The sequence below is a fragment of the Anolis sagrei genome, chromosome 2, assembly GCF_037176765.1.
Source record: "Anolis sagrei isolate rAnoSag1 chromosome 2, rAnoSag1.mat, whole genome shotgun sequence".
Classification (NCBI taxonomy): Eukaryota; Metazoa; Chordata; class Lepidosauria; order Squamata; family Dactyloidae; genus Anolis; species Anolis sagrei.
Genome location: NC_090022.1, coordinates 145,561,458 through 145,624,361, shown reverse-complemented (window position 1 = coordinate 145,624,361; position 62,904 = coordinate 145,561,458). Strand labels below are relative to the sequence as shown.

Here is a 62,904-nt window from a genome sequence, read left to right as displayed (position 1 = left end):
ACCAACGTACTCCTCGGACAAGCCAACTTGGAGCTAACACATCTTATCCAATTTAAGAAATAGGTTGTATATTCTCTGACCTTGGGAACTGTCATTAAAAGGAAAAGGTAACAAATTTTATTAGATTGGTATAACTGTTTGCCATCGTAAGCACGCACAGTATATAGCAAGTTAATCTGTCATAAAAGCCTCACTGTCTGAGAATTATTAGGTTGACAAGTCATAGGTAGGTGTTGTGGGTTAGCAATGTTTAGAGACTTTTAATAGAGAAAGCCTTGGGTTCAATATTGGATGTTTCCAAGGTTTCAATTTCTTTCATTCCCAGCTGAAAAACCGAAATGAAGCTCAGCAGAGTTCTGCCAGAGAGTATTGGGCTGGAGGTGAAAATGGTTTGATAAGTTCAAGTAGCTTTATAGAATCAAAATATTTCCAGTGAGCCAGTAGTTGTTTTGGATCAGATATTGTTGGTCATGATGTTGTACTGATGCTGAAATTTGTAGTTTCCAAGTCCTGAGGGACACATGGTAAGCTCGCTTACCATGGATGGCGAATCTCAGGAATTAGGAACTGAAGACCTCACCAGGATGAAGGCGAACGACAGAGATTTTATTTCATTTGCCCAAAAGGCACACTTGTACAGAACGGATGCTTGAAGGATACAAGTGTAAAAATGTATTCACAACCAGACATCTTTATACACATAAGTTTCCATTCACTGGCATTGTCCCATTTCAAAAATTCCCTCCTTCCCTGATTGGCCAGCTCCGACAAGCCAGCTGGTGTCCTCCTTGGCCTCTGATTGGCTGGGAGACGGGTCTAAGCTGGTGCTTCCCCTGATTGGCTGAGGCACTAGTGATGAAGCTGGGGATCTCCGCCCAGCTGGGCAGGAGAGCCCGAGGCTTCCAATTGAGAGAGGGAGTTCTGGGGGCTATGCCACCCCTTGGGTGTGTGGCACTGGAATGTGACAAACAAATGTTGAAAAGCCAATCTGACAGGATTATGCAGATATGGGGGCACGTGCCCTTGTGTGTGTGGCTTTGGGGGCCATGTCAGGTGGGTTGCTGCTGGTCCTGGGGAGGCTTTGAGGAGACACTGGGGACTGAGGATGTTTCCAGTTCATCAGGTTCCCCATCTTTGGGAAACCATAAATCGCTGGGTTCAATTTATGTATTCTTTCTATTAGGTGTGGGGTTGGTACTACCATTTGCTGTCCACACTTTGGAAAGCTGGTAATGCAGTTTGAGTAAGCACACTTCTGAAGTTGTGAGGAGCACCAAAGGTCATACAAGTTGGTGCATCCTTCATATTGATCTTATTCCTAGAGGAGCCTGCTTTACAGAAATGTAGATTTGGCCCTTGAACATTTAAGGAAGGGAGAGAACTATTCCTTTTTCCAGTGGAGAAATTGTTATTTATTTATTATTTATTTACTTCATTTATATACCGCTTTTCTCAGCCTTTGGGCGACTCAAGTCCCACGGTAGTATTTTTAGGGGAATCAAAGTCTTTGAGAAGGACTTTGACCCTTTTCTCACGCCATTCATTAAATCACTTTGGAACTTCCATATGTTGAAGCAATGTACTTTGAAGCATTAGATATGCTGGAGAGAAATCAGGGGATGGTCGCCACCACACTCTTGCCCCTTTAGGAATGTGCAGCAGAATCTTGTTGGCAGCTATTGGAATAAAACTGAACCAGCTAGACCTTTGCTGTGATTCCAAAACATTTTTCTACCTTAGGCAATGATTCTTGGGGACAGGCCCTTATGTTGGGCCCCAGGGATGTCTCAGTCCTGTTCATAGCTGCCATCACTGTGGCACAGATTCCTTGGGGAATAAAATGGTGGGGACAAACAGGCATGCTTAGAAGCTGCAAAAAAGAGCATTTGTGTCGGCATGTACCTAGTTCAGGCCTGCACAATTAACCCACTAAGCCAGTGGTTCTCAACCTGGGGTCCCCAGATGTTTTTGGCCTACAACTTCCAGAAATCCCAGCCAGTTTACCAGCTGTTAGGATTTCTGGGAGTTGTAGGCCAAAAACATCTGGGGACCCCAGGTTGAGAACCACTGCACTAAGACATATATGACAGTGTTTGGATGCTACACGCTCTTTTTTGTTGCAATCCTACTTCAGCAGCAAAAGCAAGAGGCTTACCCAAATAGGCTCTCATCAGTTTTAGGAATATGGATTGGGCAGCAGAAAGCCCAATGGAGACCTACTGGTGAAAGTAAATAGACTGGTACAGTGTACACCAGGCATGGGCAAACTTTGGCCCTCCAGGTGCTTTGGATTTCAACTCCCAGAAATTCCAGTCAGCTTGCCAGCTGTTAGAAATTGTGGGAGTTGAAGACCAAAACACCTGGAAGGTCAGTTTGCCCATGCCTGATGTACACAGCCAGTGTTTAGTTAGCAGTTTGGGTAAGCTTCGTTGGTAGCCAGTGTGGTGTAGTGGTTTGAGTGTGGGACTAGGACTCTAGGAAACCAGAATTCTACATTCAGCCATGGAGAGCTGTTCGATGGCCTTGAGGAAGTCATACTCAGTTTAAGGCTCTGCCAAGTGTCCTCTGAATAAAGTCTGACAAGAAAACTGTGTCACCTCAAGACAAATGCCCATGACTTAAAGGCATTGGCATTATATTTCTTCTCTTCTCCTTGATTGCAGGGAAGAATCCTATAGAAAATGTTCCATTCACTTTGGAGGGAGAAAACCATCAGTATTGACCTGGGTTGTTGTAGGTTTTTTCGGGCTATATGGCCATGTTCTAGAGGCATTCTCTCCTGATGTTTCGCCTGCATCTATGGCAAGTATTGACTTGTTTGAGTTTGAATGAAAAGCGAAGAGGAGCTAAAAGAAGGCATAGACATGGCAGTGTCCCCTTACCCTCAGTCTTTTGTTTGGAGTTCCTGAGCACTGAAAGTCTGCAAAAATGTTTAATTTAAATTAATGGCTGAATGATATTTCATGGATCATAAGACAATCCCTTTGGTGGTGGAGAGATTACTGTCCACCGGGTATTGAACATGCATGTACGCTGCCATATGTGTGCATGAGAATTCTCTGTGATGTGCACATATGCTCCCTGTAGTACTCCCATGCTATGCCTTAGAGGCCTTGTTGCTTTTACAGTCCGCTGGTACCTGTCCTCTTTGTACTTCTGCTGCAAGCGTTCTTTGAAAGCCTGTGCCTTGCTTCTGTAACTTCTCATTACAACTTGTTGTAATACTGGCTTCCCTTCCTCCTCCCCACCCACCAGCCTACGTTTTGCCTAATGCTAATTCCAGTTGTGAGGCAGCAAAAGTGGGAGGGAATATGCAAGGGGGACGAGGTCAGAACCAGAGGGAATTCTCTGCTCAGCCTTCCTTCTCTCTCTGCTTTCCTGCCTTCCCTGTATTGATGAGTTTTGTTGAATTATGCCTCCCAACAGGCCACCACACAATTCCCTGGCCCTTGGTTCCTTCTCGTAGCTGCTTCCCCAGTCTGATCAGTCAGGAAGTTTAAATCCCCAGCTTCCCACCTCAGATGGGCTGGGGAGCTCATTACGGCAAAAGCGTCTCTCATCACTGTCAGTACCATGACAGGGGCCAGCGCATAGCACCAAGGAGCCATTGGTTGCATCAGATTGGGAGTGTTGTAGGGAGGGGTGGGCTTCACACAGATGGGTCTAGGAAAGCGTTCATTAGGCACATGGACCCTTCTGCACACATCTGTCTGAACACAGGGAAATAATACCAAGAGCAAGCATATCTCTCTGTAGCACGGACGAGCTATATATGTTTGCTTATTCACATGTTACCATGTTATATATGTCTTCATGTCCAAAGAAGCTTATTGCCAGGCTGATATTTCAGCTTGAGGGCTATATCATGGCAATATTGCATCGTTGTGGTGCTGAGCCTGGGAATGTTCACTATTTGGAACGTAAGAGAAATGGATTTGTTGAGCATGGGTGGTCCAGTGGATTTGAGAAATATATAGGATCAAATGTATGAGCATACACACATCAATAGGAGGTCCCTGTGTGATGTCTTTGCAATTTACTCTGATAAGATGAATCCACGCAGAGCTACTGTATTGCCTTACCTTTCTCATCATTGATGAACCCTGGAAAGGGGGTCTGAGAAAGAAGTGTCATTACAGGTGACAATAGAAATCCCAAGAGAAACTCAAAGAAGGCACTCTGCTATTAGAAGAGTTGTCAGCTTAAAGTCCCTGGAGTATTTATTAGTGTGGAATAGGGCAATGTGGTGAAACGAGAGGGACTGTCTGGGCTTCTCTGCTTTTCGATTGCAACCTCCATACTCTGGGACATTGATAAATGTGTGCAATTCACTGAGTAGTCTGTAGTGGTTAAGTATCTTTGTATGGGACTTGCAAAATCCAATCTGGTTTGTCCTCACTGAAGCATGAAACCCACTGGAGGACTTTAAGCCTGTTACCTTCTCTGAGCCTGATGCTACCCCACAGGGTTGTTGTGAGGATAGATTTGAAAAAGAAGAGTTGCATATGCACCAACTTTGAAGTTAAGATAGGATATAAATTTAAGAAATAGATAATAATCAAAGATGAGTATTTGAACTTAATTATTAGGTTAGATTTTAAAGGAGGGCAAATCTCCTCTTAATTCTTGCCTAAAATAACTGAAATATTCACAAGATTGCCATAAGTTGAAGGCCAACTTGAAGGCATAGTAAAGGTAAAAGTTTCCCCTTGACATTAAGTCTAATTATGTCTGACTCCGGGGGGAGGGGGGGTAGTGCTCATCTCAATTTCTAAGCCAAAGACCCAAAGTTCTCCATAGATGCCTCCAAGGTCATGTGGCCAGCATGACTGCATGGAGCACTGTTACTTTCCCATCAAAGTTATATCTATTGATCTACTCACATTTGCATGTTTTTCAACTGCTAGGTTGGCAGAAGCTGGGGCTAACAGCGGGAGCTCACCTTGTCCCGCAGATTCAAACAGCAAGTTCAGCAGCTCAACAGTTTAACCCACTGCACCACTGCAGCCCCACTGTTTTAAGGGACTGCATCCCATATTTGTTGGTGCAGTCTCTACACTGTAGTATGTTTGTTGGTTTTCAAGCTGTCTGTGTGGTTGCCCATTCGGAGTGTGATGCTGATGGTTGTCCCTTATTCCCTCCTCTTTTATTGGACACTCCAAATACACAAAACAAAGTTAGTTCTATATTTGCAGCAGAATTGAGGAGACAGAGTGGAATATACCACTTGAGCTTTATTTTATTTTATGTCAAAAGCATTGCATAAAATAGTTAATCTAAAACTGATAAAATAGTTAATCTAAAACTGAAAAAATAAAGGGATTACAAGATGCTAGATTGTTTAGACAAAAAATGAGCAACAGCAACTGTATTGTTTGTAGCTTTAAACAATTCTTCCTCTGTGCATGAGGCAGGGCATTGTGGGCAAGCATACAGATGCAGAGTTGTTTGTTCTGCTCCACAGTCGCACAAGGTGGAGGATTCTTCTAGGTAGTGCCATTTTGCCAGGTTGTCTTGATCTGCCAACTCCGCTTTTCAATCTCTCTGGGGTCTTCCAAGTTGCCCATTCTTGGTTTGCCCCTGGAAGAAGACCCTCGTGGGGCCATTACAGTTTGGACTTCTCTATTTTAAAAGAAACACAAACAACTCCCTACGGAGAGGACTGGGATGTTACCTTGATGCACAACAAAGCTTTCTCTTTTTTGGTCCCCCTTTCATTAGCAGTGTCTTTGCAGAGATTTTTATTTTTGCTTTTCACTTAACAGGAGAAAACACGAAAAATGGTCCCTCCAGTTTCGAAGCAGAGCAAGCATGAGAGAAGTTGTAACACTTGAATTGTGTTGTAGAATGGAAGATAATAAGAAATACATGTGCATTTGAAAGGCCAATGTTTGAAAGGCTGAATAATACTACTTTTATATCACTATCACTTTCTTACAAAACAGCCAAAAAAACTGATTTGAAGAAGAAAGACAGCTGAGAGCATCAAAAAGCTGCCTTCTCTGACTCATATAAAATGCTATGGTTTTCTTTCCCTCTGATCTTGGCTGGACCAATGTCTGCTCAAAATTTCTGTGTCAGTGTAAATAGACAGGAGGATGAGGTCTCTTATAAAAAATGACTCTTGAGCATGGGAAAGCAGGAATGTGCAAATATGTGTTCAGAAAATGTGTGTCGTTCATCTGTATGGGACTTTGCTCCTGTGGCTGTGTTTCTATATGCATGCAAGTGTTTCCGGGATTTCATATATGGTGCGTATGCATGCAAATGAATGTGTTACTGCTGGGTAAATACCAATATTTGCATTCAGAGAATGCCGTGTTCATTGAACTGACACCAGCAAAAGACAAGATACGAGTCAAAAACCAGAGTATCTTTATTAACCAATAAAACACATATTTTCTTAATTTAAAGACACAGAATTGAGTAGTCCCAGCAGCATTCGTGTTCTTGGCAAGAAAGCCATCCTGATGCTGAGTTTACAGCCATGCCCGGGGGCCTCTCTGGCCGATTTCCACCTGTAGTATGTACTAGGCACTGTCCAGATCCTCAATGGACTTCAAAATTGCTAATGAAAGGAGAGGCATGCATTGCGCACTGGGTGGGTGGGGAACTGTGCAAAATAGCAAGGCTGCAGTGTGGTCCTCCATATAGCAGCCACCAGCAGCAGAGGATTCTTTCCCTATCCCTGAAAGGATGAGGAATGGAAGGGGCAGGTGGGAACATTATGGGGGTTGGAATATTCAAGCAGAAGATATACAGGGCATGGAAATAAATGTTTGGGGAAAACATTGCACACAGCATGTTTGTGCACTAATATGTCTGCACTGACTCAGTTATACAACTGTATTTGTAGATTTAGATGCTCTAAAGATTAATCACGCAGCCATACATAAATATGTCTGGGCATGTGTTCCACCCTATGGATGTTTTCATGGGCAATTTAGTTAATATATGATCTACATTTCATAGCTTGTCTTCTGTTGTTCCTTGCCATGCTTTCAACCCAGACCCTCAATTTCAAATATAGAAAGGCAAACTTCTACATAAATGGCATGCTGTGGTTGTATGAGTATGGGTATTTTTGAGCTCTACCCAACACATATATACCTTCATGTCCTTTCTGGGCCAAAATGTGTTTTCATTTTGGAATGTGAAATGGAAATCGTGAATCCATCTTCCTGTATGGCGGATTCTAATCTGGCTTTGGCTGGGTGGAATTCAGTTTCTTCCCTCTCTCACTCTAGATCATCCCTCCTGGCACACATGCTTAGCAATGCTCTGGGTATCATTATCTTGCAAGAATTACAGCTTAGCAGCAGCAACAGTTTGACATGACAGTTCTGACATACACAAACACTTGCATGTATATGCTGCACACATGGCATACCTAGTGAAAATGCAGAGGTTCACCTCTCAGGGGAGGTGCTTGGTTACAAGTGCAAGTGGACACGTCCTTGGAAAAGGAGCAAGGCATGTCAAGAAATGTGTGGAAATGAAATGGAGAGGGAGGCTTTTGCCAAGTTAACTTAAAGGTAGTTTAACATTGTCACTTTCCTTCCCCATGTGCTGCCAATGGAAGAACCTGATATAAGGAAAAGGGAAATTTTGTGTGCAACTGGGTGTACACATGAATGAGCACCTAGTATTTCTTATGATTTGGGATAAAAAGATGTAGTGGCATTAATTTTAATAGATTTTGTCTGGGTCATAATGCTGAACCAAGAAGGTTTGCTGCCTGAAAAATGTCTGAATGGTGTCCCCGTCTCTTAGATCCATCATTTAATTGAGTCAGACACCAGTTCTTATCCTTCATCTGGAACCCATGGTGGTGCAATTGGTTAAACCCTTGTGCTGCCAGGACTTCTGACGTTCAAAATCTGGGGAGAGTGGGTTGAGCTCCCTTTTAAAGCTCAAGCTCCCTATGCAGGGATGTGAGAGAAGCCTCACAGAAGGATGGTCAAACATCAAACATCCGGGCATCCCCTGGGCAGCATCCTTGCAGTTAGCCAATTCTCTCACACCAGAAGCGACTTGCAGTTTCTCAAGTCACTCCTGACATGAAAAAAAATAAAAATCTGTGCCTGAAACTTTGCTTTATGGTACAACTGCCCCTGACAGGACTGCATGGCTGTGATGTTGTTTGAAATGACATCCAAAGTTGTACTTGTATGTAATGAGGTGCTTGTGATGTTCTAAGTGTCATTCTGAGATTTGGGACATGGGGAGAGTAGGCATAGTAATGGGCTTGGTGCCCACAGTGGCAATAGTGGAGTGTGGATGAGGTTTACTGGTAGGTGTTCTATAACAAAATCTGATTATAGTAGTATATACTTGGTACTGGTTGTTTTTTCCTAGGGAAAATGCCATTCAGAGAGCATACTGCATACTGTGAGGCAAGGATTAGAAGTGTAGATCCCACTGATGGTGTAGCTTTGTGCATGCTGCAATGGCTGTGGTGACTTTCAAGGACACACCAGATTATGTCATCTGTCAATAGCTTTTGCTAATTGCAGGGCAGCAGCAGTAATGGTATAGGAACTCTATGGCTCCCACTATCATCTGACTGAGTATGTTCCATCTTTCTGCTGTAGAAAGATCACCACTCGCCATATGGGAATCTACAGCATTGAACGGTGCAACCAGTGTTCATTGTCTCAATGCAAGAAATGATTGCAGTGAAATATTTACATACAGAGGCACATTGCCCTCAATCACTCGTCCCATTTTAGGGTACATATGGATATTACCTATAGATATATCTTCATGCGGGTGGACAAGGGACATCTAACCAGTGGAGAAATTTACAGTAGGAGGGAAACAGTCTTTCAGTCTTCAGTTGGTACACGAAGAATTATTTGGCACTGGCTCAATACAGAGGGCGGGTGGGGAGTCTGAGATTGACGAGAAAGGACGAGTATCTCTCTCATTGTTAAATGCATCAGGCTCCAGACTTTGGAAAACCCAGTATGAATGAGCAGAGTTTTAATTTCATAGCCTTCCAAGTTCCAAGGTGGAACCTTTCTCCAGAATCTAGCTTGTGTCCCCCCACACAATTATAGTTGTGTTGGGAGGAGGGCACACAAATTCCTGCACAGGATGGAAGTGGGAAAAATCAATGCCCAATCTAGCTGACTCTCCTGTGATCTTGTTTTCCCACCTCCCACTCTGAAAGGCCTGACTTTCCCCATTGAATCAAAAGGACAATGTCTTTTTCTTCAAGATACATTTATCATCTGTATAGTTACTGACCCCCCCCCCCCTTTCACAACTGATTATCTGGTCTCTGGGGAAAAAAACCTGTGTGTATGAGACACCTTGAGCTAGTGTACTGAGTGTTTGACTGGATGAGAGAGAGAGAGAGAGAGAGGTGCACACACAAGTTCAAACAAGCAACAGACATCAACTCCAGCCCTCTCAGCCACATAATGCAGTGTATGTCCTTGGGCCAGTCACTGTCCTCACTGTCACAAACTACCTTGCAGGGTTGTTGTGAGGATAAAATGAAGCTGTAGGGAAAGGTCACATAAGCCACCTCGAACTTGCTGGAAGAAAATGTAATGCATGACATGTAATAAATGACTTATTTCATGAAAATGTTGACAGAAGGGTTGGTTGGTTGGTTGGTTGGTTGGACTAATGGAACTGTCCCTCTTCAGATCCTGGCCTGTTAGAGATACTTAGGAAAGGGGATAACATAGAAATGGAATTCCATACCCAGTTTGCAGTGTGCTTGGGCTCCATACTGCATTCATTGCCCTTCCCTTCAAAGGAGGCGTATCCCAAATCTAGATTCTGCCTCTGCTTGAGGCCATTGCTTCTACTGACCAGGGTCCCACCCACGACGATATTAGATTACCCTGTGTCCACCCCCTCCCTGTTTCCCCATGCACCATAAAACCCTTAATCCACCCACCCTCCTAGCATTGCTATTAACCCAAGAATGTGGGGAGGGGATCTGAATTGCCACCTCCCCAGAGTTTTTCCTCAGTTCCATCCTCTAGAGACTGGAACTTGCAGAAGGGACCCCCCCAACAATCCAGGGAGGCGGTAAAGCCAAGGAGAATAAGAGCTGACCTAGAAGGGAAGGGTGTTTTGGGTAGGCAGAATGGGAATTGGGGCAGAAATAAGGAGCTAGGTAGAAGGGGGCTCAATCTGGGTAGATAATGAACCCTGAGAAGGTGCTGTACTTGTTGGTATTGCCTCCATGCACCTTCCCTCCATCCAGCTTGATGAAGACTTCATCACCAACATCCAGGTGGAGGATCACACTGTTGCTGGCGTAGTCATAGTTCTGGTCAGCATCCTGTGCAATGGCGCTGGCGCGGACCTGGCAATGAGAAGATCAGGTCAGCAAGAAATGGAGAAAAAATTCACAAACTATTACAAGATGACAATGGAAAAAGAGAACATGAATCAATGGATTCAAATTGCGAGAAAAGAGATTCTGCCTAAGCATTAGGAAGGACTTCTCCAATTAAAACCTTGCAGACAGTGGAATAGATTGCTATAGAGGATAATGGACTCTCCATCCTTTGAGATCTTTATACAGAGGTTGGATGTGTGTCTTTCAGGGATACTTTAGCTGTGTATTGGTAGAGATTTGGGCTAGATGGCCCTTGTGGCCTCTTCCACCTGTAAGATTCTGTGTTTAAGGGGAGGCTGGGAGAGAAGATTCAACAGGGGCAACCCCCAGGGATTTAGGATACTCATTAGCAGAACTGGAAAAGTCCCTTTTTAAAGGTTCAATTTCTTAGACTATCTTTCTGCACAAATCGTATGATATGTCCCTGAATAATATAATATGCTGTGTCCAGGTTGGTTCATCAGGTGCTCTGCTATGGCTGACTTCTTTGGTTGAATTAGTTTGCAGTGCCTTTCATGTTCCTTGATTTGTGTTTGGGCAATGCTGCGTTTGGTGGTCCCTATGCAGACTTGGCACTGCAGACTAATTCAAGCTGAAAAGTCACAGAGAACACAGAAATGCTTGACCACTCCAACAACCACCATGTCAGACTACACAGAGAAGCCATTGAAATTCACAAGCATGTGGACAATTTCAACAGAAAGGAGGAAACCCTGAAAATAAACAAAATCTGGCTACCAGTATTCAAAAACACTAAAATCAGGACAGCAAATAAAGAGCAACACTAAAAAAACAGGGCAATTCCAGACAAGAATCAATCAGAGACAGCTAACACCTCCCAACAAAGGATTCCCTCAGACAGGAAGCAAGACTATTCAGTGCTAATCAAGGTGGCCATTTGCACCATTCACACTTGCCTCAAGCAGACAAGAGTTCTTTCTCCTACCCTGGGAATTAATCCACAGATATATAAACCCCACTTGCCTAGTTTCCAACGGACGTCACAACCTCTGAGGATGCCTGCCATAGATGTGGGCAAAACGTCAAGAGAGAATGCTTCTGGAACATGGCCATACATCCTGGAAAACTCACAGCAACCCAGGACTGCTACCCTTTACAAGTCTCGGAGACTTGCTACTCGTCTCACAGAAGGGATCTGCCAGTTTTATCTCAGTACCTCTCAAAATGGGTTGCTTTTCCCATTCACCTATCCTACGAGGTTGCAAAACAAGATTATCAGATACATGTCCACCTCCGCTCCAACGGACTAGTTGCCTCGTCATCTACCTTTCTGAACAGCCTGTCAGTAGAGTGCATTTGTAGACGGGCTACATGGTCACAGCCCTTGATCTTCATCACCTACTATACTGTGCTGTTTCTTGTGTCGTATGACACTCCCACTATATAGTGAGTCACTTCCTAGCCATCCATTTGTTTGAATCATAGAAACCATGAAGAAGGATGTGTTGCTTACCTATCCCCATAGTTCTTTAAGTGGTCATTGATAATAGCCACCCTTCCTCCCCACATGGTGTCCTGCTCCCTGTAGTTCCTTGGTGGCTGCTACAGTGTCCAAGGTTTTAATGGGAATCAGGGTGGCCACATGGACTGGGGGGGGAGGGGTACTACTGTTAAAATGCTTACATGACAGCTCTAGAAAGTTGCAAATGATACCTTGCAAAGATACAGTAAGCCCCATTCACAGATCACCACTTGAAGAAATACAGGTTACCTGGCATTTACAGGCTTTGGTGAGGAGTGGACTGGAGGGAGGGAGGAGAAGAATGAAGAACAATTGTAATTAAGCTTCCAGGTTGGTGGCAATTTACACTTTAGGGTACGGTAGTTTGAATGCTGCCCCAGAGTTGACTCAATGCTATCTAGTCTGAGAATGTATCCCACTAGCTTTATCCCCTTTCCAGGTTGCTTGGTCTATGTAAAAAGGAAGCAAATGTGAACAACAGCATGCTCAGAATGCTGAATTCTGATCCAGGTACAACACTCTGTGCCTGTATAGAGCGATCAGAAACCCAAATAGCACACACAGCTCTGAGCATACCAAGCAGCTATTAATCTTGAAGAAGCAGAGAATAATTGTAAATTGATGATGGGTAGCAGCGGCTCACAGGCGAAAGCTGGGGCTCCTTCAGACATCTGCCTGTACATCGTAAATGGCTATTATTTCAAAGTCGCATTCCTTATAGGTACCTAGGAAAGATGGTTCTCAGAACTTCCACTTGAGATCCTGAAAGCCCAATGCAGTAATGTTTTGCCGCACCTGTCTGCTGAATTGTCCATGATGATCACAGATGGTGAGATTAACTATTAATACTGGCTAGTGTAGGTGTTCCTGTATGCATTATGACTGATCTAAGGAAAAATGGTTATCAGGAGTGTAAATAGCCTCAGGCAGCAGCCCCTTCAGTTCTGCAATGCTTACTTCTGAATAAGAATCCAGAGGACTCAGCTGTATGTCTGTTAAGGCATCTGCTTCAGAGTAGTTGGCAAAGGGAAACTTTCAACCAGTGTCATGAATGAAAAAAATTGAAATTGTTTCAGGGGAACGATAATACATAAAGGTACATTTTCCCCAAAGCTCTAGATGCCTAAGGGCAGAGCTTGGAGAAACAAATTTTTGGACACTTTGCCATGTGGCTGCAGCAATTCCAAGTTCTGCCAAAGGGCATTTTTGCCTTGTTAATTGTCTTTTCTGCAATATTTTCCCACTAGAATTCATGCAGGTTCAATAGTAAAAATGCTACCTGTTGATGTGCTATTATTTTCTTCTCAGTTGAGACATGATAAAAATCTTTCACTAGGCGGAAGGCTTGTTAGCTGACAGTCCTGGCCCATGTAAGTTGGCCCACTTACTTATAAATAAAGCATGAAAATGTATTACAATGTCTGTGACTATTAACCTAAGTGAGAAGGCAATTAAGAGAAAGTCAAAATCCATAAAATGTGAAACAAAGCCTTGCTTTTGAATGCAAGGAATCCCTGGTGACACAGTGGGTTAAACTGCTGAGCTGATGAACTTGCTGACCGAAAGGTCAGCAGTTTGAATCTGGGGAGTGGGGTGAGCTCCTACTGTTAGGCCCAGCTTCTGCCAACCTAGCAGTTCGAAACATGCTAATGTAAGTAGATCAATAGGTGCCACTCCGGCAAGAAGGTGCCAGCAGTCATGCTGGCACCTGACCTTGGAGGCGTCTAAGCACAACCCCATTTTTTTAGCTTAGAAATTGAGATGACCACCACCCCTCAGAGTTGAACATGACTAGACTTAATGTCAAGGGGAAACCTTTACCTTTACCTTTTGAATGCAAGGTAAGTGGACCAATAAGGAAATATCAGAATGGCATTGAAAGTCACCCTTTCTAGGCTGTTTTTATTACTCTTTCCAATTTTTCCATCACAGGGAAGGATAGAGTTAAGGGGATGTTTGTAGGGCCGCACAGTCCTCTATTGATACACCCATATATTCTGTGTATTAAGGGAGGAAATTAGATGCCTTGTTTGGATTACAGGTAAGAAGGCTCAGTAGTAGTTTTTAACATACCCTAACTGTTTTCTGACCATGATGGAATTTTAAATGTATTTAATTTAGTCAACAGAGGAAGAACATGGCTCTCACTTTTCACTATGTGATCCTCCAGATGTTAATGCTCATTCTGTGCTTTTGACCCACCCACTTCAAATCTGTTTGGTGCCATTATAACCAATTGTTCCTTCACCTTATGGTCTTTAGGAATGCCCTAACCCATAATCACATAAATCAGTGTTTCTCAACCTGGGGGTGGGTCCCCTTGGGAGGGAGGTCACAATGGGGGTTTCAGAGGGGTCGCTAAAGACCATCAGAAAACACATCCTTCGATGGTCTTAGGAACCCTTTTGGCAGAGATGGCTGAAGATCTCTCCACCTGTTCTTCTCTTTCTTTTTGGTTTTGGTGATCTACAACTCCCAGAATTCAAAAACAGCCTCCCCCCCCCCCCACCCCACCAGTATTCAATGCTGGTCATGTAGGTAGTTTGCCAAGTTTGGTGCAGATCCATTGTGGGCTGGGTTCCCAGCAACTGCAACTCCCAAATGTCAAGGTCTGTTTCCCCCAAATTCCACCAGTATTCATATTTGGGCATATTAAGTATTTGTGCCAAGTTTGGTCCATATCTATCATTGTTTGAGTCCATAGTGCTCTCTGTAGGTAGGTGAACTACAACTCCAAAACTCGAGGTCAGTGCCCAACAAACCCTTCCAGTATTTTCTGTTGGTTGTGGGAGTTCTGTATGCCAAGATTGGTTCAATTCCATTGCTGGTGGAGTTCAGAATGCTCTTTGAATGTAGGTGAACTATAAAACCCAGCAACTACAACTCCCAAATGTCAAAATCAACCCCCACCCTACCAGTATTTAAATTTGAGCACAGTGGGTATTTGTGCTAAATTTGGTCCAGTAAATGAAAACACATCCTGCATATCATTTACATTACAGTTTATGACAGTAGCAAAATTACAGTTATGAAGTATCAACAAAAATAATTTTATGGTTGGGGCTCACCACAACATGAGGAACTGTAGGAAGGTTGAGAACTACTGACATAGATGCTTTTCCTTTGCTGATTAGCTTCCCCATCATTCTTGACAGTTTCAAGTCAACCTCAGTGTACCTTTCTATTCCTCAACCAACTGAACTCAAAGTTGTTGAAGGGGTTTCTTTCTAAGCTAGTTCTCCTCTGCGTATTTTCATATTGTTTTGGCTCTTGTGGCAGCTTTTGAATCACCCAATGCCATATTTGAAGTTCTGACAAGAGTAAAGCTAGAATAGAGTGAATAAGTCCTTCTGTGAAAAATACTGCAGGTTGTAGGTCAGCTTATTAGCATAATCAAATCTCTTTTTCATTACTCAGCCAAGAAAACCAGGATATCACGCACTGTTTGGCCATTTTCTAGTATGAGATAGTTCTAGAAAAGGTGAGAAGAGGGGAGTATTGCTTTCTAGCAAGCTAAACTCCCAGTGGTTTTTAAATCAGAAGTCACATTAGAGTGTATCTTGCATGACATCATTCTGTAGCAATGTAAGGAAAGCAAATTGAGGCAATCCTGAAATTCAGGTGATATTTTTGCTCTTTTTATTCTAAAGACTGGCCTCTTAATGTCTGTAAATTACAAGATTTCCCTGAGGTTCCAGAGAAGTGTGTGTTTTTCTGTCCCTAGGAGTTCTATTACTGTTGGCAATTGTTTATCCAGGGCAAATAGGTTAGTTTTTATGCTAAAGAATAAATAGAAATTTAACACCAGAATGGACAGTGTTCTGTAAGCAAAGAGAAAATGCTTTGGCCTCACAGGACATTCTACTGCTAACCTGAAAGTGGATATATTTTAAACAAAGGATCCTTAATGTACGAGTCTGCTGTAAAACATTTGAATTACTTCAGGAAGTCCTATTCATGGCCTGAATTTCAATAATGGAGGAGATCTAAGAAACATACCAACAAATTATAAGTCTCCAGGAGGATATTTCATGCTGTCATTGGAGGAAATGAAGGCTGTTTCTTTCCGGCTGTACAACTGCCGCTGAGAGCCTCCCAAATACATCTTTGTCCTCAGCCAAAAATTGCTTGCAATGGTGAGTCTGGGTATGTTCTAGTTCCCCCACCAAAAACAGAAGGTTTCTTTTTCTACAGGTGCACAAAGGCAGCCAAAATATGAGTCTGGAGCACACTCTCACAGCTGGGTAGTAGCCAAGGGGATGGAATTGCACCTGAAAGCCTGGAATACCTCCTTGTACAACAGACCAAAAAGTATGTAAATTGTTGTAGCCATGATTATACTAGAGTGTGTGACTTACGGGTTCTCAACACTACACACATGCATATAGGTGATTAAAGAGGAAACCACACTAGTTCTCTTTCATCCACATCCTGACTGCATTTAAATAGCTGTGTAGAACTGTTTTTGGACTTCACTTCCCAGAATCCCTGACCATTGACTTTGCTTCCTGGGGATTCTGGAGTTCCCCAAAAAGCAGAACTTGACCTGGAGGTCGACTTCTTGGTCATTTCCTATTAAAGTCCAGAGAGGGCCAAAAATGTGGCAGAGCTTTCCATTTATAGTGGGATGATGTGGACCTAAAAGGTCTGCTAAGGGCAAAGAGCCCTTCCGGCTCCCAGTAACTCCCCACACATTTCCAAGAGAGATTAGGAAACCTGTACTATCATCAGAACCCTTACAGTTACGGTCTGAATTGTGTGAACTTTAAAGGAGGTGTATTTACTTGTCTCCTTTTTGGTCACATTCTGCAGGTAGTCTACAAATTGCATGTGTTCCATGTGGTGTAGCTATTTTGCTGTGTGGTTTCCCCATTTTTAACTGCTTCAATGCAGTGTCCTTTTTACTTTGCAAGCCATTGTGAAATACTTTATGAATGGCACAGCAGTGTGTACATTTTAAATAAAGCAAAGAAATAAAGGAAGAAATAAAAACTTAGAGTAGATTAACAGAGTAGTTTAGGAGAGGACTCTGAAGGGAGGATGACAATGTATAGACAATGTGACATACAGTAGTTGCATGGATGTGAATAAAAATAATCAAATGAATTATTAAACTAGACAGCCAATACAGAGTGCAGTGACTACGTTGTTTTTGTTGAAGGATGTATGAACAAACTATTATACACTGGCAATAGGGATGTATTAGACAGCTATTGTATACAATGGCTTTTCATGATTGCAAATTGGCATGCAATCATGGTGTAATTCCTACAAATTGGCTTGCAATCATGATGTAATTCGGACAACAGCAGGAAGTTAGACTCCTCTTTAAAAGAAATGTTTTTACAGAGTGATCTGGATTTGTATGAGGTTTTTTTGTAACTCTTTACTCTCTTCACAAGGTCCTGATGGAATGGGCGGAAATGTCAGACATTATCTTGATTTAGTAGCTTGATTTTAATGGCTTGGGAAATGGTTTGCAAAACTATCAGTTATTTTCCCTTCTCCTCACATATTCGCACACTCCTGAGTGTATTACATTATATGTAATGTTAATGTGTGTTGTGTCCATTCTGTTCAATTACATTTCCATTAGTAATAATTTCAGCAATAGAGCATGCGCTGCTATCAACAGACACAGAAACAACACAGCTGGCTAGCTGGCCAAGCTGGCCAAGCTGCCATGTAACTTGCCTACCTCTTCTGCAAAAGCATATCCTTGCCACATGTAAGGATATTGGCTAACATTTTCTCTAATCCTTGTCAAGAATACCAGGACTTGGAATTCACATGGTAATCTGCCTCCTGCTTCGCACTCATTGGCCTTTTGTCCTGGGGCCCATTCACACTACACATTTATAGCATTATGATCCCACTTTAACCAATAACCCCCAGTGGTGCAGTGAGTTAAATTGTTGAGCTGCTGAATTTGCTGACTGAAAGGTCAATAGTTTGAATCCGGGGAGAAGGTGAGCTTCCCCTGATAGTCCCAGCTTCTGCCAGTTTGAAAGCATGCAAATGTGAGTAGATCAATAGATATCGCTCCAGCAGGAAGGTAACAGTGTTCCATGTAGTCATGCTGGCCACATGACCTTGGAAGTGGCTACAGACAACGCCAGCTCTTTGGCTTAGAAATGGAGATGAGCACCCCCCCCCCTCCCCAGGTACCGCTCTGGTGGGAAGGCGCGCCATGCAGTCATACTGGCCACATCAAATCATTTATTTTGGTCATAGACCAGCACAGGAAATAAAAGTCACAGTTTCATACGAACTTGGTACGTTTCGTAGATTTAAAATGTAAATGTACTGAAGTACAATTGGAGTGAGGGAGCGGAAGCGTTAACAAGGTAAAAACATACAATGCACAGGTCTGTCAACAAATTATATAATCAAGGAAGATGATTACTGGATACTCAGTTAACTTTTGGGACCAGTCATTCCCTGACTGCACAAAACTTTGCAACATTGTAGGTATCTACAAGTAGCAGGGAGGTATATAATTGTCCTAAACGGCCTGGGTGCTTGCATATCAGAGATAAGATAAGCCTGGCATGGATATCTCTGTAGAATGGGCACTGGAGGAGCACATGTTCTGTTGTTTCTATATGACCCGAGTCACAGGGGCAGAGCCTCTCTGGGAAAGGGATCTTCTGGTAGCGGCCTCGGAGTACAGCTGATGAGAGAGCCTTGCATCGAGCCAGGGTGAAAACCCTTTGGTGAATAGGAACCTCTAAATTTGCCATAGGGGAGGCAAGATATATGCTGTCTTTGTTGATAACGAGGGTTGGATCTAGTTGGCGCTCTGTGTCTGTCATACGTTGTTTAAAAAGTGCTTTGGCTTGATTGTAATCCATACTGAGTAGAAAAAAATCACAATGAGGAAATTTTGGATGCTACTGCCTGCTTCCATGTGGATTAGAAGTCATCCTCCATGGTTAGTGGGGCAAGACCAAGGGGTGCACAGGATATTCTGAGCCAAAGGTTGAGTATGGCCACCCACACCCTGGCCTCCCCACCCTCATAAATAAATAAATGGGCTCTTCTGCTACCGTTAGATTGAAGGATGACACCTAGATATTTGAAGCATGTGATTTTCGATTTGATGACCATCCATGCTCCAAGAGTAACTCTTGCCATGATTTTGGTTTTATTGTAATTAAGTTGGATCTGATCGGTGTTGCAGTGTTGTATTAATGCTCTCAGAGCTCTTTTGAGCCCAATGGGTGTTCTTGAAAGTACAGCAGCAGCATCTGCGTAAAGCAGGATGGAGATGTGCCTTCCTACCAGCTTTGGGGGCGTGGAAGTCCATGTTTTGAAGTTGGTCCACCATAGAGTTTATATAGAAGTTGAACAGCAAAGGGGCCAGGATGCAGCCTTGCTTGACACCCTTGCCTGTCTCAATAGTCGCAGTGAGGTGGCCCTGTGGTTTGCATCTTACTTTGAGTATGGTCTTGAGTTGGAAACGACTAGGCTTAATGTCAAGGGGAAAACCCACCTTTACTTAACCAATATAGTTGAGTCTTATGGGATCTACTTCCATGTCTACTTCCTATTAGGATCCTGTGTAGTGGGGTTTATAATTTTTTTAGGAGTATCAGAAAAGCCTCCTGGCCGAGAAGCCTAAAGCCTCTCCCGCAACTACTTATCCCAGGGTTACATTGTACAGAACTATGATAATGAAAGTGTAATCATATCACTTCAATTATGTAACATGAATGGGCCCCTGGTAGGATTTGCATACACACCTTGGTAGTACACCATTATAAAAAGCCAGGTGCTTCCTATTGCTCTGTCAATTTTGCAACGTGAAAGCAAGAAACAAAAGTCATGCTTCCCCTCTCTTGTTTTAAGTATGTAGTGCTGTTTTAAAAGGCCTGTGTGGATAATCATACTAGATCTCAAACTACAACTGATGGCATTTACAGAATTTAAGGCAGAAGACCTTGTGGTTATGTGTGTATTTTTAACCTTTCTCTGGGCTTCTCCTAGTCTAAAAACATGACAACTTTGGGCTGCAGCTGGTTGAAAAATGTAATGGAATAGACAGACACTGAACTTGATTAGTCACCTGTGAAGGGCAGAAAGTGGGATCCAGAGGGGGATCAACTGCTACAGAAATAAAAGAGTGTGTATAGTCACCACAGGTTAGAAAAAACTTAAAGACACACAACAACAAATTCTTTACAAGTGCTGAAATATTATGCTGATCTGCTGCTGAATATAAATATTATTTGTGGACAAAATCTAGGTTGATTTTTTAATGAACCAATTTACATTACGGGAGGGATAGAGCAATTTCAAGAAATTATGTGAATAACTAAAATGTTAACATAGTGTACTCTGCATATGTCATGACCTAATATGCATGCTTAGAGGGGTGTGGATTCTGTTTTTGAAAGTTTTGTAATGGCTTGTTTCATATGTTGATTTGTCTTGAACATTTGATTTCAAATCAAGCCACATCACTTTTTAAGGGAGGGGAAACTCAGAATAACTGGCTTTTCTGGCTGCGCCACTGTTCCTAGTCTCACTTTGGGTAAGGGAATGGCTATAGCATAGCTGGTAAATCACCACCAGCAGCAATAAGATGTACCAACCAAAAGGTTGCAAATTCGAATGGGTCAGAGTGAGCACCTAACTGTCAGCCCAGCTCACTGTTTACCTAAGCAGTTTGAAAACAGCTTAGAGCTCTGAGAAATTAGGTACTGCTAAAAAGTGGGGGAGGTATTTTGCGACACCATAAAAGAAAAAGACCATAAAATGCTGGAGACCAAAAGGAAGGAGGAAGTATTATTATTATTTTACTGACACAAAAACACAGTATGACACAGCAAATGAGAGAAATATGCTGGATTTCATATCACAAAAGTTGAACACTTACCAAGTGTTTAGAACTGTGTGATATATTTTTGAATGATGCACACAGATCCAAGTAAGTGTTGCTGTTGTTGTTGTTGTTGTTGTTGTTGTTGTTAGTCATTTAGTCCTACTATACACCTCCATGTTACGTTTTTGGAGAGACATGTATCCCTGCTTCCTTTTCATTCCCTTTATTACCATTGGGCAGAGATATCAATTATGAAGATGATGATGATGATGATGATGATTATTATTATTATTATATACTAGCTGTGCCCTGCCACGCGTTGCTGTGGCCTATAGTAAAACTTATCAAAGTTGAGGTAGATATCTGGACTATTATGAAAGAGAGGTACCTACCTATTCCTTCCCCCTTTTCCTCCCCCTTTCTCTCCTTTCTTCCTTCTCTACCTCTTTCTTTCTTTCACTACTTGGTGTCATCCTTCTCTCTTTCCTTCATTCCCTTCCCCTTTCTTCCTTTGCCTTTCTTCCCTCCCTGTTTGCTTCCTTCTTTCACTTTTTATTTCCTTTTATTTTACCACCATCATAACAATAACAATAATGCAATGCATTGCCTCTGGGACCTGACACCTCTCCCATTCCTCCAGGGTCTCATAGGAACAATAGCATAATAATAATAATAATAATAGAAATAACAACCTTTACCCGCCACGTGTTGCTGTGGCCAATCTTCCCTCTTTCTCTCCTTCTTTCCCTCCTTCCTTCCTTCCTTCCCTCCCATCTTTCCTTCTCCTCTTCTTTCTCTATCTCTTTTCTTCCTTCCCCCTTTTTCTTTATTTTCTGCTGTCTCTCTTTTCTTTCCTTCCATCTTTCCTTTTCTTTCCTTTTCTTCTTCCTTCTTTCTCTAACTTTCCTTCCTTCCCCCTTTTTCTTTACCTCCCTTTCTCTTTCTTCCTTCTTTCCTTCCTTCCTGTCTTTCCTAGATTTTGACAGGGCAGGAAGGGGCGGGGTGGGGTTTGGAGGTGGCGTGAAGTAAAAGGAGGTAAGATTGGGGTGGGGGAGTGATGGAGCGTGGGGTTGTGTGTGTGTGTGTGCAGCGGCGGGGGAGTGATGGAGCGTGGGGTTGCGTGTGTGTGTGCGGCGGCAGGGGGGAGTGATGGAGCGTGGGGTTGTGTGTGTGTGTGTGCGGCGGCGGGGGGAGTGGGGTTGCGTGTGTGCGTGCGGTGGCGGGGGGAGTGATGGAGCGTGGGGTTGCGTGTGTGTGTGCGGCGGCGGGGGGAGTGGGGTTGTGTGTGTGCGTGCGGCAGCGGGGGAAGTGATGGAGTGTGGGGTTGTGTGTGTATGTGCGGCAGGGGTGTGTGTGTGTGCGGGAAGCGGCGCGGCGGGGCTTGGAGTGGGCATGGTTTCCGCAGAGGGAACGTTGGCCGGAAGGGCATGTGCGCGCGCCAGGGAACTTGCGGCTGGGCGCCAATGCGCATGCTCAGTTGTTTTGCCGTTTTGTGAGTGTGTTGTTGTGTTGTTTTTCATTTTGAGTAGATACGTTTGTACCTTGTGGGTTGTGTTATGGGCATGGGAATTTTGGTTAAGTTTCGTTGGGGGATTTTTGAGTTTTGTTGTTTTTGCCGTTTTGTGAGTGTGTTGTTGTGTTGTTTTTCATTTTGAGTAGATATGTTTGTACCTTGTGGGTTGTGTTATGGGCATGGGTATTTTGGTTAAGTTTCGTTGGGGGGTTTTTGAGGGGTTTTTTTGCCATTTTGAGTGTGTTGTTGTGTTGTTTTTCATTTTGAGTAGATATATGTATTTGTACCTTGTGGGTTGTGTTATGAGCATGGGAATTTTGGTTAAGTTTCGTTGGGGTTTTTTTGAGTTGTATTCTTTTGCCGTTTTGTGAGTGTGTTGTTGTGTTGTTTTTCATTTTGAGTAGATATGTTTGTACCTTGTGGGTTGTGTTATGGGCATGGGAATTTTGGTTAAGTTTCGTTGGGGTTTTTTTGAGTTTTGTTTCCTCGTTGGATGCCCCTAACAAATTTATATATATAGATTATGATGTGAGATATTCAGATGCTATAGAAACAATGTCCAGCTTTTTAAATTCCAACGCAGCTTTGACTATACAGAGAGGTACAATACGAATTGCCATATCACCTTGAACACACTTGATCTGAAAGCATAGTCAGGCTTGGATGGAAAATCCCCAGGGAATACCAGGGATCTTCAGAGATGTTTAGGGGCAAAATGTGGCAAGAATCTTGGTGCACCATTTGCCAGTCAGAGCTGTTGATTAAATGGACCAACAGGCTATTTCTGTATAAGATAGTAGTACCATGTGTTCTAATGAGGGAAGTCCTTGTATGCAAGATTTGCCAAATCGCTTGCGAAGCCACACAATGCAAAAAGCAAATCCTTTCTTTCAGCCAGACTGTCACCTCCACCCACATCAGTTCCCCTTTTTCTCATACATACTGAAATTATGCCAAGATAGAGTGCTTTCTGAGACAGTATTTAGCAGATGATCAGTGCTCTGAATCAGAGTACTTTTTATAGGTAATCTGTCAATTCAGACTATTTTTATCCATTTTTCTCCCTAAATGTAAGACTCAAAGTGGCTCACACTTTACAATACAAAACCAATACAATAAAATTTAAAACCTAAAATATTAAAATATTAACAGCATTAAAAATAAACAGTTTGAATTTTTCAAACCAATTAAAAACCTATTCATCGCTAAAACCATAGCACTCCCTGATGTAATCTTAAAAACTATAGAGTTGTGCACGGAATTAGTTTCTCCTGTTTCCTTTGTTTATTTTGTGTCTTTCGTTTCTTTGGGAGTACAGAATAGGAATGCCCCTCCTGGTATGAAATTCTGGTCGACATGAAAGCAGGTAGGAGTGAGTCCTGGCTCCTGGCCTGCTTTTTGGTATCATAGAATAAGAGGGGCTTGGATGTAGGCACTGGAAGGCGCGGGCACTTTCTGGGCCTGCATGCCACACACATGCACTCTCTTTCCATGCAGTGTGTGTGTGTGGCATGCAGGAGAGCCTGCACCCGCCAGTGCCTGCAGCCAAGCACCTCTTACTCTGTGTGTGTGCGGTGTGCTTGTGTCTACCAGTGCCTGCAGCTGAGCACCTCTTACTCCCATTTTGGGAGACTCCCAAAAGTTAGACCGAGACCCCAACCAAAAGCTGAGACATGAAACGGGTCAAAGTTTACCCTGAATGCACAACCCTATTAAAAACCTCCTTCTTTTAAAAAATGTCTGAATAAAAAAAAGTCTTAGCTTGTCTTGGAAGGATTGCAGGGTGGGGACCATTCTGGCGAATCAGTGATGCCTAACTTGACAACAGTCCATGTGAAAAGATCTTGAGAGTCTTGGTGGACAACAAGTTGAACATAAGCCAATAGTGTGATGCAGCAGCTTAAATACGCCAATGGGATTTTTGGCTGCATCGAAAGCAACGGAGCTTTTGATGGAAGTAGGATCAAAACATGGGCCTCTGTTGAGGATCTCAGGGCCTAGCAGGTTCATACAGAGAGATACAATCAGCAAATTGCTACTGATAGCTACTGACTACTGATCTTTATGCTCATGGGTGCTAGTCTACATGAAATAGCCATTTTTCTGCAAGAGTTACTGATGCACTGGGAACAATACTTCTACAATGAGCAGTATGTTTTCTGTACATGTGTACATGTGTACATGTAAAAGTAATTCAGCAGGATTTGCTTTGCAGTTATCTTTGTCAGATTGCCTTTTAAAACTCTGAACTTGGAAGAGTAGGATTACATTTCCTGCTGCGCCACCGATTCCTAGTCTTACCTTGGGCAAGTCATTTAATCCTACTATACAACTTCATGTTGTGCTTTATAGGGAGAGACATGTATCACTGCTTTCTTTCCCCTCCTTTTCTCTCTGTAGGACAGATATGTCAATGATGTGAGATATTCAGACGCTATAGCGACAGTGTCCAGCTAATAAATTCCAAAGATAGACAGATCAAAAGAGGCCAGCTTCAGGCCTCTCCAAACAAATCTCCGACAATAGAATGAGCTCTAACATGGATCAAGCTGTCACTAGGGGAGATGAAACATCACCTGTATAAGCAGAAAGAGGAATAAAGCTGCCATCCGAGGCTTATGCTGGGGTCATAAACAATGGCAACCACTAGGGCTGCATTTCATGGGGAATCTGCTGCGTCCCCATGCTCCTACTTGGAGAACTGGACCTCTTCCTGTAGTTTTTGTGAAGTGCACTAGAGATCTACATCAAGTTTCCTTATCAAGATCTCTCTGACTCCTTCCTCCCTTCAGAATCATTAGAGGAGACCATGGCATTCAACCACTGGCATTTTTCCTCCCAACTAAACAAGAACAATGTTTTGTCGAAGGCTTTCATGGCCGGAATCACTGGCTGTATGGCCATGTTCCAGAAGCATTCTTTCCTGACGTTTTGCCCACATCTATGTCAGGCATCCTCAGAGGTTGCGAGGTCTGTTGGAAACAAGGCAAGTGAGGTTTATATATCTGTGGAATGTCCAGGGTGGAAAAAAGAACTCTTGTCTGCTTGACGCAAATGTGAATGTTGCATTTGGCCACCTTGATTAGCACTGAATGGCCTTGCAGCTTCAAAGCCTGACTGTTTCCTACCTGGGCGAATCCTTTGTTGGGAGGTGTTAACAGTGCAATGAACGAACAAAGAATTTGTGCAATTACATTTTGGAATGCCCCTGGACTACGACATTGGATTATTTGATTTCAGTAATTGATGTAGCTGTTTTGATGTGTTTTAATTCTCTGTTTTTAATGTAGATGTTTTTACCAATTGTATGTTTTTAAGGCATTGAATTGTTGCCGATATGTGAAGCCGCACTGAGTACCCCTAGGGATTGAGAAGAGCAGGGTAAAAAAATATAGTAAGTAAGAAAATAAATAAATAGCTGGGGAGCCAAAGATTCCTCAACCCTGATTTACTACAAGTAAATTGAAATGAATGTAACTGAAACGACAACACATTCTTCTACGTTTACTGTCACTTTGATTTTCTTGCTCATTTTCTGTTTTTCTTGTGTCTTTTTTCATATTCTAAGCCACTTGGACCAGAGACCCATTAATGTCATTCCATTTAGCACCTGGCAAACAGATGGCACCCTAGGAAGACATTAATAGTGACATGATGTTGCTGTGATATAGACCTGTGAGCTCTTGAACTTTCTCTAAAAACTGCAATAACAACGTGATGTTATATTCTGAACAGTGTGATGTTATAAAGGGTCTTATTTTTCATAATGTGCAAATAAAAGATTTTCTTTCCGTACAAGGAATGGCTACCTGGTCTCTTCCAAAAAAGTTACCGTAAGTAATGGACTTCCCACATTAATAATTTTTTAATGGAGCCAGTGGTGAAACTGAGTGTGAACATATTTGAAAGGGAGGAATAAGAACATTTATATGAAGGTTTTTCATGGCAGACCTACTTAGTCAATATGGAAGAGCAGAGCACACACCCCTGTTTCCCACCTGTGCTTCTGTCTTTGGATGGCTTGAATGACTGCATGGAATAAGACTCACATCTTTGGTTGCTCTGCTGAGACCTTCTTTATTGGGAGGCTTCTATAGTTTTCCTAGAAGTACCCCTTTTTCAAAGCTGCTGCTGATTCAGTCAGGATTCAGAGAGAATTTGTTGAGAATGGGTGGCTAGTGAGAAAAGCTGGATCCTGGGGGAGCTGAGAAAGGAAGCAGGAACTGTAGCAAATTGCTGCAATGCATGTTCCCCTCCAACCTGGAGCGTTCAGGGTAACATCCAGGCATGTCCTTATCCAGCGTCCCCATGCTCCTCGCTCTCATTCTTCTTTTAGGAGATAGTTAACATTCTGGGAGTATCATACATACTCCTCATCGTGGGCCTGCCATCGTGAAAGCTTATCAATCCTCGTAGCTTTTGGAGGTTATGTGTTTTGGGGAGAGTACTTAACAAAATTCAAAGTTTTCCTGAACAGTTTGATATCTCCATTTCTCAGGACTTTCTGCACTGCCCTATATCCCAGGATCTGATCCCAGATTATCTACTTATTCCAGATTATATGGCGGTGGAGACTCATATAATCCAGTTTGAAGCAGACAATCTGGGATCAGATCCAGGGATCTAGGGCAATGCAGATCCAGCCTCAATGGCTCATTTTGGTTTTGTTGGCCCTTGCCATCTGAATCATCTACAGAGGGGCAATTGTAACATCAGTTCATGCACTGCCCTGTGTGCAGTTAAGTCAGTGAGCATCTCCTGTCCCACATTGCCTATCCACACTCCATCTGTGCCAGATCTTCACTCTGCTTTCAAGGAGACTGGCCCTAGAATGCTTCTTCTATGAGAGGGAGAATTTTTTTAAACCAATTGAGCTAGACTTCTATGTGCCAGAATTTGATTTGGTGGCATGTAGTGAAGCATTTTTTTTTACATCAGGGGTGGGATTCATGTGGCTCTCAGATGTTATTGAATTATACTTCTTTTCCTCACAATTAACTATGCTGGCCAGAACTGCTGGGAATTGTAGCTCGAGGTCCACACTATTACAACCCCTGAATTATGTGTTTCTCCTGAAAGAAATCTCTCCAAAATGCAAGCCGAGAGAGCAGTGTGTTATAACAGTTTGAATGTTGGACTAGGATTATGGAGACCAGGTTTGACTAAGATTTTGGACGCCAGGTGGGGCTCAGCTGTGGGAACCCACCATGTGATCCTCAGCAAATCACTTACTTTCAGCTTCACAAAACAGTTTGATAGCTTTTGTCTTAGGACCACCATAAGTCAGGAAAGACTTGAAGGCACACAACAACAAGATGCAGTCTGAACAGTATTGTCCAAATTCATCTTAGAGAAGTGGTTCCCAACCTTGAGTCCTCCAGGTGTTTGGACTTCAACTCCCACAAATTCCTAAACTGCTAAACTGGCTGGGATTTCTGGGAGCTGAAGCCCAAAACACCCGTAGGACCTAAGGATGGGAACCACTGGCTTAGAAAAATAAGCCATATAATGGTTTGAATGCTGTGATCAGACGTCAGGAGACCAAGGTCCGAATCCCTGCTTTACTGTGATAGAAACCCACTGTGTGACCATAGCCAAATCAGACACTCTCAACTTAGGCGGGGGGGGGGGGCAGAAACTTCCTTGGAACAAATCTTGCCAAGAAAACGCTGTGATAAGATCACCTTAAGGTAGCCATAAATTGCAAACTAACTTGGAGACACAAAATAACAGCAACATCAGAAAAAGTCACATAATAGTTTGAGTCTTCCATTTTAGATGTCAAATGGTACTAGTTATTATCATGGACTGTTGATATAAAAATACTTCTAAATGTAGATGCTAAGAATGTCTGTTTTGATTGCTTGGCCTAGGATTGCCAGACAATGCCCCAAGCCCCTAGTGACTGTAGAAAAATGAGGAGTCCAGCAAGAGCTCTAAATGGGAAAATGGAATAGACCAACTAAGACTGGCCTCTGGGAGGATTTTAAGCTTCACCCAAAAACTAATACAAAGGAAGGTCTCTACACTAATGGGAAGGCCTAAAACAGGGGGAACTAAAGCAGAGGAGAAGAGAAGGCAGAGCCAAGACTTCACATCTACAATGTAGCATGAATGCATTTTGATACCACTTTAATTGCTATAGTGGCCACAATGGACTGTAACGGCTGCTGCATATAACATAAATGTACTAGAACATTTGCCAAGTGGTGCCTTCCTGTGATGGAGGTGTTCAGCTGTATTGGGAAGTGATCATCAGTATTATTACTTCATGTGAGAAAAAGATTTTTATTACTGCTCAAAGGAGTATGGGTTAATTCCATTCTTATGCTTTGACTGACTCCCCCCCCCCCCCTCATTTGCCAGTTCAGTCCTACTCAATTTAGATCAAGTTGCAAATAGGATACAGACAAGTGGGGCCAGTTTTCTTGCAGTTTTCTCAACCAGGGTTCCAACGAGTAAACTGCGTCCCCTTCAAGGAATGCTAACACCGTCGTCACTGAACATATTGTGACTTCTTGAGCATGCTCATTCCTCAATGCACCATTTTCTTAACTTGCATTGGTTGTTTTATTCTTCCTAACTTCCTGCACCCCCCCTCCCCAAATATATATAGGAATCATTTCTCTTTTTGTGACTCCAGTTCTCAGTTTGGGAATGATATGAATAACATGAAAAACCAAGTCTGTTTCCATAAATAGGGGTGGGATTCACATGGCCATTTAGAATTTGACTGTAAGGTTCAGCAGCTCTGGCCAGAATAGTCATTGGTGTTTTAGGGCCCTTCCACACAGCCAGGCATGTAGTGGGGGGGGGGGTTTGGGGGCTTTGGGGGCTTCAGCCCCCCCCCCCAATTCTCATGGTGGTCTGCGAAAAGGCCTTACTGGTACATTATTTAAACTGTTATGTTTATTCATATCATGATCTGATCACCACGCTCAATATATCTCATATGCATGGGGGTATTGGGGTAATGATACAAAAGGTTTGCTATGGTAGACCCTCTTTCACTCAGACTCAGCCCCCCCCCCCCCCCCCCGAATCAAAATCCTGGCTACGGGCCTGCACACATTCTATATCCCGGAATATCAAGGCAGAAATTCCCACAATATCTGCTTTCAACTGGGTTATCTGAGTCCACAGATGTGGGATTTTCTGCCTTGGTATTCTGGGATATATGTAGGGCTGTGTGGAAGGGCCCTGTGTCCACACTTAGATAATGTGGGATTTTCTGCCTACATATTCTGGTATATAGGGCTGTGTGGAAGGGCTCCCAGTCTGGAGGTCTAGATGTTGATGATGGTGATGATGATGATGATGATGATTATGATGATTATGATCATAGAATCATAGAGTTCGAAGAGAACTTGTGAGCCATCCAATCCAATCCCCTGTCAAGAAATAGGAAAATTATATTCAAAGCACCCCTGACAGATGGCCATGCAGCCTCTGTCTAAAACCCTCCAAAGAAGGAGCCGCTACCACACTCCGGGGCAGAGAGTTCCACTGCTGAACAGCTCATCTGATGATGATGGTGAGGATGGATTCATTTGTAACTTGCTTTTCCACCCAACACTGATTTTCCAAACCTCTTGTGCAAAGGCCAGACTGAATTTCATAGGCATTCTCAGGTGACTACATTTTGGTAGTGGATAGGATAGGACTAAAGGTAACAATTGAGACTAAAAATGCCAGCATATTTTAGCTTTGATCTTTTCGTGTAAGTAACTGAGGATGCATCTATACTAAAGAATTAATGCAGTTTGACACCACTTTAACTGTCCTGGTTGAATGATATGGAATTATGGGAGTTGTGTTTTTACAAGGTCTCTAGTCTTCTCTCTGAAAAAGTGCTGGGATAAGTCCCCAGTTCCCAGGATTCCATAGCACTAAACCATGGCAGTCAAATCAGTGTCAAAACTGTTGACAAACTGCATTAATTCTACTGTGTAGATGCACCATGAGCCCTGGGAGAAAAGTTTTAGCTATTTTGAGGAAAGACTATAAAAAAGCAGGAAAGCTACTGAATTAAGGTGTAATCTGAAAGTATGCCCACGTAAGAAAGATTTGGCCAGTGGGTTCAAATTTGGCACCATAGCCTCTAAACCTCATTTCTGCTCTTCATTTTCAATGGAGAAACTGGTAGATAAAAAAGTGCAAAGAAAATGTATGTCGGCCGACAATAAAGTGTGTGGCCATGAAAGAAATACAGTATGCCCAGATAGTATAAAAGATAGTGTAAAAGGCTGAAGGTGTAAAGGGTGTAAAGGTTGACAAAAGAAGAGTGTCGCTCTCGGTAAGAGCAAAATTGGATGAGAGGCGCCGGCAGAAATGGTGTCAAAATGGCAATGGCATCAACATGCTGGGAGGAATCTTGCCTATTTCAGAACTCAGTAAAATGAATTTCAAATCACACCAACTTGAGATGGGCCCCCCAAAAGCACTTACAAAGATGTCACCCCATTGAACTTGTACGCACAATAGCGGAGACTGTCAACTATGATTGGAGGCAAAAATTAAACCGAAAACTGGGGCAGTGAGGGAAAGGGGTGCCTTGGAAGAAGGGACTCCACTTTCTGTTGAGATGGTGCTGCAAAGATTTGTTACTAGTCCAACTTGGATTCTGTATCACTGTTTTGTTAGTACATTTCCTTGAATTTCTCCTGAAAAGGTGATTTAGTACAATGGAAATGTCAGTAGAGCAGCACGACTCTTTTGTGTTGGAACCAGGGAGGGAAGGGAAGGGAGTTTTCCCCTTCATTATTTGAACTGGTGCAAGTTTTGTTGCACTTGAATAGCTCCTCTGCAGACTGTAGAGTTAATGCAGTTTGACTGCAACAGCTCAATGTCACGGAATCCTAGGAATTGTGGTTTGGTGATGCCTGAGCTGTCTTTGGCTGGGAAGGTTAAAGACCTTGTTAAACTACAGCTCTCATGATCCCATAGCTTTGAGCTGGGATGGTAAAAGGGATGTCAAACTGCATTCCTTCTACAGTGTAAACACACCCAAGGTCTGTTCTGCATAAAGTGAAAGGTATTTAAGAAGGAGACTTATTTGTTCCTAGGTTAGGTGAACATAGCATTGAACGAAACATGCAGAATTATCATAGGATGTCTTAAACATACACCTGTTAATAAACTCTACAAGATAGCTGGCATTGCCCCCCCCCCCCTGATATGCGACGGGAAGTTGCTGCTAACTGTGGGAGAAATAAGGTTGAACACTGTGAAAGCCACCCACTACATGGCTACCAGCCTCCTCCCAGTAGACGCAAATCAAGGAAAAGCTTCATGAGAATTACCACTCCTCTTAATGTTTCCCCAGCAATAGCAAGAGTATCCCTCTGGGCAGTTAAACCAGGAATCCCAAATGGATGACCCCCACGAGGGGGTCATTCAGGGGCAAACCAGGAATGGGCAACCTGGAAGTCCCTGAATAGACTCAGAAGCGGAGTGGGAAGATCAAAAGACAACCTGGCAAAATGACACAACCTAAAAGAATCCCCCACTGTGTGTGACTATAGAGCAGAACAGACAATTCCGCATCTGTATGTTTGTCCACTATGCCCTGCCTCATGTACAGAGGAAGAATTGTTGGAGGCTACAGACAATGACATTGATGTTGCCGGTTTTTGGTCAAAAGATATTTAGCCACTTGTGCTCCTATTTTTATCTGTATTATACTAATTTATGCAATGCTTTTGATACGAAAAAAATGTGCCTGGGTAATTCTCAAACTTACTGGGTTCAACCTTGGGGTCTATCTGGCCTCTCTTCCGCCATAAGGGGAGAGCGCCCCCTGCTGGCCTGATGCGGTTCTCACTGGCGGCTTCCCGTCTTAACTAGTGAGGCTGCTAAGCTTGGATGGGTTGACAGGATCACAGTCTGAGTTGGCAGGGCAGCCTTCGATGAGGGTGTTTATGACAGTGTGTCTGAGAGCAGCACAGCGCCCAGGAATGGATATGTGTTTTTAAAATGACTCTGGAGGGAAGTCGAAAGGAATTGCTGTCTGTTGATGAACTGACTGTAATTCCTCTAGCGTTTTCTCACACGCAGGGAGTGAAGGATGAAGACTGGGGAACTCATCCGAAGGCAGATTTCAGTTAGAATGAGAATAGTTTCGGGTGCGGAAAAAAGGCAGGGTGAGCCAAAAGTCACAAAGGGATCGCCATGTTTAATCATTGTTTTTAATTCACAATGCCATAGCATCAGACGCAGTACAGATAGGAAATATACTTCCATTATGTGTGAAAAATCAAACCTTGTATTTTTTTTCTTAAATAAATTAAAAATAAGTATTAAAACACCAGAATCCTTTGTGACTTTTGGCCAAACCTGTTCAGTAATATCACATGTAATGGAAACAGTTTCTGTATCATTAGGGGCATATGGTTTCAGGTTTAGTGGGTTTAGTGGGTGGTTTCCTGTATTCTTGCTGAAGGAAGATTTAAGAGTTTAGTAGGACTTTGAGTGTACTTTCTGTGCACCTGTACCTGTACCTTTTTGCCATGGCCTCGGGCTTTATTTATAAACAACTGGAATTTGTGGGTAGCTTTGTGTGTGTGTGTGTGTGTGTGTGTGTGTGTGTGTGTGTGACGAGCGACTTGAGAAACTGGTGTGTGGGAATTGGCCATCTGCAAGGACGTTGCCCAGGGAATGCCCAGATGTTTGATGTTGATATTTTTACCATCCTTGTGGGAGACTTCTCTCGTTTCTCCCCATGGGGAGCTGGAGCTGAAAGAGGGAGCTCAACCCGCTCTTCCCAGATTTGAACTGTTGACCTGTCAGTCAGAAGTCCTGCCAGCACAGGACTTCTTGCACCACCGGAGGCTCTAGTAAGTGCATTTATACTGTTGAATTAATGCATTTTGACACCACTTTAACTACCATGATTCAATGCTATGGGATCCAAGTCACCAGCCCTCTTTGACAGAGAAGGCTAAAGCCCTTGTACAATGACAACTCTTGTGATTCCATAGCATCTAAAGTAGGGTCAAACTGCATTAATTGTACAATGTATGCACCCCAAGTTAGACAAAGTGGGTCATAAGATTCTGAAGTTTCTGTCTTCCACTAAAAGAAACTGGGGAAAAATACTCAGTGTGATATTATAGTTAGAATATACTGGGTTTTGAGGTTTCTAGATTCCCCCTCTCCACACTGCCCTGACATTTCTGGGTGACCTTGGACCAATTATTTTGTGACTCTCACCCTTAACTACCACACAAGGTTGTTGTGAGGATGAAGTAGTAAAGAGGAGAGCTGTGCCCATTGCCGTGAGCTCACTAAGGGAAAAAGGATATATAAATCTATAGAAATAAAAATGTAATGGTCGTTTGTGGCATTAACATAACTCAAAAACCACTGGCCGAATTGACACCAAATTTTGACACAATACACCTATCAGGCCAACGAGTGATCATCACTCATAAAAACACTGAAAAACACAGCAGAAGATACTTAAAAAGCCAAAAAATTTAAAAATTACCATATATATATATACACACACACACACACACAAACACACACACATATACATGCAAACATACATTGTATACACATACACACAAAGATATACACACACATATACCACACAAAACACATATACACAGACTGGGCCACAGCAACGTGTGGCAGGGGACGACTAGTATCAGTATAAATAAAAATGTAATGTTCGTTTGTGGGATTAACATAACTCAAAAACCACTGGACGAATTTACATCAAATTTGGACACATCACTCATAGAACACTGAAAAACACAGAGGAAAGGACTTAAAAAGACAAAATAAGCAAAGAGACGCTACAGCGCATGCGCAAAAATGACTCCCTCTGGCAAACTAAACACACAATAGTATATCCACACTCTCTTTTGGAGTACAGCTCCCAGAGGAAGGGAAAGCAAAGGGCGGAAGGAAAGGAAGAGGAAGAGAAGGAAGGGAGGAGAGAAGGAAAGAAAAAAAGGAAGGAAGGAAGGAAGGAAGGAAGGAAGGAAGGAAGGAAAGAGGGAGGGAGGGAGGGAGGGAGGGAAGGAAGGAAAGAGGGAGGGAGGGAAGGAAGGAAGGAGAGGAAGGAAGGAGAGAAAGAGGGAGGGAAGGTTGGCCACAGCAACACATGATGGGTACAGCTAGTAATAAATATAGATCAGGATGATTTTTAACAATCATATCCAACATCTTGATTTTGCTAAAACTTAGGGAGGGAAAGACTACAATGCTGGAAGTGAGATATACCGTGGTCAAGGGGCTGTTAGGCCATTTTTCCAGTCCTGACATGAATTGCTAACTAGGCAGGCTTCAGTGTCTCTCTCCACTGATTCTTCAGTATCTCCGTTTCTGCCTTTCTGATTTTTTGGTCCATGAAACAAAGTTCAGGTCCTCTGGGAAGCCGCTCTTAGCATTGCTGAGAAACATGCGATTATTAAGAATAGCTTTTAAGCATGGGTTCCCACATCTTCCTTCGACACTTCCTGGCCTTTATCATTCCTCCATTTCCCCTCCAATCTTCTCTGTGCGGAATCTCGGCTTATATACACAACTGAATATCTGAAGTACTGTTCCAGAAGAGTTAACTGCAGGGTTTAATAACTCAGTATATCTTTCCATAAAATTATTTCTGGTGTCGATAAGCACACTACGTGCAGTTTAGTGTTAATGGAGGGATAATGACAATTGTGATTTTTTTTGGCGTGTTTCTGTTGATTCCATACTGCCAGTGATGTATGAACATAATTTATGTCCTGCTGGAAATATACATAATGCACTGAACACGGTTTGTTTTGAAATATATTTTTGGGGAGGTGAATCTTGCAAATAATTCTCCCAGGCCCCATCTACACTGTTGTCTAATGCAGTCTGAAACTGCATTATATGGTCAGTGTAGACTCATATACTGCAATATTTTATATATGTATATGTATTTTATTGAATTTTGTGTATTGTTGCACTATCGGTGCTTTTGTAAGCTGCCCAAAGTCCCTTCTGGGAGATGGTGGTGGGAAATAAATAAATATAATTAAATTGCATTGAACTGCAATATATAAATCTACAAATAATGCAGTTTCAAACTGCATTATATGACAGTGTAGACGGGGTCCTTTTTTTTGTCACAATAGACCTGCCAGTGAATTTTCTAAAAGAAGAAATTAAAATGAAATTTTGGTGTTTCATGCCCAAACAGAAGGCTGTGCCCACTGCATTTTGCTGTGCCTTACAGGAGAAATACAGCCATGTTGGTAATATACAAATATTTATAGATCAACTCTGCTGATTGCATTTTTTACATACTAATGAGAGTCCTAAATATTGAGAGATTATATGGTGTGGTGAATTGAGTATTAGGCTTGGATCATGGCGATCAGGTGCATAGCACCTACTTGGCAGTAAAACTAACTGAGGCCCATCTATACTGCCATATAGTGCAGTTTGAAATTTTATTTATTTATTTATTTATTTATTTACGGCATTTATATGCCGCTCTTCTCACCCCGAAGGGGACTCAGAGTGGCTTACAGTATATATTTTAATACAATACATTATATTATTAGCATAGTACAATATCAGTATATATTACTATATTGAACTATACCATTATATTGTAATATTATTAGTAATATTAATGGCATGATATGGTCAGTAGACTCACTGAATGTTTGCCGTTGCTTTGTTGTGAACCTCCCTGAGTCCCCAAGAAGAGATAAAGCGGAATAGAAATAAAGTTTTATTATATTATTATATAATGCAGTTCAGTGTATTAAACTGTATTATACAAGTCTACATTGACTGTATAATACAGTTTCAAAGTGCAGTGTAAATGGGACCTATGGGTCCCAGAGTCTATCATGTCTTAGGATATATTGGGGAGGAGATGGAATCACTTGTATGCCTTTCAAACTTTCCCGGGGAATGAGTGAGATTCATAATAATTTGGTTATCCCTTTTCCTTGACCATCCCCATATTTTCCTGGTACGGCTTTTGTGGCTTTCACTGTTTTCCAAGAAGCAGACAGTTCTGCAACAAATGCACCAACTAAACATGCCTTCTTTTGTTGTATTTCAGCATCAAATGCGCTGGGGTACACTATCATTTTTCTTCTCTTCCATAAAACCAAATAGGGAATATCTTTGAGGCACAACAATTATCTTTGGCAGGGGGCAGTGCGCATGTCATCTACTATCTCTGTGGAGTTTTTATCCCAACTGACAGCTGATTCCTCTGTCTTTATGCATACAGCTGGCCCAGCTGTGCAAGCCAGTGACACCCATAACCTTGAGATGGGATCTACTTGGAAGGAAAAACGGAGGTCTTAATTCTCCAGGGCGTGTTTAATCTGCACCTCCTTTTTACTGAAGGCATCAAGTTGTTTAGCATGTACATCCTTCTCTCTCGCTTGCCATAGGCAGAGTAAGTAGAGGGTTGGGCTGGATCCTACCCAAACGCCTCTCAGAAAAAAGGACGGTTCCGTCTCTACCATCCATATAGAACCATATTGCTATTCTGAGATGAAGTTCAATTTTTTTTTTGACTGAAACACCCAGATCTTTTCAGGCCAGGAGGTTCTGGAACTTACAGTCCAAAACAGTAACTTCTCCATCCTCTGTCAGCATGGTGCAGTGTTTTGGACGATGACAATGGAAACCAGGGCTCATATACCTGTTTGGTCATGGAAACCTACTGGACAAGTCACATTCTCTCTGTCTTAGGGAAAGGCAAAGGCAAACCTTCTCTGAAGAAATCTTGCCAAGAAAACCCTATATCTAGGGTTACAAAAAGTTGGAAACAATGTGAAGGGACACACCATCACCACCATCAAACCACTTGCTCTGTAATGGAAATACATGTTTCCTAAAGGTAAAGATAAAGATTTCCCCTGATATTAAGTCTAGTCATGTCCAGCTCTGTTAGGGCGGGGTGATGGTGCTCTTCTCCATTTCTTAGCTGGCGTTGTCCGTAGACACCTCCAAGGTCATGTGGCCAGCATGACTGCATGTGGCGGTACCTATTAATCTACTTATATTTGCATGTTTTTGAACTGCTAAGTTGGCCTAATAATGGGGGCTCATCCAACTCCCTGGATTTGAACCACCAACCTTTCAGTCAGCAAGTTCAGCAGCTCAGCACCATGTTTCCTATGGTTTAATACAGGGGTCCTCAAACTTTTTAAACAGAAGGGCAGGTCACAGTCCCTCAAACTGTTGGAGGGCAGGATTATAATTTGAAAACAGTGTGAATGAATTCCTATGCACACTGTACATGTCTTATTTGTAGTGCAAAAAACACTTTAAAACAATACAATAATTAGAATGAAGAACAATTTTAACAAATATAAACTTATTCATATTTCAGTTGGAAGTGTGGGCCTGCTTTTGGCTGATGCAATAGGGTTGTTGTTGTTGTGTGTTTTCAAGTCGTTTCAGACTTAAGTTGACCCTGAGCGAGGGTCGGGTAAATGACCTTGGAGGGCCGTATCCAGCCTCCGGGCCTTAGTTTGAGGACCCCTGGTTTAATAAATAAAATATAACTTGAGATTATGTGGCATTCTGGTACTAGAAAAGAGGTTTCATTTGGGCATGGCACCCAACACTATCTCTTCTTGAAACTTGTCTAAAAAAGGTCCCATCTACACTGCTATATAATGCAGTTTCAAACAGCATTATATAGCAATGTAAATGGGGCTGAAGAGAGCTCCTGTAGGCATGTATAAAAAGTTCAGCCCCAAGTTTCATCATGTCTGGAATTAGAAAGAAGACTTATTTTTTTCCATGCAGGCATGACCCTGAACAGCACATTGATAATCTAGCCTTAAATCATACCTGGCACTCCTATTACTGATAAACCGTACATATTTGAGCCATTTTGAAGATGAAAGTAGAATTTGCAAGTGAGGCAGACTGGAAAGGGGAGAAAACGCTCAAACTAAGCATACATAAATGCCCAGGGATAGAAGCCAAGAAGCTGTCCCTGTGGTGTGGGATTTGGGACTGGCAAAGTGATAGATATTGAGAATGATTGGCAAGGAAGGCAAGAGCCGGCTTGATCTACTTGGGAACGCTCCAGGGTCTCACTGTCGAGAGAAGTGCTACCGTACTTCGCCCAGCCAGTTGAACGGTGCCAAGTAGGAATAGTGGCCCAGATCCTTCCAAAACATATGCATGCGCTTGTAAATTTCAAATCAGCTTCCAACACCATCCACAAATTTGATTTTGATGCCTTCATCCTGGATTTTACTGTAGAGAAAGTTATTGGGAATTCGGGAAGGGGGACAAATGCAGGAAAGGCTCACAGAGGTGTGAAAAAAAACTTAAATTGTTTTCAAGTACACATATAGAGAAATCTAGCTCAGTAGTGTTTCATCCACAGATTTTCCTAAACTTCTCTAAAGATGTCCAAAACTGAATACAATATCTTCTGTGGGCAGAAATCTGTGAACAAGACTTCTCTTACATTTCTTTTTTCTTCAAGAAGCATAGACACCATACCCTGTGACCCTTGTAGTCTTTGCTCTCTGAACTCCAGAGATTAAGGTTAAGATAATTTGGGAGTAGTAGGGAGAAAAGGCATTGTTTATATGTTTACAAAGTATCTTTTTATCGGGTTGCTGTAAGTTTTTTGGCTGTATGACCATGTTCCACAAGCATTCTCTCCTGACGTTTCACCTGCATCTATGGCAGGCATCCTCAGAGGTTGTGAGGTCCTCACAAGCCAGTGATTCTGGTCATGAAAGCCTTCAACAATATATCTCTTCTTATCATTTTTATATTCCATGTTGCACCAGATTTGACTTCAGACAGCTTTTGCAACTTAATCCTACAAACCTTACAAAGATTAGGCCCTGATTAATTTTGTTCTAAGAGTGGGATAGCCTACTACTAAACCAAAAAAGAAAAAGGTGTGAACCGTGTGCTCCTATGGTTGGGTTTGGCATCTCCGAACGGGCAGTTTTCAGGAGTCACACATACACACAGAAGCGACTTCTGGAGTTTCCTTGTGGCATTTTCAAATTAAAACCTCCCTTCCTCAAAGCAAATCCTCTCCCTAGCCTGGCTCAATTTGCTGGGGGATTTACAGCCACGCTTCACAAATTATACATAAATCTCACTGCGATTTTTCTGTTTTAATTCCCTGGTAAAATAAGCTACATAAATTTAGGGAAAGGGTAAGAAGAAGAGCGAGGCGGAGAAGAGTCCGCTTTATTGGGCAGGGAGTAAAGGGGGAAACGGGGCCATTCGTTCGTCCCTGATCTCAATTGACAGGAAGCATTTTGGTATTAAAACAGGGGGAGGAAAGAAAGAAAGAAAACCCAAACAAACCACCAAGGCCTCTGCTGACAAATTGACTGCAAACAGGTCTCAGGGGATGAATTGACTGAACCAATATTACCAGGTGCCGTGTCAGTTTCTATCCTTCTTGCTATTTATTATTTAATAAACAGGCAATTGTTCCTGTTCACCAAGCACAAATTGTGACGGTGTCAAAATCTATTTTAAAATCTCTCCAGGAAAAAAAAATTAACCCTTCCGTTCCAATGTTTCTTTTCTCATTACGATCTATACCGCCATTTAAGGCAAAGGAAAAATCTTTATTCTTAGCTAATAGAAGAGGAGTGGCGTGTGGTGGTGGGGAGACCCTTAGGAAACATAAATCATGCTTCGGTCCTTGGGTGCTTAGCTATATCACTTTTTTATGGGGGAGGGAAGCTGCTTGATTGACGTATACCTTCCAATTCTGCATCAGAGAGAAGAAAAAATATAGAACTTATCTGCTGTCTCCAAATATATTGCACAAGTAATTAGTATCCGAATATTGCAAGAAATTCATTGATTTTGTGTTTGTTGGGGGTGGGGAGAATTAGGATGCAATCGTGACACTGGTGTTGAAATTGGTATTGAAGGCCTGTGTGAAATTGACCATGTTTTATAGTGTTAAAAAAAAAGAACTGACTGGAATCAATGAACACAATGAAGGGCAATCGGAACTCTTTGCATCCTTTTCCCTCCTCTGTTTTGCAGGCAGGAAGGTGGGATGAGATTCACCTCCCTGAAAGATAAGACAGCATAGACCACCTTGGCTGAAAATACATTATGTGGGCCAGTTTCATCAGGGAAACTTTCAGTAATAATCTATTTGAGTTAAAGGAAGGGTGATTTAATTAGAACTATGCAATATCATTGCCTTTTTCAGATCGGTTCGGAAAGAGAGACCCAAATTAGGCTTGGTGGAGCAAATTTGAAGGGGTTTTTTTTTGAGCCCCCGGTGGAGCAATGGGTTAAACCCTTGTGCTGGCAGGACTGCAGACCATAAGGTCGGCGGTTCAAATCTGGGGAGCATGGTGAGCTCCCATCTGTCAGCTCCAGCTTCTCATGCAGGGACATGAGAGAAGCCTCCTACAGGATGGTAAAAATAATCTGCGTATCCCCTGGGCAATGTCCTTGCAGACGGCCAATTCTCTCACACTGGAATTGACAAGTCACTCCTGACATGGAAAAAAAATCAGTTCTCTCCTTTGGGCAAAATTGGACTTGGAACAGCTTATCTCCATTTGTCTCAATGCGGCCAGTGGTTCTGCACTGCCATTGTGATACATTATATGGTTCTACACTGACCATATAATGCAGTTCAAACTGCATCATAGGACGGCGTAAAACCAGCCTGAGATGTCATTAGGGTTACTTATTTATCTAAAGCATTTATATTCCGCCCTTCTCACCCCGAAGGGGACTCAGGGCGGAGCACAACATATAAATAGCAAACATTCAATGCCAGAACATAAATAGACTATACACATACATAAACATTAAAATCATTAAAATAAATTTGTTATTTCTCACATTGTTTGGAGACTGCCCCGCATGTCCACTCTTGGGTTTGAATACACCTATATCATCACCTGAGTAGTCCTGATGTTTCGCACGTCCTTGATAAATACTCCAAAGTAGTTCCCATTTTCATATGTCATTAATCCCATTTTAATCTACTTGTGTGTTTGCTAAAATACAACATGAGGCACAGGGCAATCGAAATGGGGACTTGAGTGTAGTTGCTGTGAAATTTCAAGGAAAGGATTATATTTGGCTCTTGAAAGATTTTTGCTCAAATAAAATTGTGTGTGTGTGTGAGAGAGAGAGAGAATCTAGAGTTTTAATTATAATCTCTCAAAGCTTCCTGATACAACTCTCAGCCTTGTAAACACTTGTAAACACATAGCACCTGTATATTGATTCAGCAAAGAGAACTGACAGATGTTGCTTTCGTTACTTTGGGTGTCTTTTTTGAAAAATAGAGATACATTTTTCAGATCCAGAGGAATGAAATTGTCTGTCATAAACACAAATGAAATTAACAGAAAACATTGAAGGTGAGGATGCCTAATTTTAAGCTCACCTAGTTAATAATGTGGTATTTTACATTTAAGAACATTAGCATGTCATTTGGAAATGATACCCTGATGAATAGCTTATCACACCACGTTTGGGATTAATGACACCCCTTTCAGTTAAATATGAAATAAGCAACAGTTAAAGATGAATTTTAAAAGAAGGGAGATATCTGAAAACTTTCCACCCACATGCAGTTTGGGAGTGGTTGCTAATAAAGATGAGGTAGGAGACATATAACTCAGTTTATTAAAAGCTAATGAAAAATGAAAAAGAACTTGTTCTTGATGGACAGAAAAATGCTTGGGTGGAGAGAAATGAAATCACAACATGCAAAAAGGTGTTGAAGCATTATTAGAGTGCATATGGTATTCAGTCAGGATTTTTACACATCACTCTTGCTCTTTTTAGATTCAAAAACCTCCAATGTCTTAAGATTTTAGATGCAATCTCTTTATTTGAACACTCAAACCATGTTTCTATAACAATTCCACTATATTTCTATGGACATGTGAGTGGAATAAAACTATTACCAAGTTTGTGTAACATGTATGTTCGTATAAATGTGTATACATATATTGAATTATGTATTAAAATATTCTTTGTATATATGTAGATATGGTTATTTTAAGACATTTATTTGAATATATGTTCACTTTCAAATTGATGGTAGATTTTGAGATATAATTCTGTATTTGTAGGAGGAAATATAATATTTCCTTCCTGCAACATTTTCAAGTAACTAAATATATGGTAGCTCTCTCTCTCTCTCTATATATATATATATAAATAAATAAATAAATAAAATTTGGCAGTACTATATGTACTTAGGTATTTACTATAATACTGATGATATATTTTAAGTAATAACACTTTATGTTCAGGAATACATATTAGGCATCTATTATATCATAGCCATATATGTATGGCATAAGTGTCAAATGAATACATCAATCCTTCATATTTTTACAATGTCAGTGACAGTTTGCATAAGATGTTGAACACACATGAATCCTGCAAAATGCTCCTGAGATTTATGTTATTTAGCATACAGTTCATAGATGTAGCCACACAAAACTTTAGTAACAGCAAATGCACTATTCTGTGCAATCTTATCAAACAATAAAATTACAAATTCCCATATGTGTCATAATTTGAAATAATAATAATCTGCATCTCTGACTATTTTACATATAGTTTTATAAACATAATTCACAAAATTTCCAAGAATCAGGTTCTGATGCTTCTTTCCTCAGTACAAATCCTATTCAACTTTACCAATGAAAGAAAATATATTTCAAACGATTGTTTGTGTCATGTTCTAGTTGCTGGGTGTGACATTGTGCAAAGTTCGATTTTGTGGCACTCTATTTTATTGTACCATTTTGAAATCAAGTTTCATTCTGGTTTCATATAGCGAGTGTTTTAAAAGAATATAAACCCTGTGGCATGCTAAATTAAATATTTTTCTATTTTGAAGATCTCTAGATCAATATATTTTTTCCTTTGAGTTAGCTTCCATCTATTGAGAACTGGGAATCTTCATCTATCTTGAAATTATGAATGAAAGAATTCTTCATACAGCCTCTTCATTTATATATTTCTCTCCCCCCCCCTCCTTCTATATATATCCTATAAATAAAAAGCAAAACAAACCCTGTTGTCACTATGCATGGAAAGGAACAGGCAGGTTGTATCCCAGGATAGAATCTGATTTAAGACCGTTTTAAAACTTGACTGACAGCAAGGCTGGGCTGCAAGTCCAAAGGGATTTTTTAAATGGGAGAATAGATGTTAAATGAATCTCAGTGGGAAATGATGCCTCATATGCATTTTTCATTTGTTAAGCCTTTTCTCCCCCACCCGTGTATTCATATTAGAATCAGTGACTGTTTATATTTTAAATACTCTTTAGAGCTTTTGATGAGTAAATCATGTAGCTTTTTAGAATACCAATACGCTTGCATTCTTTCAGATTACTTAATAGGAAATATGCCAAGGAATTAATAAGTGTACATTACTCACAGGAATAGAATTCTAACTAAGAAGGACCCTGGAGTTAGAATAAATGTCATTGCCTTCTGTCTTTAGGTCAAGTGGGAGGTGGGAGTGACCTTTGGTTTCGTTTTGTTTTTCCTGAAAAATTGCCTATATACACTTATATGAGAGTAAATCCCAATGTCCACAATGAGGCTTGTTTCTAAGTAGACGTGTGTAGGTTTCCAGTGTCCCCAGACCTGAGATGGCTTATATCTCAAATATTTAATTTCTTTGTACAAAAAGTACATTTAAGCAAAGTTTTGGAAACTGATGCTGTATATTTGTGTCCAAGTGCTGGGAAATACAAGGTGAAAGTTCTCGAAGGTGAATGGGCGGAGCCAATGTGGGAGTTGGGAGGAGTCAATGTATTAATGGTGAGGGGTTAATGAGGGTGGGTGTGGCTACTTGAAAATGGAAGAGGTCAGATGTTTGAACAGGTAGGGGAAGTAGGGTGCACTCAAAGGCTATAGGGAAAGTATGATTGGAGTGTCACCAAAATTGGTGCAGAAGGTAAAATTAGGACAATAACATGGACTTGGATTTAGGTCTCTAGGTTGGTTGACAGGAAGAGTCAGAGGGCACAAATTAAAGGTGAACTTGGATGTGTTTTCAGAAAGGGAAGGGGAGGAGCAGAGGATGGCCTTAGGTTGAAAGGAACATCACAGGGTAGGAGGGGACATCAGCTTACCTGCCCATTCTTCATCAGGTCTGCCCACATGCTGGTGCCATCACCCCCACGCATGAGCACATGGTAGGTGAAGAAGTAGATGCCAGGTAGAGGGCAGGTGAACTTGCCACTGGAGGGTTCGTAGTAGTTCCCCACATTGGTCACAACGTCGTCGAAGCGGAGGATCTCATAGCCTTCATGTGGTTTCCGGAGTCCCGCGTAGAAAGCGATCTTAGGGCTATAGAAGGTTGGAATGTAACCCCCAGGCCCTGGACCAGGTGGGCCTGGAGGACCTGGCCTCCCTGGCTCTCCAGCTGGCCCTTTGGGCCCAGGTGGCCCTGGAGGGCCAGGTGGACCACGGATTCCAGACTTGCCCTTCCTCCCTGGGTCTCCCCTCCCTCCAGACACATAAGGAGGTGGGGAGATGACGGCCAACTCCTGGCTGGACTCTGCCGAAGCCGCCCCATGGGTTTGTGGCGTATAGGGATCACAAACCATACGGCAGCTTCCCAACATCTCATAGTGAGAGGTGGTTTTGGAGCTGTGCACCAGCAACGGGATGGCCACCAGGAGAACCAGCACCATGGCCACCCCAATGGCAGCCCCGATGACTCTTTTTTTCCGGCTCAGCCTGGAGGCGGCCAGGGTTAAGAAATCGTCTTCGCTTTTGGAGGTAATGGTGGAAGTTTCTCTGGAGCCAACGATCACCCGGACGGAGGTCCCACCGCCTTGAGCGCCCTTGGCGTGATGCTCCACTGTGGCTCCTTGTCCCTGGGAAGGAAGCACTTGTTGACTCACGAAGCAAACTCTGTCCTAAGTGGCCCAGTTCTGCTGAGCTCGGTGTCTGTCTCCCTCCACGAGATACTTCGCTTTATAGTAGACACTTTGGCTGGCTCATGCTTCCCTGTGAGCAGCAGCACCAGCGGCAGCAGTAGCAACAGCGGCAGTAGCAGCAGCAGGAGATGTGGTAGAGATGGAGATGGCTGGAAAGGAAAAGTGTGTATGTGTGTGCATATGTGTATGTGTGAATATGTAAGTGTGTGTGTGTATGGATATAGAATTGCCTTCCTTTCTCTTCCCCACTTGAGAACTCAGCTGGTGACCGCAAAGCAGCTCCAGGCTCCTTGTGCCAGATCATATGGTCATCAACAGAAAACCGGAGGGGAAGAGAGTGTGAGAGAGATTTCCCAACCACCAGTTCCTCCAGCAGCACCCCTCCCTCCCTACCACATGCAAAATCCTTTCCACAAACTCCAGAAGAGAAGATCTGACTGAGCTGCCCAAGATGCAAAAAGTAGCTTTAAGCCAACCAGAGCGACCTCTGGTGCTTCACGAAGGAGGCGAGGCTCAGCCACTGAGAGATGCCTGCCTGGAGCCTGGAAGTGTCTCATCCCATCCATAGCAGCAGCAGCAGCAACAGCAGCAGCAACAGCAGCAGCCAGCTTGGGCTTCTGCTTTGCATTTGCATGTGAGCAGGGGCGGATTGTCAGGAGCAAATGTGGGGGAGGGTGGGGAAGAGGGTCTGGAGGCCCTCAGGTGCTGCTGGGGGGATCCGTGTGGACAAACATCACTGTCACCTCTCTGTTCAGGAAGAGCCGGGGAGGGAACTCCTTCCAAAGAAGTGCGCTCCCTGTCACTTGCCTGGTCTGGGCGCTTGCATAGCACACTAGAGCGACAGAGAGCGCATTCAGTGTGTGCTCCCCCCACTCCTCATTCTATATCCAAGGCTGTGCCTCCCTTTGCTGAATCCCAGCCCACCCTCAGCCCCCCTGGCTTCTAGAGTCATGTTTAAGGATGTGTTTTATATGCTGGGGTTGTATCATTTTCCCCATGCAATTAAGTGCTTTACCTTTGTGCCTCCTTTGCCTCTCTCAGCGGAGATTGATTAACAGCTGACAGATCCAGCCGGAATCTCCTAGAGGGGCTGCAAGCCATCACATTCATTAATTAATCAATTATTTCCCCATTCTCCCCAAACACCCATCTCTCTCTCTCTCTTGCACACATACTGTACAGAGAGAAGTGCCGTACACTCCAGCAGCTCAGTTTGGTGAGATGATATGAAGAACATATGGGAAACTTGCAAGTGTGTACAAATTGAAAAAGTGAAACACACATGTGCATAAGAGAGAAAAAGTATGTACACATCTGTCTCTGTGACTGTTATTACTATGTTCAGGGGTATGATCTATAAGTGTATATAGACACAAGATGGGTGTGTAATTCAAAACAGTGATGATGACATGCGTCATGTGTTCATGTGAATCCAGGATGCTCTGTCTGCATACGACTATCATCCTTCGAGAGAGAGAGGTTGTGTAGATATCTATGTGTTGCATGGATGTGCAGAAATGGTAGGATTCTATACATGATAAGTAAATACACATTTTGAACGAATGATGATGACTATGTGGCTTTTAATCCACATGTACATGAAAATGGAGAAGTCAGAATTGGCTTTTATTGAAGTATGCCTACTTTCTCTACTGATTATTAGATATTTGGGATGAGGCCACAGAAGGGGACAATTTTATTAAGGAGATATGTTGTGATTCAGGCTAAATTCATTTCACCTTTCACCATGAAGCTGTAACGGACACCTCTGTTAGTATGCTCTAATGGACAGAGTATGCATAGCTTTTTGTAGGTGTTCATACTGCATGCATATTGCCGTGTCATTCAGTCCATATTTGCATCCGTATACATTCTAGTTAAATATTTTATTTTATTATACGTGACTGAATGGGAGGGGGGAGTATTTTGTTACCGTCACTGGGCCATCAAAAACATACTATGTGACTAGCGTTTCTTGTTTCCATTTAGAAAGATATATTGTTTGCATGTTTTTTGAACATCCTAATAAATACATAGCTTTGTATGAATGGCAAACTTTGCCATATTCAAAGAATTACTTAAATTTGAATGTGTTTCTATGAGCAAGAGAAATACATGTAGCAATATTTATAAATAAGTTGTATCCCAAATAAGTACACCCTATGCACCTTGCATGCATGGAATAACTAATGAATGAATTGGGTTTGTGGAGTGAGATTGTGTTCCATCCTATTCTGTTCTAATGTGCAAAACTGTATGTATCTATGAGTGAGAGAAATATGAGTTGCAATATTTATAAATAAGTTGTATCCCAAATATGTACACCCTATGCACCTTGCATGCATGGAATAATTAACAAATGATTTGGGTTTGTGGAATGAAATTGTGTCCCATACTATTCTGAATGGATCACTTATTGAGTTATTGCTGATTCTAGGTATATAGTGTGAGTTTCAAATAGAAGTATCCCAACATGCTTTTTCAGTCACTGTGCTATCTCCACTCAAGCTTTTTTTTTTTTTTTGTCTTTAAGAGTCGACCCTTTTTAAAATGTCAGTCCTCAGAGGAAACTCTAAAGAGAATATAAGACTTGGAATGTTGGGTTGAGGATGCCCATACCTGTAAAGAAGCTGTGCGGATTGAACTGTTTGTACTATCTTGACCCACTTTTGCAGCGCTCTTGGTAGGGAATCAGTGTGTGGCAAAATTGACAGTGTATGGTCTCAGATGTGCCAGGATGTCTGTTACCAATAAGTTTCCAGAATGGCCAATCTCAATAATATAGTTGTTATTATCAATACTTTCTGAATTTAATTTCCCTATGACCTCATAATCTACAATGGCACTCCTTTATAAGTGCTCTGTTGATATATATATGTGCATACATACTTGAAAATCTGGACAACACTCCTCATCTGATGGAGTGGGCTGTAGTTCACAAATGTTTGGCTACAATAAATGTGTTAGTCTTTGTGATACTGCAGAATATTGTTTTGCATCCTTCAAAACATGTCTTGAGGAAGGGTGTCTGTGTCTTATGCATGAATATTGCGTGTCCCTGTATTGTATTCCTGTTTTTCTTGCAAGTTTTAGGTGGCGATAATAGACAATTGCTATACAAAAGAAGCTCTCACAGACAATGTAGTAATCCAGTATCTGTGTAAGCTTATCAGGGCTGTCAATGCAATGTTCATTCGCTTTCATAGCAGCACCTGACAATATGCATGTGTTGGTATATACATCCATATTTGAATATTTGGTATGGATATTTAATGGCCTAAATCTAATTATCACAGAGGCCCCTGCGGTGCAGCAGGTTAAACTGCTGAGATGCTGGATTTGCTGACTAAAAGGTTAGCAGTTTGAATTTGGGAGCAGGGTGAGCTCCTGAGTTTAGCCCCAGCTTCTGCCAACCTAGCAGTTTGAAAACATGCAAATATGTGTAGATAAATGGGTGCTGCTTCGGCTGGACAGTAACAGCACTCCATGCAGTCATGCCAGCCACATGACTTTGTAGGTGTCTATGGGCAACACTGGCTCTTTGGCTTAGAAATGGAGATGAGCACCCCCCCCCTCCCCAGAGTCGGACACAACTAGACTTAATGTCAAGGGGAAACCTTTATTAATTAACACACCTCACCACAACCTGTCAAATTAATGGGATTTAACTAAGTGTTGACCTATCCGCCAGCAGTACATTTTGGTGGGACTTCTCATCTTGGGATTAGCAGTTGAACTTAGACTTATGACTTCTATTTGTAAATATGCTATCACTTTTATGTTCATATTTCTTTATGTGTTTGCCTCCCATACACACACTGCAAACTGTTTATATTGTGTTTAGTTTGTACCTTGAAATATCCAACTTTCCAACATTGCTTTCTTCCTGTGTGTGTGAAAGAGACGAGCACGGAGTTACCTTCAGAAGTTTCCTTTGCTGCAGTGTTTGCCCAGGAGGCGACACTCTAGCAAGCCCAATACGTCTCAATAGCAACATGCTTCTCTCTGCCCCCAGCAGCTGTCACTGACTCTTCCCCATTCCTCTTCACTGAAAAGCAAAACCTTCTGATTCATGGATGCTCTTTTACAATCTTTACTGGATTTTGCCATCTTTTCTTCCCTTCTTTCAAATAATGGAATAGTGCATGTCTATGCCCTACAAATACCCAGAACTTATGTCTTCTTCAAAAGGGATTCAAATCTGCCCTTTCTGGGTATTTAATCAAGGAATAAAAGAAGATGATCAGAAAAATGTCAGTCTTTTTTCCTGTTTTATCAACAGGCTGCTCAAAATACAATCAGGCTGGTGTTGGATCTGTGTCAAGAAAATGTTATTTTTCTCTCTGTTCGCAAAGACACTCACTTTGAATGTTACTTAAAGCTCTGCATTTTGCACTAGTTCTTTGACTTAGGTTTTGTAGGGCCTCTGCAGAGGTGCACGTTTGTGTTTGTGTAGAAACAATGGTGCAATTGTATCTAAAGCCTTTGGATGTACTAGCTGTGTTTGTGTGTGAATTCCAACTGTGGTCCATACATGTAATTCCTTCACTCTATTTCTTTCTCTCCTCCTCTCTCTCTCTTTATGTACATTTGTATGCATTTGTGTGTGTGCGTGTGTGTGTGTGTGTGAAAGAGAGAGAGAGAGAAAGAGAAACACAACCTCTGATGATGCCTGCTATTGATGTGGGTGAAACGTCAGGAGGAAATGCTTCTGGAACATGGCCATACAGCCCAGAAAACCCACAGCAACCTAGTGATTCCGGCTTTCAACAACAAATTAAACACATGAATGTTTGCGCTTTTAGTACATAATCATCATCTTTGTTCACTGATGACAATAATGGTTTTGTCTCTGTATTTCTGTCTGTACTGGACTTTTTATATTTGTCTGTGCTGTGATCTTGTTAGTGTATGCTAATAAAGGCTGTTGTTGTTGTTGTACTGGACTCCCCCCCCCCCCAAATCAGCATATGCATTTAGTCAGTATTTTGTACTCTTTTTGTGGATGGCATGTATTTCTATGCATGTCTCTTGTCTATGTCTCTCTCCTTCTCCTGAAAGAAGTAAGTGTACATGATGCATTGCCTTACCTGTTCATGTCCCTTTGTGTTGGCACATGTGCCTCCTTTTCTATGTTCTGCTTGGCTAGAGAGATTTTGTCATGCTCACATTGTGTGTTCCCTTTGGGCACGTTATGCCTACATCTATGCACATATTTTGGTTTGTCCGTCTTTGGGGATATTGCTGGCTCCCAATCAGAGTGTGCATGCTCTTGAGCTTCTTTACCCCTTCTGCCGCTTTTCCACGCAGCTCTTCCCAGCCTTTGCAATGGTATGTCTAATTTACCAGTATCATTTCAAAATTTGCAGTCCTATACAGAGTCTTTTCAAAGGGCAATAATCAATCAAGTCGGGATATTAGATGGATTTATGGGTGCGTTATGCACCGGGATCAATGCAATTCTTAAAAGAAAAAAAGAAGACGGAAAAAAAAAACAAGCCGGCAATGTTTGTGCAGCAAATTACACTCCCCCTGCCTCTGTCCACTGCACAACAACTGAGCTGAATATATTCTAGGGGATTGTCATAGGATCGATTCTCTGATCTTCAACTCCACCTTGGCTAAAGACGATTGCTATTCCCTTCTTCCCTTCTGGTCTGCTGTGTTTGGTGGGGGGTGGAGGTGGGGGTGGGAGAGCCGCTTGACCGTCCACTACAGTTGTTGCCTTTGTAGCCCAGGGGCCACCAGAGGAGCTGCATCCCAAGCACGCTCTGCAAGCTGATCCTAATGAGCAGCAACAGCGAATTAATTAGAGGCAAGGAAACAACGAAGGGAGGAAGGCCTCTGGAACCCATGTTAATTAGCAGGGAGAGCCGGGAGGTGTCCTTGAGATGTGGCTGGCGCCCAGAGACCCCAAAGGAAAGGCCAAAGTCAGCTCCGATGCCCTCTAGCAAGCCTTTCCTTTGACCAGAGAAGCACAAGAGGAGGCTGGATCTTTGGGAGAATGTCTTTGCTTTTGGTAAAAGACAAACAAGCATGAGTTGTGGCAGTTACCATCTCTACTGCCTCTTCCAAACTGGTCTAAAGAAATGTGGGTTCCCATGATACACCCCAGTGGGCTTTGCCAAGTTTTACATGTAATATTCTTCAGGGGGGAATATTTGTAGTAATTTCTTGGAACTGCACGATTGTACCTTCCATTTTTTTAAACCATGGCGTGATTTATTTAGGTGGTTCTATGGTTTAAAGAACAAAGTTTCTCCTCTCTGAATTTTAATTTTTTAAAGTAAATTTTATTGAATTTTTTTTAATTACAGGATTAGGTCAAAAGAAAAAGGAAGTGAGTGTAAGCTCAGGAATGGTAGGGTTAGGTTAAGGGGTAGGGGGTATAGGGTGGGTTTGACTAGGAAAATGGGCTTAAGTGAAAGGGGCTGAAGTTCGGCTTCCAGTCGTCTTCACTTTGGTAGTAGTAGTCATCTGAATCGTCTTTTATCAGCTTTTACATCCTTATCCTTTAGAGCTTTATATTTTGGTTTTCAACTTAAATCAATCATCCATTTCGAATTCTCTTGAGGTAAAAAGTCCTTTACTAATGTCCAATCTGTTTTTTGTGCCATTGGTTTTGTATTGACATTCATCAGTTGTGTTAGTTTGTCCATATTCATGATGTCTATAATCTTCATTACCCATTGTTCCTGAGTAGGGATCTCCCCTGTTCTCCAATATCTCACATAGTTTATTCTAATCACTGTTATTAGATAATTAAAGAGTTTATCTTTGTTTGTTTTTTCCTGTATCCATTATTCCTAACAGGAAGTGTTCTGGTTTTAACTCCAATTTTAATTCTAATATCTTCTCTATTTTGTCGTGTATATTTTTCCAATATGATTTGGCCACTTTGCATGTCCACCACATGTGAAAGGAAGAGCCGGATTGTTCTTCTTTTAATTTTTTTAGGTTTATAGTCCAAAGATACCATCTCACTGATGCACTATACAGCCAACACTCCACATTCACGAGTTTGACATTTGTGGATTTGATTATTCACAGATTTGATTAAAATGTTCTCTCTAGGAATCACTAGTGCAATTGTATGGTCACCTTCCACCAGACATTGACTATAAAGGGTCGGCTTTAGCACAGCAGGTTAATCACCAGCTGCAGCTGCAGTAAATCTTGACAGTTCAAAGCCGGGTCAGGGTGAGATCCTGACCTTCAGTCCAACTCTCCCATCCACCTAGCAGATCAAAAACAGTAATGTGAGTGGATGAATAGGAACTGCATTAAGCGGGGAGGTATTTTAGGCACTGCATTTCAAAGGAAAGTTTAAGAACATAGAAAACTCCGTGGCAAGGAGATGGAGCGACAGCACCCCCCTGTGGTCGGAACTGAGCACAGCCTCTAAAAGATGCTGAATGATGAGAAAAAGCCTAAATATACCTCTATCTGTTGTCTGTCTTGTCATTGTATAATCAGCATTGAATGTGTGCCGTATATGTGTTTTGTGATCCGCCCTGAGTCCTCTTTGGGGTAAGAAGGGCAGAATATAAGTACTGTAAATAAATAAATAAATACATACATAAATAAATAAATGACAAAGTCTAGAAATCTCTAGAAAGAGATTATTTCAAGTAAAAAGGTATCCTTTTTTAAAAATTTACAGACTTTAACAGGGATCCTTTGCCCCTGAACCCAGGAAATGTGGAGGGCTGACTAATTCTTTAAAAAGGTGTTTTTAAAGGAGAAGGGAACACATTATTTTGATATGTCTCAAAATTAAAAAGAAATCCACTTGAGGGTGGGACCAAAGTCTTACAGCTGGTCCTAGGAATTTTTAGAAAATAGTCCAGGATAACAGAAATATCATTGGCAGCCATGGTTGCCATAACCTTTTGATACGTTTGTCTTGTCTGGAGATTTGTATCTGTGGCTCAAAGACTGCAGTGCATGCAACAGTAATAGCACTCTCGGAGCTTGGGAAAGTTATTTACTTTATCACACTAGAGAATGAATCCACTCAATTCCTGCAGAATTATGGGGTTTGTAGTTTAGTGAGGCTGTTAAAGGCTTCACCTAAACTACAAACCCCAGAATTATGCAGGAGACAGCAACTGGATTTAAAGTGGATTCATTTTCTAGTGCAATGAGGCCAGTGGATTGTAACTCTCAGACTCTTCCATCCAGCATTACTTGCCATTCTAGGTGTTGCGATACAGAGACAAATCCTTTTTTCTAGCTCTTTTTGAAATACATACTTCACAGGACACTTGAATCAAACTGGATCGTGGAGTGGGTTTCTGACTAGTTTGGCATGCCGGCAGGTAATTGTGTGGCTGTTTTCGCCAGGCATTCAGCTTGTAGTTCAACCCATGTTGCCTGAACTAAACTTGACTTTCCTTGGTGGTGAAATACTCCCTGTGAGCCTTGTTTCAAGTTAAGCACACAGTGAATGATGATGAACAAACTCTCTGCTGATTCTGTCCTCCCATCTTGTTAATACTTTGATTTAGCAATGGGAGATCTTTCCCAGCATCACCCTCCCCCCTGCTAGCAGTCTACTGAGCCGTCATTTATCTGCCCAGATGATGTCGCCCTAGCAAGCGATCCCATTGTCTCATGGACCACTGTTTGATTTCTAGCCACTGAACTAGAAAGCTGCACTTGCTGGAACACAGATACTCTCTATGTGTAGATGTTTTCTCCTTGATTGGAACTGTGGTGCTCTGAATGTCCCACAAACATTTCTTTAATGGTACCCACAGCATCAGTATATGGCGTGTGACATGTTTCTGTCCTGTCTAGTTGTCCTCATTCAAATAGTCCACCGAGTTTTGTTTCCACCGCCTCCTCCCCCCGAAGCAATATCTTCACCCTCTCCCAAGTTTAAACTTATTTTTTCTTTAAAAATGGCTATTTTCCAGGCGAGGTCGGCCTCTGGCCACCAGACTATGTTGACTTCTTTGTATTATGATACCATTACACACAGTGCTAATGAATATACATTTTCTTCACAGAAAGTTTTTTAAAAACATTGGGGGATGAGCATGGAGTGATCTCATGGAGTAATATGGAAATTGTTACTGTCATTTCCCCTGCCCTGGAGACTAGGACGCAATGGAACAATGGCTTCAAACTACAAGAAAGGAGATTCCATCTGAATATTAGGAAGAACTTCCTGATTGTGAGAGATGTTCAGCAGTGGAACTCTCTGCTCTGGATTGTAGCAGTGGCTCCTTCTTCGGAGACTTTTAAACAGAGGCTGGATGGCCATCTGTCGGGGGTGCTTTGAATGAGATTTTCTTGCTTCTCGGCAGTGGGTTGAACTGGATGGCCCTCGAGGTCTCTTCCAACTCTAGGATTCTATAATTCTAATTATCAGCCACTTGGCAGGAAACCCAAAATAAACAGTACATGTCACCAAAGTATCTGTTTGCTAATTGCACTCCTAAAAGAAGGACAATTCAGTTGTTACAAAAGGTATCCATGAGTATTTGCACCGCTAATGTACAGGTGAGTTTGATGCTAGGAGAAAGAAGTCTGTCCTGCAAAAAGGGGTATAGAAAGACCTCAAGAACCTGTTAACCATGACTTTGAAGTCAATGACTAGTAAACAAAGATACAGTGCGGAAACAAGAAAGAGAAAATCTCTCGTAGGTTTAATAAAATGAACTGGTTCATTCAGTTAATGACAGGATAACGGATAGTTGGACTAGCAAGAGAGAGGGAATAGCTTAATTTAGTGATAAAACACCTGCTCTGTATGCTAAAGGTAAGACCCATGTTCAGCTAGTGCAGCGTTTCTCAACCTAGGGGTCAGGACCCAAGGGAGGGGGGTTCTGAGTGGTGTTTCAGAGGGGTCAGCAAAACATATTTCTGATGGTCTTAGGAACCCCTTTGGCGGAAAAGGCTGAGGATCCCTCTGCCTGTCCTTCTCTTCTGTGTTGGAAACATACAGTGAATCCTCACACCAAAAGCCCTCCTCCTGCTGTGGTTGTCCAGCCTCTCAGCTGGCCTCTCATCCAAGGGGAGGGCTGTTTCTGAAACTCCAAGCAAGGAGGGGAGAGCAAGCGCATGGCAGTGTGTTGTGCATGTGTGGGTGAGGGAGAGCGCGTGAGGCTGGAGGGAGGCTCGCACCAGCGGTTGAGTCACTTCAAGGCAAGGGGGAAGGGTCTGCATGGTGTCGGACTGAGAGTGGCCCAGTAGCATCAGGAGAAGGAAGAGCAACAGAAGCAGCTTAGGTAATTTGTAATGCTATTTATTTTTAAAAGTCAGTCTTTGCTTTTGTTTTTTACTAATGCTCCCATTAGAAAATGCGTGAAGATGTGGGTGAACTACAACTCCCAAATGACAAAATCAACCTCCCAACCCCACCAGTAATCAAATTTTGGCATTTTAGGCATTTCTACCAAATTTGATCCAGATCTATAGTTGTTTGGCTTCAGAGTTCTCCATATGTAGGTGAACTACATCTCCCCTAAATCACTGTCAATTCTTCTCAAATTCCTCCAGTATTTTCTGTTGGTTATAGGGGTTCTGTGTGGGAAGTTTGACCCAATTCTATTGTTGGTGGGGTTCAGGAGGCTCTTTGATTGTGGGTGAACTATAAATCCTAGCGACTACAACTCCCAAATGTCAAGGTCTATTTTCCCCAAACTCGACCAGTGTTCACATTTGGGCAGGTTGAGTATTCATGCCAAGTTTAGTCCAGATCCATCATTGTTTGAGTCCACAGTGCTCTCTGGTTGTAGTTGAACTACAACTCCAAAACTCAAGATCAATGCCCATCAAACCCTTCGAGTATTCTTTGCTGGTCATGGGAATTTTGTGTGCCAAGTTTGGTTCAATTCCATCATTGATGGAGTTCAGAATGATCTTTGATTGTAGGTTAACATCACATCAACTACAACTCCCAAATGACAAAATCCTCCCCCAACCCCACCAGTATTCAAATTTGGGCGTATCGGGTATTTGTGTCAAATTTGGTCCAGTGAATGAAAATACATCCTGCATATCCTCTATTTACATTGTAACTCATAACAGTAGCAAAATTACAGTTATGAAGTAGCAACAAAAATTATGGTTGGGGGTCACCACAACATGAGGAACTGTATTATGGGGTTGTGGCATTGGGAAGGTTGGGAACCACTGAGCTAGTGGCATCCTCAGAACGGCCCAGACCCCCAGGTTGGGGAAGGTCCTGAAAGAGCCAGTCAGAAGAGAAGTGGGTAACTGGTTTCAGAGACAATGCCCTGGCTCTTTCTTTGAGGCGATTTTGTATGCTTAATTGTTCCTATTCCCAGCATCCCTCTGCTGTTCCCTCTGGTATCTTCTTTTTCCGCATGTTAATAATAGTTGGCCTCACCGGTATGTGGATCAAAATGTTCTTCCCTGTTTCAGAAGAGGAAAGTCAGGGCTGCTTTAACCTTTATGAAGACACTAGCAAAATGTTAATCTTTATGATGGATTGGATGCTCAGAGCATGTGTGTGCGCGTGGTCGTCTGCACTTATGTTGGTGTGCAAAGCCAGGGTGGATATAATGCGTTCCTTAAGGCTGTCACTCCTGGAGTCGCAATTCACCTTTTTAGTTAAGTTGGATCTCTCCCTATCACACTGCTTTTAACACAGTAGTTCCCAACCTGTGGTCTGTGGACCACCAGTGGTCTGCAAAAACTAAAATATGGTCCGCGGCCTCATCGTTACTATATCTTTGCAACAAGAGCGACTGGTCTCGCAAAATCCTCTTAGAGTGCCAAGTGTTATTAAATATGGTTTTCTGTGGGTGAGCAAATGGCGACTACTGAATGGCATATGTTCTCTATCAGAAACTAGAGTTGATGTGGTCTATTCAATGCAATTTTCTGAATCAGCACCCCAAATAACCAAACCAAATCTAAAGTTGACCAAAAACTGATTCATAACCCTTTTGGTACTGATGTTAGAGAGTGGTCCCTGGTCAAAGTGGCCAAGTGGTCCCTGGTCAAAAAAAGGTTGGAATCCACTGTTTCAACATGACAGTTTTGCCCTGCCAAACTGGAAACTTTCTGGCCACATGGAGGCATGAACATAGCATCTCAAATGGGAAGAGACCACAAAGGCCATCCAATTGATTGCAGGGACAGAGAATTGGAACCCACGTCCTCTCTCTTGATATAGAGGGAAAAGGAGGAAGAGCATATATTGTATATGCCTCTGGAAAGTAGTCTAATGCAGTGGTCTCAACCTTCCTAATGCCGTGACCCCATAATACAGTTCCTCATGTTGTGGTGACCCCCAACCATAACATTTTTGTTGCTACTTCACAACTGTAATTTTGCCACTGATGTGAATCATAATGTAAATATCGGATGTGTGGGATGTATTTTCATTCATTGGACCAAATTTGGCACAAATACCTGATATGCCCAAATTTGAAAACTAGTGGGGTTTGGGGAGATTGATTTTGTCCTTTGGGAGTTGTAGTAGCTGGGATTTATAGTTCACCTACAATCAAAGAGCATTCTGAACTCCACCAACAATGGAATTGAACCAGGTTTGGCACACAGAACTCCCATGACCAACAGATAATACTGGAAGGGTTTGGTGGACATAGACCTTGAGTTTTGGAGTTGTAGTTTAGCGACATCCAGAGAGCACTGTGGACTCAAACAATGATGGATCTGGATCAAACTTGGCACAAATACTCAATATGCCCAAATGTGAACACTGGTCGATTTTGGGGGAAAATAGACCTCGACATTTGGGAGTTGTAATTGTTGGGATTTATAGTTAACCTACAATCAAAGAGCATTCTGTACCTCAGCAACAATAGAATTGGGCCAAACTTCCCACACAGAACCCCCATGACCAACAAAAAATACTGTGTATTGTCGAAGGCTTTCATGGCCGGAATCACTCAGTTCTTGTGGGTTTTTTCGGGCTATATGGCCATGTTCTAGAGGCATTTCTCCTGACGTTTCGCCTGCATCTATGGCAAGCTTCCTCAGAGGTGAGGTCTGCTGGAGCTGGGAAAAAAGGGGTTTATATATCTGTGGAATGACCAGGGTGAGACAAAAGGCTTTTGTAAGTTGGGCTAGGTGTGAATCTTTTCAACTGACCACCTTGATTAGCATACAATGGGCTGACTGTGCCTGGAGCAAACTCTTCTTGAAAGGTGATTAGATGTCCCTGCCTGTTTTTCTCTCTGCTGTTTTAATTTTAGAATTTTTTAATACTGGTAGCCAGATTTTGTTCATTTTCATGGTTTCTTCCTTTCTGTTGAAACTGTCCACATGTTTGTGGATTTCAATGGCTTCTCTGTGTAGTCTGACATGGTGTTGTGAGAGTGGTCCAGCATTTTTGTGTTCTCAAATAAAATGCTGTGTCCAGGTTGGTTCATCAGGTGCTCTGCTATGGCTGATTTCTCTGGTTGGAGTAGTCTGCAGTGCCTTTCATGTTCCTGGATTCTTGTTTGGGCGCTGCGTTTGGTGGTCCCTATGTAGACTTGTCCACAGCTGCATGGTATACGGTAGACTCCTGCAGAGGTGAGAGGATCCCTTTTGTCCTTTGCTGAACGTAGCATTTGTTGGATTTTCTTGGTGGGTTTGTAGATTGTTTGTATGTTGTGTTTCCTCATCAGCTTCCCTATGCGGTCAGTGGTTCCCTTGATGTATGGCAGGAACACTTTTCCTCTGGGTGGATCTTCATCTTGACTCTCGTGGCTTGTTCTTGGTCTTGCAGCTCTTCTGATGTCTGAGGTGGAATATCCATTGGCCTGTAGAGCCCAATTGAGGTGGTTCAGTTCATCTTGGAGGAGGTGGGGTTCACAGATTCTTTTTGCACGGTCTGCCAAGGCTTTAATGGTGCTTCTTTTTTGACTTGGGTGATGGTTGGAGTTTTTATGTAGATATCTATCTGTGTGTGGGGGTTTTCTGTAAACGGTGTGACCCAATTGTTGATCTGGTTTGCGGATGACTAGGACATCTAGAAAAGGCAGTCTTCCTTCCTTTTCTTTTTCCATGGTGAACTGGATGTTTGGGTGGATGCTGTTAAGATGTTCCAGGAACCTGTTGAGTTCTTCTTCTCCATGGCTCCAAATGGTGAAAGTGTCATCCACATATCTGAACCATATAGTGGGCTTTTTGGTTGCTGTTTCAAGAACTTGTTTTTCAAATTGTTCCATGTAGAAGTTAGCTATGACTGGGCTGAGAGGGCTCCCCATAGCTACTCCATCTTTCTGTTCGTAGAATTCATTGTCCCACTGAAAATAGCTGGTGGTGAGGCAATGGTGAAACAGCGCCGTGATGTCTTCTGGGAACCTCTGGTTGATGAGTGCCATGGTGTCTGCAACTGGGACCATGATAAATACTGTGTTTTCTGGTGGTCTTTGGTGACCCCTCTGATACTCCTCTTGCCACCCCCCCCCAAGGGGTCCCGACCTCCAGGTTGACCTCCAGGTAGTGCATCACTCTGCATTCAATACCACATTGCTTCCCCCTATGATGTTACAATGATATAGGGCCTGGTGATTTTGCCTACACATCGTACAGTTTGTTGTCGAGTATGAAGTACTTTATAGGACTATAGGTAATGAAATTACACCAATTTATCCATCCAGTGAAAGAACAGAAGAGGAGTTCACCTTCATTCACTGGATGAATTAACTGGAGTCCACTTGGAGAGATAGGGTGGAATATAAGTAAATGATGATGATGATGATGATGATGAAGAAGAAGAAGAAGAATAGGTAAGTGTCTTCAGGGTCCAAAATTCATAAAACAGGGAGACTTTTACCAGGTAAATAAAAGGCACAAAATACATCATGCAAGCTTTCATAGCTACACTGGCTTCATCATCAGGCAAAGACGTTAAAAATCATATGGGAGAAGAAAAATGATGTTACTGTTACAGGTCTACATTTTGTCTCAGACCAATCTCTTCTATTGTCAGTTAAGAGGGTCTTGAGAGATATCAGTGCAGGCAAAGGCCATTCTCTTTCTTGGCCACTTGAGCACTGAGGACAAAGGCAGTAAGAGACAGACATTTTTTTTTCCAAATATAGCAGCAGGAGCAGCAGCAAAGTAACATCCATTGAGATCCAGGGTACCTCTGTTCTACATTAAGTAACTGCTTCTTTCATAGGCAGAGAATGTTGAATTTCTCAAGCAGTCTCTGTACTCTTGTGTGTGTGTGCCGCTTGCCAACATATGGCAACCTTATGAACTCCATAGGGCACACATGTCAAATTCAAGGCCTGTGGGCCAAATTTGGTCCACGAGACTTTCAATGGCAGGGCAGCATAGTTACATTTATACAGTCTTACAATTATAAATGACCCTTTGAAGGCAGCCATAAGGTTAATGTGTCTCTCGGTGAAAATTAGTATGATACCCTTGCCATAGGGCAGGGGTTCTCAAACGTTTTCAGCCACGGAGGGATAGATCCCACTTCTGAAAGAGTTATCATGGGGGAAAAGGTGTCTCCACTGAAGCGCCCTGACCAATCCCCAACAAACCACATTTTTCAAAATCCAATTATCACAGGGACAGAAAGTGTGCTGAAATAATCTAAACAGGGACACAGAGAGCAAAGCAAACACCACAGGGGTGTTAACCCTTCCCTGTGCCATCCAAAGCATATATATAGTTGTAACTCCAACTATATGTCATTGGAGTTACACTTACAAAATATACCTGTTCTGACTTACAAACAAAATCAGCTTAAGAATAAACCTACAGAACCTATCTGGTTCAAAACTTGGGGACTGCCTGTTGTTGGGTTTTTTTGGGGGGGGGTGTTGTGTCAGGGGCAACTTGAGAAACTGCAAGCTGCTTCTGATGTGAGAGAATTGGCTGTTTGCAAGGACGTTGCCCAGAGGACACCCGGATGTTTTGATGTTTTACCATCCTTGTGGGAGGCTTCTCTCATGTCCCCGCATTGAGAGCTGGAGCTGATAGAGGGAGCTCATCCGCACTCTCCCGAATTTGATCTTCTGACCTGTCAGTCTTCAGTCCTGCTGGCACAAAGGTTTAACCCACTGTGCCACCGAGGCTCCTGCCTGTGATGATTTTAAATCACAGCCTAGTACTGCTAAAAATATCCCAAATCACCTTAATGATTAATGATGCATTGGGGAAGAATCTAGATCTGATCACCTAGTTAAGCGTCTGTGTGCCCTAAACCCAATTGAATGTCAGTGTGAGCCTTCTCAGTCTAAAACGTACTACAGAGATTTGTGAGCATTATGAACAAGTGACAAGAAACTGAGGACAAAGGACATTACCTTCCCTCTTCTCCATGGAGTGACAACTTTGCTTGCAAAGTTATATAAAGTTTTTGAAATAGAGTGGACTTGAGAGCTGTGAAACAGAGCATGATCACGGTCTCCTATCAGTATAGTTCTACTCTGTAATATTCTGGATTCACTGATACAGAATCATAGAATCATAGAGTTGGAAGAGACCTTGTGGGCCATCTAGTCCAACCCCCTACCAAGAAGCAGGATATGTCTGTGAATAATATTTTCTGAAGGAGCAGGTAAACTAGAGGAGATGCCTATTTACTCTTTACTATTTAGCTCTGGTAGTGCAATGGGTTAAACCCTTGTGCTAACAGGATTGCTGACTGAAAGGTTGATGGTTTGAATCCAGGAAGCAGAGTGGCCTCCTGTCTGTCAGCTCCAGCTTCCCAAGAGGGGACATGAGAGAAGCCTCCCATGTCCCCTCTGACCTCACAACCTCTGAGGATGCCTACCATAGATACAGGCAAAGCATCAGGAGAGAATGCTTCAAGAACATGGCCATACAACCTGAAAAACCCACAGCAACCCATTGTGTCCAGTTCTGGGCACCACAGTTGAAGAAAGATGTGGACAGAGTGGAAGGTGTCCAGAAGAGGTCAATTAAGATGGTCAAAAGTTTTGAAAACAAACCCTATGAGGAACAGCTTAAAGTATGTTGCGCTTGAAGAAGAGAAAACTGAGAGATGATATGATAGCCATATGTAGGAGATGGAATCTGCTTGTTTTCTGCTGTTCCAGATAATAGGATATGGACTGACTGATTCATATACCAAGAAACAAGATTCCACTTAAAATTTAGGGAAAACCTTCTGACAATAAGAGCCATCCAATAGTAGGAAGATGGTGAATTCTCCTTCACAGGATGTCTTTTAACAGAAATTGGATGTGTCTCTCTCAAGAGTATTTCTTGGATGGCAGGTGTTGGACTAAATGGTCCCTCCCAACTCTATTGCTTTTATTTTTCCAGAATCATAGAACAGAGCATGAATATCTTTTTTAAAAATACATTTTATGCTCTGTTTAGTCAGGCCATGAATCTTCCTCCCTCTCCTGGTTCCACTGTGTGTCCCATATTGGTCCCTGTTTAAATCTGAATTCTCATCACTACAGACAAATAGAGTCCTCAGTTGTTCTTTAATTCATGACTTTGTGATTTGTAATTCATGACTTCATTATTTTGATATTTAAGCCACTAGGATCTCAGACAAATGGTATATTTTACAAGGTTGCTCATTAAATGTCCCAAATAGCAAACAATAAAGGCGCTCCTTGCCAATTACAAATGGTGACCTAATGTTCAGGTCCCATAGAGACAAAACATTGTGTAAAAAGGCACACAGTTTGTTTTTGTGCTGACGTAGTGTATGTGCACTTCTATAATATTGGTTTTGTGTTTTGATTCTGTGTTTCTACCTTTCACTATGCAATTGAAACTGTGCTTCGTGTGGTTCATGATGGTGGAAATGCCTTTGGGGAGAGTCTTGATGAGCACCGTCCCTCTTTTAGGAATTTTAATGCTGCACCGT

The 62,904-nt window shown here is 42.3% G+C and overlaps 1 protein-coding gene across 1 annotated transcript; it reads right to left on the bottom strand.

The window, feature by feature from the left end:
• Positions 1-6,352: 6,352 nt before the first annotated feature.
• On the bottom strand, positions 6,353-45,080 carry C1QL4 (complement C1q like 4). Its single transcript, XM_060763924.2, has 2 exons — positions 44,289-45,080; positions 6,353-10,330 (listed from the first exon to the last, which is right to left on the bottom strand). The coding sequence occupies exons 1-2, from the start codon at positions 44,850-44,852 to the stop codon at positions 10,151-10,153; spliced, it is 744 nt and encodes a 247-aa protein (XP_060619907.1). The 5' UTR covers positions 44,853-45,080; the 3' UTR covers positions 6,353-10,150.
• Positions 45,081-62,904: the final 17,824 nt, after the last annotated feature.

Bases quoted from the DNA above. Each gene is read 5' to 3' on its own strand.
- C1QL4 (XM_060763924.2), bottom strand. From the start codon at position 44,852: ATGGTGCTGGTTCTCCTGGTGGCCATCCCGTTGCTGGTGCACAGCTCC. The intron at 10,331-44,288 runs GTAAGCTGATGT...TCTCATTGCCAG, and splicing joins ACCTGATGAAGAATGGGCAG to GTCCGCGCCAGCGCCATTGC.